The sequence below is a fragment of the Pelmatolapia mariae genome, linkage group LG3_W, assembly GCF_036321145.2.
Source record: "Pelmatolapia mariae isolate MD_Pm_ZW linkage group LG3_W, Pm_UMD_F_2, whole genome shotgun sequence".
NCBI lineage: Eukaryota > Metazoa > Chordata > Actinopteri > Cichliformes > Cichlidae > Pelmatolapia > Pelmatolapia mariae.
Genome location: NC_086229.1, coordinates 23,102,549 through 23,174,637, shown reverse-complemented (window position 1 = coordinate 23,174,637; position 72,089 = coordinate 23,102,549). Strand labels below are relative to the sequence as shown.

The 72,089-nt window shown below is 42.2% G+C and overlaps 1 protein-coding gene across 1 annotated transcript; it reads left to right on the top strand.

The window, feature by feature from the left end:
- The first annotated feature begins 31,464 nt into the window (after window positions 1–31,464).
- On the top strand, window positions 31,465–68,498 carry LOC134624294 (NLR family CARD domain-containing protein 3-like). Its single transcript, XM_063469263.1, has 7 exons — window positions 31,465–31,498; window positions 31,664–33,488; window positions 34,792–34,965; window positions 35,188–35,361; window positions 59,171–59,344; window positions 67,732–67,778; window positions 67,954–68,498. The coding sequence occupies exons 1-7, from the start codon at window positions 31,465–31,467 to the stop codon at window positions 68,496–68,498; spliced, it is 2,973 nt and encodes a 990-aa protein (XP_063325333.1).
- The last annotated feature ends 3,591 nt before the right edge of the window (window positions 68,499–72,089 follow it).

Sequence of the window (72,089 nt, the reverse complement as noted above, 5' to 3'; positions counted from 1 at the left end):
TCTCCTGTATCTGAGGTTCGACTAACGGATAAAGGCTGAGGAGTGTGATCCCCCTGTAGTTGGAACACACCCTCCGGTCCCCCTTCTTAAAGATGGGGATCACCACCCCAGTCTGCCTGTCCAGGGGTATTGCCCCTGATCTCCACGCAACATTGTAGAGGTGTGTCAACCGGGACAGCCGTACAATGTCGAGAGCCTTCAGGAATTTGGGGCCGACCTCATCAACACCAGGGGCTCTGCCACCAAGGAGTTATTTAACTGCCTCAGTGACCTCGCCTCCGGAAATTGGCGGGTCATCCCCCTCATCCCCAGACTCTGCTTCCTCCTCGGAAGATGTGTCAGTGGGATTAAGGACGTCCTCGAAGTATTCCTTCCACTGCCCAACAATTTTCTCAGTCAAAGTCAGCAGTGCTCTGCCAGCACTATACACAGTGCAGGTAGAGCACCGCTTTCCCCTCCTGAGATGCCTGACGGTTTGCCAGAATCTCTTCGAGGCAGTCCGAAACTCCCACACCCGAGTTTTTGCTTCAGCCATTGCCCGAGCCGCATTCCGCTTGGCCTGTCGATACCTGTCAGCTGCCTCTGAAGTCCCACTAACCAAGTCCAATAGGACTCCTCCTTCAGCCTGGTGGCTCCCTTCACCTCTGGTGTTCACCATTTGGTTCAGGGACTACCACCACGACAGGCACAAACCACCTGGCCACAGCTCAATGCAGCAACTTCGGCAATGAAGATTCTGAACATATTCCGTTTGGTCTCCCATGTCCCCAGTCTCTCTTGGAATGCTGTTGAAGCTCTGCCGGAGGTGTGTGTTGAAGATCTCGTGGACTGGGGCCTCTGCTAGACGTTCCCAGCACACCCTCACTACCTGTTTAGGTGCACCGGGTCTGTCCAGCTTCCTCCCCCGCCACCTGATCCTACTCACCATCAGGTGGTGAACAGTTGACAGCTCAGCCCCTCTCTTTACCCGAGTGTCCAGAACATACGGTCGCAGGTCTGGTGATACAATTACAAAATCGATCATTGACCTATGGCCTAGAGCATACTGGTAACACATGGACTTATGGACACTCTTATGTTCAAACATGGTATTCGTTATGGCCAAACTGTGATTTGCACAGAAGTCCAATAACAAAACACCGCTCGGGTTCAGATCAGGGAGGCCATTCCTCCCAATCACGCCCCTCCATGTCTTGCTGTCGTTACCCACGTGAGCATTGAAGTCTCCCAGTAGGACAACAGAGTCCCCAGGAGGAGCACCTTCCAGCACCCCACCCAGGCACTCTAGGAAGGTTGGGTACTCTGAACTGCCACTCGCCGCATAAGTGTAGATGACAGTCAGGACCCGTTCCCTGACCCTAAGGCGCAGGGAACAAACCTTCTCATCCACCGGGAAGAACCCCAACGTACCGGCAGCAAGCCGAGAGTATATTAGAATACCCACACCAGCCTGCCGCCTCTCACCAGGGGCAACTCCAGACTGAGACTGAGAGTCCAGCCCCTTTCCAGGAAACTGGTTCCAGAGCCCAAGCCATGCGTAGAGGTGAGCCCGACTATATCTAGCCAGTACCTCTCAACAATCATTCCTAACGTATTGACATCTTGCTTACTCCTAACAAAAACAATAACATCATCAGCACATGCAGACAAATTAAAAGACATATTGACATCAGATAACAAACAACCCAGTAATGGATATGCTCTGTCGATAGACAGATATGCTCTGTCGATAGACAGTGGACAACCCTGCCTAATGCCTCTAGTTACTTTAAAAGGTTTACACAAACAAACATTTATTTTCAGTACACTTTCAATGTACTTGTACAAAACCATAATCTTAGCAATTAAACCATAGGCGAAACCAAACCTTTCTAGCCCACGCCAGAGGTAACGGTGTTCAACTCTGTCAAAAGCTTTTTCCTGGTCCAGAGAAATCAGACCAATATCATAACCCAATGAACTGGAGACTTCCAAAACATCTCTAACTAATGACCATCACCTTCTTTAGTGTGTTTGCCAGCACCTTCAACAGTATTTTATAATCAGTGCACAATAAAAAGTCAGGCCTCCAGTTCTTAATATCTTGGAGATCAACTTTCTTTGGTGACAGTGTTAGAATTTCTCTTTTGCAGCTCTGATGCAAAGATCCTTCAGCAAGGCTCTCTCCAAAAACCTCCATGACATCAATACCAAACTCAGACCAAAAAGCTTTATAAAATTCAACTGGGAGTCCATCTATGCCAGGGGCCTTCCCACCTTGCATACTTTGTAAAGCAGTAAGGACTTAAGTCATTGTCAGAGGCTCCCCGAGCTCCTTGGTGAAATCCTCAGAGATTCTGGGGAGACAACTGCAGAAGGCATTAAATGTCTCTTCGTCCTCCAAGTACTCTGCAATAAAGCTCTGAATAAAAATCTGCCACTCTCCGCCTTATGTCACCATTCCCTGTCAAAAGATCCCCAGCAGATGATTTCAAACCATGTATCAACTTGCTCTGTCCTTTCTTTTTTTTCCAGTGAAAAGAAAAACTTTGTAGGAACGTCCATCAGAGAAAGGTTTTGAAATATTCAACGAACCAGTGCCCCCTGTGCTAGAGAGCCCAGCAAGTCAGCCAACAAGGCCTTTTTAGAATTGAGGTTCTCAAAACAACCTCGATTTCCTGTGGAATTTGTGGACATCTGTAGCTCAACTATTTCATTCTTCAGATCTCTCATAGATTTGGCATCCGAAGAGACATTGACAGTTTACTGTTGACAAAATTCTTTGATTTCAGTTTTGCCCTGAACCCACCACTGCCTTAAACACATAAAATCATCTTTCCTAGATTGAAACACTCTCAAGAAAAAAGATAAACTCCGTCTTGAAATTCACATCTAGTAACAAAGCGGTGTTAAAATGCCACTAAGCAGACTTATGTTCAAGATTTGCAACAAAAGCATTACAAAAAACATGATCAGAGAAGGAAACAGGGTGTATGTTACACTCGTTGAAAATGCCAAAATGATGTCTAAAACAGTATATTCTGTCTAATCTAGCTGCAGACAAAAAATTATCCCTACTCCTAGCCCACGTAAATTGTCTTTCTTCATTGTGCATTTCCCTCCAAACATCATTAAGTAAAAAAAGAACTCTCTCTGGCCCCATATTTAAAGCATACACATTCACACACATAACCGTGAAACACTCATAATTTGCCTTGACCACCATTAGCCTCCTCAAAATCATTGGACTCTGGTAGAAAGTCTTTTTTTTAAAAAGGAGCGCCACTCCACCACTGGCTCTATTTAAATTGCTCAAAATCACTCCCCCCCCTCCCAATCCCTCTTCCAGTCTGTCTCATTTAGAACATTAACACATGTAAGTGCTTCAGTTTCATTAACCTATATACACTAACTCCCTTCCTTATATCTCTGGCTCCATTAAGTTTCAAAGTAGAAACTCTGAAGTCACTTATCACCGAAGATACAAGGATAAATAAAGATAGAAAACACAAAACCCTAGATGCCATCATACTCCTCATCATTGTTAAATTCCTCCTTACATTTTGCAGTGATCTTTCTCAGTCTGTAGACTTTGTCAGTATAATCACCCTTTCCTTTATTGCTCAACTGTGATCTCACAGACAACAGAAACAACTTCTTGTCTGGAAAGAAATCCTCTATTTTTGTTAGATTTGTATTGTTTATTGCCATTTATGCTTAGAAATATTTACTCATATATGCTTAGAAGTATATAATCATTTGTAGATTGAAAGAATGTCTCATCCTAGGAGGTCTGTAACAACTCTGTGTAGCATGAAGAGGGGAGTGCGTTCACTCCTCCTCAGAGTGTTCTGGTATAGATCACACCTCTCCTAGGAGAGGTCGTATCTTCTCTTGCTGATATATGGTATAGCAAACACACGTATATCTGTTTGAGTCTAAGAGCCTTTTGTTTAGATGGACCGCTAGACTCCTGGCACCAGCTTTAAGGAGTCACATTTCACACACACACACACACACACACACACACACACACACACACACACACACACGGTATTCTTTGTTCACATGTATACCTTTGTAAGATGTCATATGTTAATGACCCTATGCATATTCATGGCACCACATTAAAAGAGCAGTGTTACGGGGGAGCGGACGAGAGCAACTGGGGTCAAGCGAAGGAACGGCGCCTGTCCAGTTCTCTCCCGTGCACGTGAAACATAAAGAATGTTGCCTACTCGTGTCTTACTTGCTGTGTAATTACATTGCCTTCAACGTTCCAGCGAATGGGTTCAAGCTACGAAGCTATCAATTTTCACATTTTTCATATTCGTTGTGACCTTAAGAAAATATTTTACATTTGGCACCCCATAAACCTTCTGCTGTTTAACAGAGGCTCTACAGGTTGAACTGGCCAGACTCTTTTCAGTGGAGCCGTCCTCTTCACCTTCATCCTTTTCTTCCATATCACTATCAGATCAGCGCCAAATCACAACAACCGTCACCTCAAGGCGCTTTATATTGTACAGTAGATCCAACAATAATAGAGAGAAAAACTTAACAATCATATGACCCCCTATGAGCAAGCATTTTGGCGACAGTGGGAAGAAAAAACTCCCGTTTAGCAGGAATAAACCTCAGACAGAACCAGGCTCAGGGAGGGGCGGGACCATTTGATGCGACCGGTTCGGGTGAAAGAATGAAAACAGGATAAAAGACAAGCTGTGGAAGAGAGACAGAGATTAATCACAAGTACGGTTCAATGCAGAGAGGTCTATTAACACATAGTGAGTAGTGAGTTTAAACAGGATGCCCAAATCAAAAGCTGAAAAAGCTAAAAAGCAGGAGAAGCCTCCGAACGGGACCGACACTCCTCCCTTTGAACCAGTCGAGGAAGCCGAGCTAAGCTTGGAGCCTGCTAAAGATGCGGAGAATGGTGAAAAAAGTTTTTCCAAGGTTCTTTCTGAAATTTAGAAAATAAATATCACGATGACTAAAAAGTTTGACAGTCTTGAAGCGTCTCTGGCTACAGCACAGGCTTCTTTGACGAGTATCTGCGGTCGGCTACAGGAGGTTGAAAACGCTAGTTCTGATCACGACCATCGTCTTTCTCTGGTTGAGAAAACATGTTTAAAATTGCAAGCGGCACTTCGTCTAAAAGTATTAGATTATTCATCACGTTCAAATGAGAGAGAAGATATATTACAGCTTGCTCGGGAGCAGTTTCCCTTGAACTATAATGGTAAAGCGATTCACATCTTCCCTGACTTCCCGACGGAGGTGGTGAAACAACGGCAGGTCTTCCAGGATGTGCGTAAATACCTAATGGATGCTGGAGCTCGGTGTAGTGAAGCGAGATCGATCAACTGCAGACCAGACAACAAACGACGGAGGCTTCCAGAAAAGTGCAATCAAACGATGAGTTTATTAACACAGGAGAAGAGATATCAACATACGTCTTCTGACAAAAATACATGTTGAGAACACTTTTAAAGCAGTGGGGTATCATCCCCCCCCCCCCATGGTGTCAGCACAAGACAAAAGTTCATCGTGTGCAGTCAATGGTATATCTGGTACATCTTCAATAGCTATAAACAGACATATAACAGACATATAACTTCACCTTTCTGCAACACCTTCCATGAACAATCATAGTCTTAAGCCTTCAGGGTGTCTGAGGGCTGGTTATAGCCTCCAGTCATCTGTTACCAAGTAGGTAAAAGGGCAGCCAGTTACAAAAAGGTCAACGACACTTGGGCCTCCGCTCAGGCCTGTTGCTAGATTTATGTATTGTAAGCATGCATGCAATTAACCTGCTATGTTCTCATCCTCCCTCAACATGTATCACCTGGACACTCACCAGTGAAGCTTAAAACCCTTTTGGACGGAACATCAACTCGAAACAAGCACAGTTATGCATTGTGTATAGAATGATCATAAATAAACCTGTGAATAGAAAGGTTAATGTGATGACAAACATATTCAATGCAATAAGAACCGTGTAAACAATATTACTGTTAAAATAATACTGTAAAACATGTTATTAATGCAGTCATCATAAGGCAGATTATATGATAGCAATACAAGAATCTCTGAATCCCAACAGTAGCTTTTACTATCCAGCGCGTTTACGAGTAATGCATGGCTCCATGGTCAAAGTGTTTTCAACGCTACACGAGGCTGAGGATTTTTTGGGAACTATACAGGAAGGCAGTGACTAATTTACAATCTTTGACATCTCATTTGAAACTCATTGCATTGGGATGTAAGTGACTATTTCATTTTTCTCTCAACTATGGTGGCATTGAGGGTATATATATATTTTCTTTCCCTTTTGTGAGGGGAGGTTGGAAAGCTCGTCACCTTGGACCGTTTATTTCGTGATGGTCATGCGGACCCTCTCTGAGTATGCGGGGTTTCTTTTTTGTTTGGGAAAGTGGGATGAGGGGGAAGAGGGTTATGTTTTTTGTATTGTCGGTAGGTTGTACTTCTTAATGTTATACAAGGGCAATTTATGTGTACACTGCTATTTATTATTTCTGGAGTGAATCCTAACTCATTATCGCTAAGTGGTGGCATTAGATTTGTGAGTTGGAATGTGTGAGGACTTGGACATCTGCTCAAACGAGCTAAGGTTTTTTCTCACTTAAAATCGCTAGCTGCTGATGTTGTGTATCTTCAGGAAACCCATATGAAACCGACTAAAGAGAGGTTGCTCAGGTGCTCCTGGGCTAGTCAGATTTTTCAGTCGACATTCTCTAGTAAAGCCCGTGGAGTGGCTATATTGATCCGTAGAACAGTTCCATTTAGACATGAGTCCACGGTTAGTGATCCGAATGGTTGATTTGTCCTGGTGACAGGCCATATTCATGCAACCCACGTTACTTCATTGAATTTATATGGTCCTAATTTTGATAGCCCAACTTTCTTTCGACATATATTTAATTTATTACCTAGTCTCGCTGATACTAATGTAATTTTAGGAGGCGATTTTAATTGTGTACTTGATAAACACTTGGATAGATCCACTCAAAGCTCCCAGTTGTTCTGAATAATATTGTTGAGCTCTACTAACCTAGTTGATGTTTGGAGACTGTGTAACCCTACTGGTAGAGATTACTCTTATTTTTCACAAGTGCACAAATCGTACTCCAGAATAGATAATTTTTTGCTCGACTCTAAATTGATGTCTAAAGTTGTATGCTCAACTTATCATAATATCTTGTTTTCGGATCACTCTCCAACCTCTTTAGTCCTGGACTTCTGTGGTACGAAACAACAGGGTAACTGGCGTTTTCACCCGTCACTCTTGTCTGAGACATACTTTTGCCAATTTATGACAACTAAAATATCAGAATTCTTGGAAACTAATGATAAACAAGACGTTTCTGATTCAATTCTATGGGAAACATTTAAAGTGGTAATGCGAGGAGAAATTATTTCATTTGAATCTTCGTTAAAAAAAGAACGACGGAAACGACCATAAGGTTTCTTCTTGTCCCTCTTTGTTTCAAGATATCATTAAAAGGAAGTTTGAGTATAACACAATTTTATCTAGTCAAGTAACAGATCAGCTATTTAGGATCAGACAGAAGCATTTTGAGTTTGGAGATAAGCCCCATAAGCTTCTTTCTCGGCAGCTGAGAGGCCTACAAGCCAGTAGGGCTATACATAAAATTAAATGCTTCGTTTACGGGTCTCAGGCATATTTATGTGTTTTTGCTTTCGCACAGCCCTCCTCACCGCTGTCTACTGCCTCACTCACTTACTGAGAGGACAGACGCACGCTCCACTTGATTGTCGCGTCTCTCACCCTCTCTGTTTTTCACAAAATGATATTATCCTATATCCTTGCATGTGATTGGCCACAATATGGAGGGATTGGAGCATAACTGAGCCACTGAGTGAGAGCTGAGCAGAGAAAGGAAATTAAGTGAGGGTAGAAATAACTGAAAGATTATTAGGCTCTGTTTTGAGTTTTGTTCAAAAAAGAATGACTTCATATAAGAAAAAAAATAAATATCACATATGCAGGACACCTTAAACTAGTTTTTTAATTAAGCAGCAAGGCAAAACAAAGTCAGGCCTGTATCAAGACACAGGGACTAAACCCAGACCAGACCCAGAACTGATCCGGAATTAAAACAGGACTACAACAGTAATCAAGACAGAACCAGAATCAGAACTAGATTATAGTAGCACTGAAAATCATCATAGACCTGCACTACACTTATTTTTTAATTCTACCAAAGTACACTATTTAGATTCTGAAAAGTTTATATAATTATTTAGCCTTGTTGTGCAAAAAAACCTGCATAACTTAATAAATATAGAATTTGAAAAATAACAAATGGTATCTAAAAAGAAACAGGTACTAGATACATGTTCTGATGAGTTTTGGCAAACAACCATTTGACTAACATGTGTGTCTCACCTGCTCTTGTTCCATCTCTGTTCTGTCCTCATTCTCCTCTCTCTCTCTCCCTCTTTGTGCTGACAATCAAGCCAAACACCAATATCATCAAATATACAGTTGAAACCAGATATTTACAAACTCTTCAGATAAAAACACAAACACTTTTTTAATTGTAACATCAAATCAGACTAAATGTTTATTTTCTAGATTGATAAATATAAAAAACATATTTGTTAACTTTAAGAGTAAAGAGAAACTATCTGTATTTCTTAATTGCAAATGGCACCAAATTGTATTCAAAATTGAGCCACACTTATGGAGCTCCACAATTCTTTTCCTGGTTTTGTTTGACATCTCTTGATTTTCACATGTCACAGAAACAGGCTCTGTGTTTTGCCTTATATACATCCACAGGTGTGCCACCAATTTACTCACATGGACTCTACTAACCTATCAGAAGCTTCTTAAGCTCAGAGTGGAATCGTCTGGAGTTTTCTTATTAATTAACAATAAACTTAGTGTATATGTACTCCAAAATTTGATGAAAGTGATTAAAATAGACAGCTCCCTCTTTTTATTCTGACATTTAACTAATTCAAAAGATATTTCAACATTTATTTATGTAAAACAAAAGTTTACTCTAAATTGATGTTTAACAGTAAAAATAGTTTTTATGTTTTCTCCCTAAAATGTATGTAAATATCTGGTTTCATCTGTGAATATACTGCTGTGTATTGAAATTCCTCGTTTTGCATAGATATACTGAACAACATACAAAGCATAATATATAAAATAACATCTACCTGAGTTTTTTCTTTGAAAGAAGCTTCTTATGTTCATTGTTGTGTTCATCAGTACACAATTGAAACCGATTTAGAGAGTTTGTTTAGCCGTGGAGGGTAACAACTGAAAACATGAAATGTAAGCTAAGACTCTAAAAAAATCAGCATTGTTGTTCGGCTTTTTATTTATCCATTTGTTGATTCATTCGAAGAGCAAGTAACGCAACCAACTGATCAGTTTGATATCAATCTTTTGTGATACACCGTCATATTTACATTATTAGTTCAGTACGAATGATTTGCTTTGGTACCTGGTTAAACTTAAGCTCTCCTCTGTCTGCAGCAAACTCGCAGGCAGCAGCTTCTCCCCCCTCGCTCACATGCGTGTTGTGCTCAGTCGCCTAGTGCCTGAGCTCGGATCATACCAAAATTAGGGGGAATTTACGACGGTGCCCCATGCTTCTGAAAAAATGACCCGGGCTTAAGCCCAGTAAGCCACCCCCCCGCTCCGCTGATGGTTGACTCCAAATCTCCCGAACACTATGTCGATTTGAGAACGGAAGACCAAAACAGCGAGACCAAGACCGAGACCAAGACAAAAGTCCGTCGAGACCAAGACAAGACCAAGACAAAAGTCCGTCGAGACCAAGACAAGACCACGACAAAAGTCCGTCGAGACCGAGACCAAGACAAAAGTCCGTCGAGACCAAGACCGAGACCAAGACAAAAGTCCGTCGAGACCAAGACGAGACCAAGACCACGTAAAAGTGGTCTCGAGACCGGTCTCGAGACATCCAACTCTAATCATAGGCATTGGGGAGCTTCCAAGATCGCAGTACTGAGCTTAGATGCCGAAAAGGCATTTGACCAGGTTGAGTGGGCCTATATGCTCCGGGTACTGGAGAAGTTCGGTTTAGGCGAACAGTTTATATCATGGGTTGATATGATATATAGGCATCCCTCTTCTTCCATTCTTACTAACCAAGATAGATTTTTTTTTTACACCGTGGGACATGACAAGGCTGCCCTTTGAGCCCTTTGCTCTTTGCAATTTCTATTGAACCTCTTGCAATAGCCATTAGGAATGAGCCCTCTATTGACCCTGTCAGATTGGGGAATATCAAGCACTACATTTCCTTATATGCGGATGATGTTGTTTTGTTTTTGTCAAATCCTGAGTGATCTGTTCCTGCACTCTTAGATGTGGTGAGGTCATTTGGCGAAATCTCAGGTTATACAAGTAATTGGCAGAAGAGTGAGTTTGTGGCAAATTTGGATGTTGATTTTTTTAAAAGTTTTGCCTTTTAAAATTACAGACAGATTGAAATACTTGGGTGTCACTTTGCCTAAGGATCCTAAATTGATCTTTAAGCTGAATTATCTTGAACAAGTAGAAAAATTGAAAATAGATGTTGAGAAATGGAGGGCTCTCCCTATTTCCATGGTAGGTCGCATTAACGTAATTAAAATGTTTTCCCTTCCTAAATTTTTATATTTATTTTTAAACTTACCTATTTTTCTGAATAAGCAATTTTTTAAAGTGATCAACTCAGTAGTATTACCATTTGTCTGGGGCTTTAAAACTCACAGGATATCAAAAGTTCAAGTAAGCCAAAACTTAAGGGTGGATTTGCTTTGCCAGTGTTTCAGTTTTATTATTGGGCTGCAAACGCTAGAACTCTTGCTTATTGGCAGGAAGGGTACAAAAAAATTAAGTCTGCCAATACCCCACCTTAGGTGGTCATAGAGAGTGGTGGGGTTGAGAATAGTTCCCTCCCTGCTCTTCTTTTTTCATCCTCTAATCCGCGAACCAAGGTCAATAATTTTATAGTTTCGAACTGTGTTAAAATCTTTAGTCAGATCAAAAAAGGTTGTGGTCTACCAAACACTTCGATCCACACTCCAATATACGGTAATCATGCATTTCCACCCTCATGTTTAGACGCCTCTTTTGATATCTGGACACAGAAAGGTATTATTACTCTCAAAGATTTATATATTGACAGGCAGTTTGCATCATTTACTCAGTTGCAGAACAAGTTCTCTCTCCCTGCGTCACATTTTTTTCCTTATTTACAGATAAGAAACTATGTCCGTCAGAGTATTGCTAATTTTCAGTCTCTTCCGGAAGAGGGGTCAATTTTTACACTTCTTCTGAGTTCCCCGGATTCTAAAAAGTTGGTTTCTGGTTTTGTGAAAGCCTTTTCTGAGTATTTAAATTTTAAATCTGACTTTTTGAAGATGGCATGGGAGGTAGAGCTTGGTTTGCTGATTGGAGATGAGGTGTGGGAGAGGAGTCTGTGTAGGATCCATTCTTGCTCTATAAATGCAAGGCATCAGTTAATTGAATTTAAAGTGCTTCACAGACTTCATTATTCAAAAACTAAACTGCACAGGATTTTTCGTTCTATCAGTTCGATATGCGATCGTTGTAAACTTGGAGAAGGCGCTCTTACTCATTTGTTTTGGACTTGTCCCAAATTGTATAACTATTGGTTGAATATTTTTAACTGTTTTTCTGATATCTATAATTGCACATTAGAGCCGGACCCAATAATTGCATTGTTTGGATCTTCCTCTTCCCTTTTACACCTTAGCTCTGCTGCACAAACCACAGTTTTGTTTGGAATGGTAATTGCTAAAAAAATTATTTTGACTCTCTGGAAGACGGATATTGTACCTCAATTCAAAATGTGGCTCACAGAACTGACTGCTCTACTACATATGGAGAGAATTAGGTATATATTAGCGGACAAACTTAGTAATTTCTTTGATGTGTGGCAACCATTTTTAGACCATGTATTAAAACAAAATCCTATTTGATCGATCACCAATAACTTAGCCCTCCACCTTAGCGTTTTATTTTTGTTTATTGCCAGTGTTGAAGCAGTATTTTTGTCGTTACAGTGTAAACTTTTGTCTTATTTGTGTGTTTTAGCCCTTGCTGTTGTGTTGTCTGTTGTTTTTTTGTTTGTTGTGTTTGTTTGTTTGTTTATTCTTATATCAAAAAATCTCAATATATATTGAGATTATATTATATTATATTATATATAAACATATAGTGAGTAGAAAGGTGACTGGAAAGGAAAAACTCAATGCATCATGGGAATCCCCGGCAGCCTATGTCTATTGCAGCATAACTAAGGGAGGATTCAGGGTCACCTGATCCAGCCTTAACTATATGCTTTAGCAAAAAGGAATGTTTTAAACCTAATCTTAAAAGTAGAGATAGTGTCTGTCTCCCGAATCCAAACTGGAAGGTGGTTCCACAGAAGAGGGGCCTGAAAACTGAATGCTCTTCCTCCTAGTCAATTCAATTCAGTTCAATTCAATTTTATTTATATAGCGCCAAATCACAACACCAGTCGCCTCAGGGCGCTTTATATTGTACAGTAGATCGTACAATAATAGATACACAGAAAAACCCAACAATGGGCCTGAAAATGAAGGCTCTCCCTCCCATTCTACTTTTAAATACTCTAGGAACAACAAGCAAGCCTGCAGTGCGAGCGCGAAGTTCTCTAATAGGGTGATATGGTACTACAAGGTCATTAAGATAAGATGGGGCCTGATTATTTAAGACCTTGTATGTAAGGAGCAGGATTTTGAATTCAACTCTGGAGTTAACAGGAAGCCAATGAAGGGAAGCCAATACAGGAGAAATGTGCTCTCTCTTTCTATCCTGTCAGTACTCTTACTGAAGTAGTTTTGGATCAATTGAAGGCTTTTCAGGGAGTTTTTAGGACTTCCTGATAATAATGAATTACAGTAGTCTAGCCTGGAAGTAATAAATGCTTGAACTTTCTAATTTTAGAGAGATTGCGCAAATGGAAGAAAGCAGTGTTACATATTTGTTTAATATATGCATTGTTAACCAGGAGTACAGCTGGTGTGCTGGGTGGCTGTGGTCCTTAATGATGCTGTGTCCTGCAGCACTGGCGATAAATGTCCTGAATGGCAGGAAGCCTCATGCCAGTAATGTGCTCTGCTGCTTTCACCACCCTATGTAGTGATTTCCGGCTCCTAGCAGAGCAGGTTCCTTACCAGACTCCAATGCAGCTTGCCAGCAACCTCTCGATTGCACTTCTCTAAAACTTTGAGATGATGTTGGCATTCATGCTAGACTTCCTCTGGCTTCTTAGGAATTAGATACTAGTGTCTGTGTGAAGGGCCCAGGAGTGATCCTCGGTGATGTTGACTCCCAGGAAGCTGCTGACCCTTTCGACCTTGACAGCATTGATGTGGATAGGCTGGTCTTCCCTGACTGTTTTTTTTTCCGGTAGTCCACTATAATTTCCTTTGTTTTGCTGACATTGAGAGACAGGTTATTATCCAGGCACCAATTATACAGCGCCCTCAACCCCTCTCTGTAGGCTGTCTCATCGTTGTCTGTAATGAGGCCTTTGATGGTTGTGTCATCTGCAAACTTGAAAATGGTGTTGGACATGTTTAGCAACACAGTGTGTTCCCTGTGTGAACAGGCAATATAGGAGGGGGCTTAGCACACCATCCCTGTGGCATTCCTGTGTTTAGGATGAGTGATGAGGAAGTGTGCTTACCAACTCTCACCACCTAGGGCCTGTTTGTGAGGAAGTTCAGAATTCATCTGCAGATAGGAGTTCCCAGCGCAAGGTCGACAAGCTTCAAGGCAAGTTTTTCAGTGGATGATGGGGTTTAATGCTGAGCTGTAGTCTATGAAGAGCATTCTTGTGTATGCAATCCCCTTTTCCAGGTGGGTGAGGGCAGTATGTATGAGGTGCCGTAAGGGACATTATTACTGAAACGCTCTCACACACACTACTGAAACCCTCTCACACACACTACTGAAACCCTCTCACACACACTACTGAAATTTCAGCTCTCACACACACTACTGAAACGCTCTCACACACACTACTGAAACGCTCTCACACACGCTACTGAAGTTTCAGCTCTCACACACACTACTGAAACGCTCTCACACACACTACTGACACGCTCTCACACACGCTACTGAAATTTTACCTCTCCCACACACTACTGAAACGCTCTCACACACACTACTGAAACGCTCTCGCACACACTACTGAAATTTTAGCTCTCACACACACTACTGAAACGCTCTCACACACACTACTGAAATTTTACCTCTCACTCACACTACTGAAACGCTCTCACACAATACTGAAACGCTCTCAAACACACTACTGAAACGCTCTCACACACGCTACTGAAATTTTACCTCTCCCACACACTACTGAAACGCTCTCACACACACTACTGAAATTTTACCTCTCACACACACTACTGAAACGCTCTCACACACACTGCTGAAACACTCTCACACACACTGCTGAAATTTTACCTCTCACACACACTACTGAAATTTTACCTCCCACACACACACTACTGAAATTTTACCTCTCACGCACACTACTGAAACGCTCTCACACACACTACTGAAATTTTAGCTCTCACACACACTACTGAAACGCTCTCACACACACTACTGAAATGTTCTCACACACACTACTGAAAATCCAAGACATTTCAGTTTAACAGGAAGGCATTTCAGTTAAACAGGAAGGCGTTTCAGTTAAACAGGAAGGCGTTTCATTTGAACAGGAAGTTGTTTCTTGACAAGGAAACTGAAGGAAAAAGTGGTAGATTTCAAACAAACCACTACACAGATGTCTACTCAGCAACCTGCTAGTAGCCTAAGTGAAGCAGCTGCATTACTTAACAATTTATAAGCCTCAGCATAAGTCAAAATTTAGAATAGCAGACGGGGATTATCCTGGTTAATTTTTTTGGAATATGTGATTTTTGTCTTTTTTAGTAAAAAAAAAAAATATCTTAAAATTATTAATAAAACCAGGGAGAGAAGGCTTAGCGTTCCTCCATTTAGCACAATGGATATGATATTTACTCAAAAGTATGATGATGACACCCAATGCTAGATGATCCATATAAAAATTTTTATGATGGAATTCAAATAGTGGCACATCATTAATAAATAGGGAAATCCAATTTTTTTAAGTTGCACCATATGCATTGTGTGATAGGGCATAGAAAAAAAGATGTTCTAGGGTTTCATTTTCATCAGTACAAAAAGAACATTGATCCACCTCAAAACCAAATCTCTTTTTTAGTAATTCTGCCACAGGATTAATTTTGTTTATTACTTTAAGTGTGTTTCTTCAACTTTAGGTAGAATAGGCTATTTCATAAATTTTTAGTATGCTTTATCCAGTATATGAAATAACTAAGTTAACCATTCTGTTGTAACTATGAAATATTTTGTCTTTGAAGAAACTACTAATAAATCTATTATTGCATTTTTATCAAACAGCTGACATTGCCCTAGCAATAAATTTGTGAGCACTGATGGGAACTTATTGTATATCATAACATTTTTAATCAAATGAAGCAGAGGCAGTGGGACCAGTTCACAAAATTTGTTATATTCTCTTTGAGAACAGTTTAGACAATATTTTTCTGAGATGTTTCAATGTAATGGGTTTTATTCCTCAAAAAAAGTTTGAAAATAACTGTGTTAGCCTTATTAATGTTTTTAGAGGAGATATATAGAGAGTGACAAGGATAAATCAATTTGGAGATGCCTTTAGCTTTAGATAGGATGTTTCTGCCAAAAATAGCAAGGTCCCTGGTGATTTCTTCATCTCCATGATACAGTTAGAAATATCAGTGTCTTCTCTGCTAATTGGGTTTTTTTTTTAGATATTATCAGCCCTATATATTTAACTTTAGGTTCAACTCTAACCAAAGCTATTGAGGAGTCAGAGCTTGTATGAATCGGGAGTAGTTCACATTTTTTGATACTGAAAGATAAACGAGAAGCTTTAGAGAAAATTTAGTTTTCTCGACCACGTATTTCTCTTTAAAAAAAATAGATGTATCATCTGCGAATTGACTTATTTTGAAGTCTTTATTAAAAATTGATATTCCTTGTATGTCGTTAGAAATTTGGATTAATAGTGTTAACAACTGAGTTGCCAATATAAAAAGCTTAGGGAAAACAGGACATAATTGCCGAATTGCACCTTGAATCCATTCCTTGATTCAAGGAAGCTAAAATATTGTTAAGTAATGCGGCTGCTTCACTTAAGCTACAAGCACAGCCGTCCCCAACCCCCAGGTCCAGGTCCTGGGGGTTGGAGTACCGGGTTAGGGGTACCAAAGTTTCGTTTGGTACCCCTAACCCGGTACCAAACGAAACTTGTGATTTGTTTGGTACCGGGTGGCAAGAGTTGAGGCTTGAGTTTGAAATTTATTGTTTTCAGAGTATTTATCGTTTTGTTTTGTTTTGATATCGTTTATATTGTTAACTCGGTTTCCTTGGGTCTTTTCCCGTGTGTTATAATTAAATCTTCTTTTTTTGGAAGCGGTACTAGTTTTATTTTATTGTACTTATCCAAGACAACTTAAAGGCCGGTCCGTGAAATTATTGTCGGCCATAAATGGTACGTGGCGCAAAAAAGGTTGGGGACCGCTGTACTAGCAGGTTGTTGAGTAGACATCCTTGTAGTGTTTTGCAATATACCACTTTTTCCATCAGTTTCCTTGTTAGGAAACAACTTCCTGTTCAGCGGAAATGCCTCTGGTTTCAGTGGAGTGCGTGAGTGCATTTCAGTAGTGTGTGTGAGAGTGTTTCAGTAGTGTGTGTGAGAGCGTTTCAGTAGTGTGTGTGAGAGCGTTTCAGTAGTGTGTGTGAGAGCTAAAGTTTCAGTAGTGTGTGTGAGAGGCAAAATTTTAGTATTGTGTGTGAGAGTGTTTCAGTAGTGTGTGTGAGAGCGTTTCAGTAGTGTGTGTGAGAGCATTTCAGTAGTGTGTGTGAGAGGTAAAATTTCAGTAGTGTGTGTGAGAGCGTTTCAGTAGTGTGTGTGAGAGGTAAAATTTTAGTAGTGTGTGTGAGAGTGTTTCAGTAGTGTGTGTGAGAGCATTTCAGTAGTGTGTGTGAGAGCATTTCAGTAGTGTGCGTGAGAGGTAAAATTTCAGTAGTGTGTGTGAGAGCGTTTCAGTAGTGTGTGTGAGAGCTAAAGTTTCAGTAGTGTGTGTGAGAGCATTTCAGTAGTGTGCGTGAGAGGTAAAATTTCAGTAGTGTGTGTGAGAGCGTTTCAGTAGTGTGTGTGAGAGCTAAAGTTTCAGTAGTGTGTGTGAGAGGTAAAATTTTAGTATTGTGTGTGAGAGTGTTTCAGTAGTGTGTGTGAGAGCGTTTCAGTAGTGTGTGTGAGAGGTAAAATTTCAGTAGTGTGTGTGAGAGCGTTTCAGTAGTGTGTGTGAGAGGTAAAATTTTAGTAGTGTGTGTGAGAGTGTTTCAGTAGTGTGTGTGAGAGCGCATTTCAGTAGTGTGTGTGAGAGGTAAAATTTCAGTAGTGTGTGTGAGAGCGTTTCAGTAGTGTGTGTGAGAGCGTTTCAGTAATAATGTCCCTTACGGCACCTCATAAGTATGCATTGTCAGGGCGATGGCATCCTCTGTGGCTCTGTTTGTCTGATAGGCGAACTGAAGAGGGTCCAGTGTAGTGCCCACTAGCGTAGGGAGGGAGGAGAAGACGTGACCGTTAACCAGCCGCTCAAGGCACTTCATAGTGACTGATGTCAGTGGAATTAGGCAGTAGTCATTCAGACAAGAGATTTTTTTGGGACAGGAATGATAGTGGATGTTTTGAGGGAAGTAGGAACCACCGACTGTCTGAGTGAGAGGTTCAAGATGTTTCTGAACACCCACCATCAAAGCTGTGGTACCTGGACTCAGCTTTGTCTCTGTAGTCCTTTATGGGCTTTTCGATGGCCTTTCAGAGGTTATACCTGGCTGTTTTCTATGCATCAGTATCCCCCAAGTTAAAGGCAGAGGTCTGCACCTTGAGCTTAGTGGGAATGTCCTTATTTAACCACGGTTTCTGACTTGGACATTTGCAGACGATGGTTTTAGTGATGATATTGTCACGCATATTGTCCGATGGAGACCAACCATATGGAGTGTGAGAATAGGTCCCCAGGTGGGGACACAGGCGAGGAGACGGTATTGAGTTTCAAACTGAAAGCGAGCCTTTATTTGGGGCTGAAAACAGTAAGCAAAATAACAAACCATAAACTAAGGCGATGACTTAAACTAAGAACCTAAACTGGTAGAACTAAAGACTATAAACTAGGACCTTGAACTAAGACTAGGACTGAGGACATCTCTGTGCTGGCACATGAAGGTACAGACAAACATGACTAGAGCAAATGACTATGAACATATCCAACACAGATTCTTGCAGGCGAAGTATCGTGATGTGAAGGCTAGGAACAGAAACAGTGGCAGTGACAGTACTGGAGCAATAACAGACAATGCGACGCTGACTGAACGGAAACACACAGACTAAATACACATAAGGGATGATCAAGGGAATTGGAATCACATGGAGAAACAGCTGACAACAATGAACATAATGACACCACAAGGGAACTGTAAAACTAAATAAAATGAGCAAAGCACACCAGACTCTTTCACAGTATAACAGGAACCATAATAGACACAGACATGACATGAACTTAACGAACATGAACCACGTATACATGAAAAATGACATCTTAAAACATAAACCAACAAAATAAACTAAACACAGAAGGTAATGACACAAAGTTACCTAATAAACAGAACTAAACACTAAGCAACTTAGGAGCTTAAGTTAACTAGTGTTAAAAACTCCCAGTTGTTTTAATCTTTGGGCTGAAGGAAGGACAATACTCGGTGTATAATGCTCAATCAACAATCATTTATTTCCATACAATTCAACACATCAGAGCATAGGAAACGTCCGGACGGGAGAGATGCACATGGAGGGTCATAGCATGTCTCAAAATGGTGGTGGTTTTCACAGCCTCTTATAGCTTCTTGTGACCCCCTCCCAGTTGTAAAAGCCTAAATATACACATGTTTTTCTCATTCTTAGCAAGCCTGACTCCTGACCTTGGCTCCCTGTCTTCATGCTCTCAGGCAGGTGGGGGTATGGAATGTCGTCTATCTTCTCCTAACTTAGACACAAGGTCTCCTGCACACAACCTTTCTCTTTATGATTCAGCAGTAAAACATGTCAAGAAAACAGTGTAACACATTCACAGCAGATCAAGGATACAGAGTGGTGCACACTTATCTAATGAACTACGTAATGATTATATTCTTCTAACCCAAACGTATGATGGGAACTTGACTACTCACACAGCACACAGTCTAAACTAAAAGATAATATATGTCCTACAGCTGTTAACATAAATCAGCTACCTTGACTGACTACATGCATAAAGTAACATATGTTTCTACTAATAACCTCACACTAGATAAATCTAACAAAATAATGTCACGTACAAAGAACCTCAAACCTATCCAAATAATAGAAGCCACAAGAACTTAACAGTAAAACATAAGTCAACAATACAGAAAATAAACACAAAAATGCTGGGTCACAGACCCAGCCCGTGACAGATGCCATCTGTGCATTTGCCAATATATACCCTGTGACAGAGCATGTGAGTTTATTGATGTTGCTATCAGATGCATCCTCAAATATCTGCCAGTCACTTGTCTCAAAACAACCTGTAAGACCCTCTCAGTCTCAATGTCCCATTTGTAAATGAGCCCGGAAACTGTTTTTTCCTGTTTAAGCCTTTGTCTGTCTGCAGACAGTATGGAACAATGGTCTGCCTTGCCAAAAGCTGAGTCCAGTAATGAGGTCATACAGTTTGTCCATAGCTGTAGCTTTATCAGCATGTGGGGGGATGTAAACAGCTAAAAGGAGACCTGAACTGAACTCCATCGGGAGGTAAAAAGGTCTAACTTGGATAGTCAGCAGCTCGAGGGTCTGAGAACAGTACTTTTTTAAGATACACACATTACTAGCCCACAAACAGTTAACCATAAACCACACACCTCCTCCCCTTTCATTGCCTGAGTCCTTCGTTTTGTCTCCATAGCACTGCGTGAGTAGACAGGCGACCCCGCCAGCAGAGCTTCCATTATTAAAACCTTCTGTAAAGTCTTAACTGACTGACGAATGTACCAAGTGTATGATTGCGCTGTACGCACAGCAAGAGCAAATAGTAAAAAATAAATATTCAACTTCTTGCTGAGATGTCTTGGAGCTCTTGTCAATGCAGCCATCTTAAAGTGCAACCAGAAGTAAAAAAAAAAAATGTTAAAATACTGAAGAATAAGTGCCTTTTACCATGGTGACTGCAGAGTTTAATATTGGTTTCAGGACACTGAAGATAGCCAAATTAAAAAGTTGTGTGGGTTTGAACTGTTTCTTTCAGATTCTGTGTGTACGTGCTAACTGCAGCTAGCATGTTAGCTTGCTAGCATTGTTAGCAAATTTACAGTGTGTAGCTGTATGAGTTACTGCGTTTACTAATCTGTGCTTATGTTATGAGTCATTTAAAGCTGAAGTGACGTTGAAATGAGTTTAATAGAGTTTATTAAGTGTACTGGGAGATATTTGTGTATTTACTAAATTCAATTCAAGTTTATTGACACATACAGATAACAATAACTCACTCTGAGCATTGCCAAACCTCTCCGTTAATCCACGACATCTGGTTGGGGTGAGTTCCTACATTAGCCCGTGATATGACATCATTAATGCATTTGTGGATAAAGTCTGTTAAGTACCCACAGGACTTTAGACTAACTATTTGCCATGGCTGCACTGGTGCGCCTAACTTTTTTCTTAAGTGCACCAGGACAAAAGTTAGGTGGACCCAAATTTTCCAACAGCATTGCTTAACACTTCAGCTTTACATGTTCACTTTTTAAAATAAATTACTGTCCATACAGACAATATTGATTTGTAAATGATTAACTAACAATATTGTCAACACAAAGTTCTTTATTTCCGAGCGCATTTCTACAAGGAACTAGAGCTGGGCGATATAAGATTTTTTCATTTCACGATATGTTTTTTTCATTTCAGGCAATAACAATATATCTCACAATATAAGCCAAATAACTATATTTGTAAGATTTAAATGTGCCGTTGCTCACAAGTAAAATGTGAAATAATCAGCAGCTTGTCTTGATTTAAATATTTATTTTCCATAATAAGTTTAACAGGGTAGATGTACTTAAAGAAAAAAAAAAGACTTTTTCAGATAAATAAAGGCAAATATTGCAAACTACACAAAACACAGCCGCTAAAGCGTTTAAGTTTCAAAATGGAACAAACAAAACAGACTACTAAATTGTCAATTCCAATTAGAAACAAAATATTAATTCTAAAAATAAATCTTAGTTTGTTTTACAGAAGAACAGACAAAATTGACTGACTTTTGTCAATATCAAATAAACTGAGAACTAAAAGGAAATTCTCAATCTCTCCTTGTTGTAAAGCTTAGCTTTTCAAACAGTTTTAACAGTTACTTTAGTCTGACAAAAGCCGAATGACGAATTAGCGCTTTCAGTCACAGATTGAGCATGTACCGGTTTATTGTATTTCCAGACTTGCTTTCGGCACAATTTACAGTGCGCGCTACTCTGTTTTTTGTCAGACTTGAAATAGCCGAAATACCTTCACACTACGGAACTTCTATGGCCCTTCCGTTCGACAATCTCTCCGGGATTGGAACCATCATCTGTTTTTCCGTCGGTAACCTTTGGTCACGCTCGGTTGATTTTTCTCTAGTCGGCACACGCGTTTTCTCCATTACCCGGGTGGCACGGCTGCAGCCAGGTGCTCATGTGGGGCTGCTTCCCAAACAAATAGACAAGTACGGCTTGGCACTTGTGCTGTACGTAACAAGTCACGTGACGTGACACTGCGGCTGTGATTGGTTCAGGCTCTGCGCTACTTAATTTGGATTGGCTGTTCTTTTTTTTTAACAGGACAAGAGAGATGCGGCCTATTGCAATAGTTTAATTTTTCTATCGAGAAAAAGTTATTTCACAATACATATCGTTATTGTTCTATCACCCAGCTCTACAAGGAACATAAGTTACCGTATTTTTCGGACCATATTTTTTACCGTATTTTTCGGTATTAAGGCGCATTAAGCGAAACAAAACAGTCAGATAAGTGACTGATAGTTTGAAATCCGCTTCGTAAGCATGTCACTTAACAGGTGCCATTTTGGGGTATACAATACGCACAATACAGTAATATTATGTTGAAGCACACTACTTATTACTTTGCGAGGCTCCTGACTACAGTGGCCGTAATTGGAACAGGGCGATATGGCCAAAAATATTTATGACGATATATATTTGGAAATTTGCAATAACGATATAACTGACGATTTAATTGATGTGAGACAAAATACAACTCTACAGCTTTACTAGTGCAAAAAAAACAAAAAAACAAGCAGCCGTTTTTTAAATGGCCTGTATTTATATAGCGCTTTTCTAGTCCCTAAGGACCCCAAAGCGCTTTACATATCCAGTCATCCACCCATTCACACACACATTCACACACTGGTGATGGCAAGCTACGTTGTAGCCACAGCCACCCTGGGGCGCACTGACAGAGGCGAGGCTGCCGGACACTGGCGCCACCGGGCCCTCTGACCACCACCAGTAGGCAACGGGTGAAGTGTCTTGCCTAAGGACACAACGACCGAGACTGTCTGAGCCGGGGCTCGAACCGGCAACCTTCCGATTACAAGGCGAACTCCCAACTCTTGAGCCACGATCGCCCCACTATGTGCATTAAAGCCATATAAAAATTTAACAGTGCAAATGCAAATTCATTGCTGAAAGTTTAACAAAAAGGCATTTCCAGTAAAAATGGGCTGAGATATCCTGAGCATAACCATGTATAATATCCACTGAAGTTAAAAAGAGGTGCTTTGCAACATTAAACAGTGTGCCAAATAAAAAAGTGAGCCAAATAAAAAAGTCAAATACATATTTTTCAGCCCATAAGGTGAACGGGATTATAAGACACATTAAGTAAAACAAAGCAGTCAGATCAAGTTAAACTTTATTCAACTCATTCTTCTTGCTTCCTCCACTTCTGTACCATTGATTCATTAATACTGTATTCTATCACAGCTGCTCTATTCCCATGTTGTTGCATTATATTAATGACTAACCTCATATTGTGGATGGATTATCTCAGTTGTTCTCCTGACTGAAGTTTGGTCCAATTACAGCATCATGCCATGCGATTGTATTTGTCTCTAACCATCAGGAACCTTCATGTTAACTTTTATTGAGTGTAAAAGTGTTAGTGCTCATCCTACAGCTTCACTGTATATGTTATGCTAACATGGCTGTGTTGCTAGCGATCACATGATTATATACAACCTAGCCCAACTTCAGTAACCTTACAAAAATCACTGCTGTTTGATTTCCTGTCTTCATTTATGTTGGAAGTGATAGCAGAGCTGTACGTTTGAATTTTTTCAGAAATCTCTGTCAGAACATCCTATATCATGCTTAGGTAACTAGCAAATCCTAGCGAGCTAACTTCCTGCTAACTTCTAACTCCGTTAAATGTAATAAATTCTGTTTTCATGGATGGATCCGTTTCACTCCACAATTTGTTTTCCCCCTTCTTATTCTCTGTTGCCGCCGTGCTTTATCGGCCATGTGCGTATGAAAACAAAGGCACTGTGTATGCGCGTTTTACCCATATTCTATCGCGGTATTTCATTTTCTTATCGTTGCCTAACATTGCACCGGTATTACCGTGAACGGAATAATATGGCCCGGCCCAGCCCTAGCCGTAATGCTCTGACAGTCCATCAATCGGTGCAGCTTCGTAGCTTACCAAAGTCTCACTAAAACATTTTGACAGATTTTTGAGTGCCGTGTACCACATTAAATCGTTTCGTGGTCAGTAAGCACAACCAGAATTCATACAGAAGGCACACATATGAGAGAAAATTAAAGGATTTTAAATGCGCCTTATAGTTTGAAAAATATGGTACTGAAAAATTTCTTGTGCTTAAAGTGCTTCACTGAGCTGAAATTTAAACTTAAAATATCTCATGATATATAAAGTTAAAAGAAAGTCTAAACCTTAAAAATGCCTCAAAGGGTTTGATCTGAAGATCTCAATATCAAATCAAATCAAATCAATTTATTTATATAGCACTATTCACAGGATAAAAACCACAAAGTGCTTCACAGTAATATAAAACAGAAATACATAAAATACATTAATAATCAAACATACAGTACAAATCTAATTAAAAGCCAATCTAAATAAATGAGTCTTAAGCTGCTTTTTAAAAGAATAAATACAATCAAGGCAACGTAATGATGGAGGGAGAGCATTCCACAATCTGGGGGCCACCGCTCTAAAAGATCTATAACCTCTGGTCTTAAATCGAGTTCGTAGGACTACCAACAGCCTTTGATTAGATGATCTCAGACTGCGAGAGGGAGCGTGGGGTTCTAAAAGATCAGAAATGCAGGCAGGGGCATCGCAATTCAAAGTTTTAAAAGTCAGTACCAAGATTTTAAAATGAATTCTAAAATGTACTGGAAGCCAGTGTAATGAACGTAACACTGCTGTGAAGTGCTCTCTTTTTCGTGTCTTAGTTAAAAGCCTTGCAGCAGCATTCTGGACTAACTGGAGACGGTCAAGATTGCTTTTGCTCAAACAAAGAAAAGACTGTTACAATAATCTAAGCGAGATGAAATAAAAGCATGAGTAACCATTTCTAACTCAGATTTAGACAGCAAAGTTCGCAGTTTGGAGATGTTTCTTAGCTGAAAAAGGCAATTCCTAATCCACTGGCGAGAGTGTTGTTCTGGGGCAGGGGTCGGCAACCTGCAGCTCCAGAGCCACATGCGGCTCATTAGTCCTTTATAGTGCGGCTCTGCATGGTTTAGGAAAATAAATTAGAAGTATTTAGCTGAAGTGTATTTTATTTATGTTAGTTCTTTTTTAACTTGTAGTTCTAAATTGGAATATTATTGTGATATTGAAATATAAACATAAAATTTTTATATTTTTTTCATTGCAAAATAAGCGTCACACTCGCGGAAGCCGGTATACCCGCCGAAACGCCGTGCATTTATCGAGACTTTCAACCCCAGGTAGGCCAATTATGGATCTTCGGATCCACATTATGTCAGCAGCTGTTCTCCACCGTGAACTATGTTAAAAACAAACACTGCTCGCGCCTCACAGATGACAGCTTACAGTCTTGCGTAAAGATGAAAGTGACTTTGTACAGCCCCGATTTGCAGACACTGTGCGCAGAGGTTCAGGAGCAGAAGTCCCATTGAAAACATATCACGGCAGACCTGACGATGTTTGCATGAACACGCTTTTTAGCATTTCTTTATTGACCACTTTTCACACACGGTTGCTGTACGCATGCAGCCGGCTGTAGTAGTGATGGGTCGTTCGCGAACGAAATGGCTCTTAGAGCCGGATCTTTGAAGTGAACGACGCGAGCCGGCTCCTTATCGCGAGCCGTCGGTTTTTTCTTTTTTCTTTCTCTCACCCTCTCTCTCGCCCTTTTTTCCGCTTCACTCTGCATGCGAGCCTTGTGCTTTGCGCTGGGGGGAGGGGCGGTAATTACACTCAGTAGCAGAGGAACAGAGCGGGAGGGAGAGAGAGAGAAAGAGAGCCAGGGACAACAACGTCACATTAGAAAGGTATAGTAATCATCCACAACTATTTTCAGTTGCAGATGATAAAGGAGTCAGAAAATTTATTCATGCAGGCCCATATGACAGAGAATATGCATGTTCTTTTTGTTTTTCATTTTTTAATTTATATTTAATTGTGTTGTGGTTTGCAGTGTTTAAATTTGTAAAAGGAAAAAGCTGAAAATTTAAATAGTTGAAATGTGACTAGTTGGTTTTTGTATTATATGATTTATTTATTACATTTTATGTGGAGTGAATAAATAAAAGTATATCTATGGTGACCCCCAGAGACAAAGCACGTAAAAACTCCAAAACACGTAAAACCTCCAAAACACGTAAAAACTCCATAGCACGTACAAACCCCGAAGCATGTACAAACTGTAAAACACGTAAAAACTGTAAAACACGTAAAAACTCCATAGCATGTAAAAACTCCAAAACACGTACGAACTCTGAGGCACGTACAAACCCTGAAGCACATACAAACTCTAAAACACGTAAAAACTCAGTAGCACGTAAAAACTCCAAAACACGTACGAACTCTGAGGCACGTACAAACCCTGAAGCACATACAAACTCTAAAACACGTAAAAACTCAGTAGCACGTAAAGACTCCAAAACACGTACAAAAGAAAACAGAAGTGCTCCAGGATGCTAGGCGTAGTGTTGAGCTTTTGTTATCTAGTGGCTACACAAGCCAGCAAGTACTAACGACCGGATTTGGTGTGTGGTAGTAGCAGGTAAATGAACATTTTTTTATTATTATTTGATTACATATGAGTGTTTGTGTATAAATGCACAAACAACAATTGTGTAATTTAAGTGATCTAAGTAGCTCTATTTTGGAAGTTCAGTTCATGCTAGACATGTGCTTTGGAGTTTGTACGTGTTTTCTCTCTAGGGGCCAACGCATATATTTATATATAAATAAAACCACTTTTTTTTTTACATTAGTAATTTCTTTTGTGCATAATTTTATATTATTGTTAATAATAAATTAATTAAAGCAACAAAACAACCTGAAGAGCCGCTTCGGAGCCGAAAGAGCCGGCTCTTTTTAGTGAGCCGAACCGAAAGAGCCGGTTCTCTAAAAAGAGCCGGAAATCCCATCACTAGGCTGTAGCTTTGCAGCTCACAGCCCGACACACACCAACACAACAGCATAGATGGCACAGACGTTAAGGCGGCGAGGCGTGATTGCGGGTGCCGCTCAGGTGTGTCCGCCTCCACTGCAGCGGCACTGCAGACCAAACAATATATACAGTATTATCTTCATTTTAAATGTCAAAAAGTATTTGCGGCTCCCAGTGTTTTCTTTTGTGTGGAAACCGGGTCCAAATGGCTCTTTGGGTGTTAAAGGTTGTTGACCCCTGTTCTAGGGATATGGCAGAATCAAAGATCACACCAAAGTACCTCGAGCTCAGGTGAACAGATGAGCCAAGAGAACCAAGATGCTGTTTGAGTAGAGATATCTGGTTGTTGGGGGTAATAATGAATGTTTCTGACTTCTCAGAGTTCAACTGTAAGTAGTTGTCACCAAGCCACTGTTCAATGGAAGCTAAACATTTAATTAAAGAGGACAGTTTATGGACTTCCATCGGCTTAAAAGAGCAATAGAGCTGAATATCATCAGCATAGAAGTGATAAGACACCTCAAGGAACTGCCTAATTATAAGTCCTAGAGGTAACATGTACAAAAGAAAAAGAATAGGACCCAGAACTGAACCCTGCGGTACCCCACATGTCAGATCCTTAGAATGTGACATAAACCGATTCGCAAAAACACTAAAAGATCTGTTGGAGAGGTATGACCGAAACCACTCCAAAGCCAGACCGGACACACCGACTATGTCCCGGAGCCTGTTAATCAGGATGGTATGGTCAATGGTGTCAAAGGCAGATGTAAAGTCCAACAAAACCAGGACTGAGGATGCTCCGGAGTCAGCTGACATCATAATGTCATTAGAGACTTTAAGTAATGTGGTTTCTGTTGAGTGACTTTTACGGAAACCTGACTGAAATTTGTCATAAATTTCACGTGTTTCTAAAAAAGTGATAAGTTGATCGGCAACTACTTTTTCCAGAATTTTCGATAATAATGGAAGCTTAGAGATAGGCCTATAATTCTTAAGCTGAGTTGGATCCAAACTGCTCTTTTTTAATATCGGCTCAACAACAGCATGCTTACAGAACCTAGGGACCACACCTGTTAAAAGAGAGGCATTGCATATCTCTACAATAGAGGGGCCAATGACAGAGAGAGCATTTTGGGATTGGGGACCCCCGCTCTAGAGCCCTGTACTGAGCATAATTGTTAATGTTGTTGTCACTGGTGGTCCAGAAGCCTTCCCAGTCTGCGATGTTGAGGCGGTGATGCAGGGCCCTGGCTGATTGGCTGGTCCAATGTTGAAACGACATGCAATAGACTGCTCACTTTTCAGCTGCCAGCAGCAGGGCCGAGTGATCTGATTTTCCGAAGGCCGGCTGGGGGCAGGATTTGTAGGCATGGGCATATGGAGTGTAAAAGTGGTCCAAGATGTTCTCACCACGTGTTGGAAAGTTTACGTGCCTGGGAAAATTCGGCAGAACTTTCTTCATGTTGGCTTTATTAAGGTCGCCAGCCATGATAAAAGCAACTTCCAGGTGTAACGTTTCCTTCTGGTTGATAAAATTAAACCGTTCGTTTAGTGCCGTGTGGTTTGACCATAGGGGGGAATATAAAGAGTGGTATACAAAGGGTCTGCATCTGATCATAAGGTGTTCAAGATCAGAAGAGCACCCAGATGAAACTCTCTCCACATCATTTTCGTAGTCATTTCCTATAGCAATAACATTTGACCGGGAACACAACAGATGTAACAAGGTTGATTAAAACACTCAAAATTCAATGAAAGAGGTACTCATCACTTTTATATGTTCAAGTGCATAGTGTGGAGGATGCCACAGGTCCTTGAGGCAATCAGATGTAAAACACAATATTTATTATTATATTATTTGAGCTACGCCTCCCTTTAGCACATTTAAACTCCTCTACCATGCTACGGATAGGCAATGACAGTATCCCGTCCCTGTAGAGGCCAAGCTCTTTTATTCATATCCACTGTTCAGGTAAAATCATAAAAAATTAAAAGATAAATCAAAAATATTTACGTACGCAAACCCTCACAGTACAGATCCAAGCACAGATGTGGAGGATATGTTTGATCCAACTTCATTTCTTGTTTATTAATACTTTTTTTCATGTTGTTTGCCATCAGGTTACAGCTTAATGTTTTTTTATGAATGTCTTCAAATGACAGTACTGTGCAAAAATCCCAAGCCGTCGTTAAATTACGCTCATGAGAATAACAGTACTGTTGTGTCCAGGCTTTTTGGTGGTAAATAAAAGATTATCTTTGGACATTGTCTGCTTTTTCACCCATTTTCAGTGCAGTTTGTACCTGAACATTTTCAGAGTAATGTGGCACATGACCTGCCCCTTCCTGTAAAGTGGAGTGGTGTTTTTGACCCAGTCCAATTTATTGTCTATGTATACACCAAGGTATTTATAGTCCTCCACAATATCCACATTAAACCCCTGGATTGAAACAGAGGTCCAAGGTGTCCTGGTATTCCTAAAATTCACAATCAATTCCTTGGTCTTGGTCCAAGTTGAGTTGCAGATCATTGTGCTTGTACCACGTGACGAAGGAGTCAATCAAAGCCTGGTACTCTGAGTCATCGCCCCTGCTCATGCATCAAAACCACCCCCGAGTCATCAGAAAACTTGTGAAGGTGACAGGTCTCTGTGCAGTGACTGAAGTCTGTAGTGTAGAGGTGTAGAGGGTGAAGAGGAAGGGGAAGAGAACAGTCCCTTGTGGTGACCCTGTGTTGCTGATTGTCTTGTCAGACACACAATGTGGAAGACGCCCATATATAAAGTCTGAGTAACAAGATTTAGACTAGTAAGGGCTAAGGTGGGCAATAATTAAGAAGTAAAATGTACAGTCTATAGGCTTTCTCCCACAGTCTAGCTGGGATAGTCTCCAGCGACCCTGAAAAGGATAAGCAAATGGACTGATGTTCACATACGTTATATGGTGCTGTAGAAACTGTGCACCCCCCATTCTTTTCCCATATGTTTGCACTGAGTAGAAGATGCTCTGTGTCTCATTGTACACCTTTATAGTAACAATAAAAGCAATCTATGCTATTCTATCCTATTCTATTCCAAAAGGTGTTTATGAGTCTTCCAGCTAGGGTGGCTGTAGCTCAGGTGGTAGAGCAGATCAGCTACTGATTGGAAGGTTGGTGGTTCTATCCTTGGCTTCCCCAGTCTGCATGCCAAATATCCTTGGGCAAGATACTAACCCCAAATTGTCCTCTGATGCGTACATCGGAGTGTGAATGTGTGAATGTTAATTAGTTTGCACTTCGGTTTAAAGTGCTTGTATGAGTGGGTGCAAAAGGGTGAATGAGACATGTTGTATACAGCGCTTTGAGTACTCCCGGAGAGTAGAAAAGCGCTATATGAGAATAACTCTATTTAATCTAATATATTCAAAATTTGTTTCAGCCTTTGGCTGACTTATAAGCTAGAATGCAAGATTGCTGCCACGCCTCTTGCCTGTGCTTCAAGGATTGTGACAGCGGATGTGACTGAGGAGTGTTGATTAATTTAAACTAACATAATTATCCCCTTATAATCAAATGAATAGTTGACTATTAGTAAACAGCTGAGTTAGAGCTAATTAGCAACTGTGTAGTTGAAAATGAAATGGCAGATGACGACATTTGGAAGCCCATCCATCCATTCTCTTCCGCTTATCCTTTTCAGGGTCGCGGGGGATGCTGCCGTATTCACACCTATGGGTGTTTCAAATTAATCTATCCCCATTTGGAAGCCAAGGTTGTTGAGCTGAAGAAGGAACTGATTTGGGCTGAATTTTGGTATTAAGTTGAAAGACATTGTCACGTGTAAATGGGTTACCCCTCCCAGTGATCTTGACCTCAACGCTTGAGGTTGAGGTGTGTAAAGCATCAGGTTTTTCATGTACCTCAGATACAATATAAAGGTTCAAATACTTTTAACTCAGAAGCTTAATGATAACTGATGCTCTGCAGAGCAAATAAACTGACAGCTAAACACAAAACTGAACAGTTGATTCTTTGTGATCAGTTGAACTAATGAATGTTCGCAACTATAGACAGTCGCCTAAATCACAGTATTTGCGAAGACATAATTGACTGGATCGTTAATCTGTGCTTGAACCAATTCTCCATGGTTCCTCCACAGACTGGACCAGGACAGCTCAAAGGTTCCCAGTGGTCAGTCTACACAGCAGCATCAAACACACCTGGACTCCATATTTATGGTCTGTACATGTACAACAACTACTTTTATATCTGTTCTGTTCACAGCCAACTTCATCATGCTCTTTGTAGACCAGTGGATTGTCAGTGTGTGCAACATGGATCTGATGTTTGGCTCCATGATTTGAATCTGATTGATCATTCTGGTATTTTTGTTTTAGCTGCTACAGGACAACATTATCACTTTTGTGAAGAATGAGCTGAAGACGATCCAGAACTCCTTGAACCAAGTACCCCCAGAGTACCAAAAGAGTCAGAGGGAGAATGAGCAGCTTTCATGCGGTACGGATAAAGAGCAGTGGAGGAGCAGCAGAGAGGCATTTATGAAGATCACACTTAATTTCCTAAAGAGAATGAAGCAGGAGGAGTTGGCAGATCATCTACAGAGCAGTAAGAAGATTTCAATGAAGGTTTAAGATGCTTGATGACTGGAATATTTACGAAAGTCTTAACAGATTAACCAACATGTATTCAAATACTTATTTTGTGGGGAGAAATTTACATGTGTATTTGATAAATTGTTTTGAGATAATTACTCCATTGTTTCTTTAGGAAGTCTAATTGGAGTTTTTCAGCATCATCACAAGACTGTCTTAAAGAGGAAGTTCCAGCATGTGTTTGAGGGCATCGCTAAAGCAGGAAACCCAACCCTTCTGAATCAGATCTACACAGAGCTCTACATCACAGAGGGAGGGAATGCACAGGTTAATGATGAACATGAGGTCAGACAGATTGAAACAGCATCCAGGAAACCAGACAGACCAGAAACAACAATCAGACAAGAAGACATCTTTAAAGCCTCACCTGGAAGAGATGAACCAATCAGAGTTGTTCTGACAAAGGGAGTGGCTGGCATTGGGAAAACAGTCTTAACACAGAAATACACCCTGGACTGGGCTGAAGACAAAGCCAACCAGGACATCCAGTTCATATTTCCATTCACTTTCAGAGAGCTGAATGTGCTGAAAGAGGAAAAGTTCAGCTTGGTGGAACTTGTTCATCACTTCTTTACTGAAATCAAAGAAGCAGGAATCTGCAGGTTTGAAGACTTCCAGGTTGTGTTCATCTTTGATGGTCTGGATGAGTGTCGACTTCCTCTGGACTTCCACAAAACTACAATCCTGAGTGACCCTAGAAAGTCCACCTCAGTTGATGTGCTGCTCATAAACCTCATCAGGGGGTACCTGCTTCCCTCTGCTCGCCTCTGGATAACCACACGACCTGCAGCAGCCAGTCAGATCCCTCCTGACTGTGTTGACATGATGACCGAGGTTAGAGGGTTCACTGACCCACAGAAGGAGGAGTACTTCAGGAAGAGATTCAGAGATGAAGAGCAGGCCAGCAGGGTCGTCTCCCATATCAAAACATCACGAAGCCTCCACATCATGTGCCACATCCCAGTCTTCTGCTGGATCACTGCTACAGTTCTGGAGGATGTGCTGAAAACCAGAGAGGGAGGACAGCTGCCCAAGACCCTGACTGAGATGTACATCTACTTCCTGGTGGTTCAGGCCAAAGTGAAGAAGGCCAAGTATGATGGAGGAGCTGAGACAGATCAACACTGGAGTCCAGAGAGCAGGAAGATGATTGAGTCTCTGGGAAAACTGGCTTTTGACCAGTTGCAGAAGGGAAACCTGATCTTCTATGAATCAGACCTGACCGAGTGTGGCATTGATATCAGAGCAGCCTCAGTGTACTCAGGAGTGTTCACACAGATCTTTAAAGAGGAGAGAGGACTGTACCAGGACAAGGTGTTCTGCTTCATCCATCTGAGTGTTCAGGAGTTTCTGGCTGCTCTTCATGTCCATTTGACCTTCATCAACTCTGGACTCAATTTGCTCGAAGAACAACAAACAATCTACTGGTGGTCCAAACTATTTAGAAAACAAGACTCAAGGAGAGAAGAAGAAACCACAGAGAAACGCTTCTACCATAGTGCTGTGGACATGGCCTTACAGAGTCCAAATGGACACCTGGACTTGTTCCTCCGCTTCCTCCTGGGTCTTTCACTCCAGACCATTGAAACTCTCCTGCAAGGCCTGATGACACAGACAGGAGTTAGCTCACAGACCAATCAGGAAACAGTCCAGTACATTAAGGAGAAGCTCAGTGAGAATCTGTCTGCAGAGAAAAGCATCAATCTGCTCCACTGTCTGAATGAACTGAATGATCGTTCTCTAGTGAAGAAGATACAACAGTCCCTGAGTTCAGGAAGTCTCTCCACAGATAAATTCTCTCCTGCTCAGTGGTCAGCTCTGGTCTTCATCTTACTGTCATCAGAAAAAGATCTGGATGTGTTTGACCTGAAGAAATTCTCTGCTTCAGAGAAGGCTCTATTGCGGCTGCTGCCAGTGGTCAAAGCCTCCAACAAAGCTCTGTGTGTAAATATGTGATCAGTCTTTTACTTATGACATGAACAGTGTAATGTGTGATGCCCCCTTAAAAACTTAAACATAATTAATCGATCATAATTAAACGATCATCAACAATAAATTAAAATTTTTTGGGTGTCACCCTTTATGAAATTCATATCCAGAATCACCCTGTAATTAAGAAAACTATTTTTACAGCACCTTCCAAAGGTGAAAAAACAGTGTTTTATAATAGAAAGTTAATAAATGATGAAGTGATTGAACCATAGGTGATAATCATCAACTCCTCAATAATAAATATAAATAAAATGAAATCAATTGAAAAATAAAACTGTTACATATTTCATTCATATCAAAAGCACATAAGATGTTCCACTGTTCTCTCTTTAGTTCTTCCTCATTCCTCCTCTTATCTTATTGCTCTGCTTCAGTGCACTGCTCAATTGAAGAGGAGTTCATTTCTATATGTTATAATCAGCCTCACCTGTGCTTTTCCCCCAGGATCTGGCAGATTCAATCATATTCTTCATGTTTCTTCTGGTTTCTTGTGGCCAGGAAACCTGTGAGTGAGGGCTAGTTAAACACCAGGACTGCAAAAGTAATTTGATCTCAATAAGGTCAAGATATGATATTGAGATTCTGGAAGACTGAGCCAGTAAAATATTTATGGAAATGATTACTGTAAAAGCAGCAATAGCGATTAGTCCTTACATCAGAGTCTTCCACAAAAAGATGAGATAAAGTCACATGTCTCATTCTTCACAGTGTAAATGTCAATGTCGACTGTGCACAAGCTGTGAGCCTTGCCAAATTGTGACAGAATGCAAAGACAAATAAGGTCCTTACTTGTCTTTGCATTCTGTCACAATTTGGCAAGGCTCACAGCTTGTGCACAGTCAAACGCAAATTGCATGACAAAAATAAAAAAAAAATGAAAAAAAAAAGAAGTATATCTGGCCAGAGGTATGGCTTACAGCTTTCCCTCTCATTGCTGAATACTAACAGAGTTGCTTACCACCTGGTCACAGAATAAAGAGTAATTCCTTTTTTTGTTTAGCATTATTTATTATTTAGCATGTATTTATTTATTTGAGCAAGTTCCAGGTCTTTGATATTTTTCCCTTTTTCCCCTAGTTTTTCCTCTTAAGTTAACCGTAAATAGTATCGCACACTGTTGTTTGTCTTCCTTGCAAAGGTTCAATATATAAAGTGATTTCAACTGATCACAAACTGTTTCTGATCAATGAAATCAATTAAATTCTTTTGAATTGTTTTTGGAATTGTTTTTTTGTTTGTTTGTTTTTTTAGTCTGAGTGTCCCTAAGCTCTCAGAAAGAAGTTGTGAAGCTCTGTCTTCAGTTCTGAGCTCCCAGTCCTCTAGTCTGAGAGAGCTGGACCTGAGTATCAACACCTTGCAGGAATCAGCAGTGACACTTCTGTCTGCTACAGTGAGGAGTCCACAGTGTACCCTGAAAATACTCAGGTCAGATAAAGTAATATTCTGTTTTTTTATGAATTAACACAAGAAAATAATTAAAATTCTAAGCAAATAATGGTCAGCATTTAGTATTGGTTTTTTTTACTAAATATACGAGAGAGAGGGAGAGAGAGATCTCTTTATTCTCAAGTTACGGTAATCTGCCACATTTCTAATCTCTTTAGCATAAGACGAAAAGAACTTTAAAAAAATCTTGTTTTCTCCCAGACTAAGTCTCTGTAACTTGTCACTGAGAGGTTATGAAGCTCTGTCCTCAGTTCTCAGCGCCCAGTACTCTAGTCTGCGAGAGCTGGACCTGAGTAACAATGACCTGAAGGATTCAGCAGTGAAGCTTCTTTCTGCAGGCCTGAGGAGTCCACATTGTAAACTAAATACTCTGAGGTGAGATCAAGTAATATTATTTTTTTCATCAAATTGGCAGAATTGATCAATATGAATGTAAATATATTGTAAAAAAAAACAATTAAAATGAAGGAACGTCTTTTAATCAGAGTGTAGCATCAAGTCAGTTAAACATCTGCAATATTTTTTATCATCATTTAAGTAGCAGAAATGGTTACTGATCAATAGTGATCAATGTCAGCTTCTTTGGTTTTAATGCACTGCACTGCCCTCACTGCCTGGCACAAGGAGTCCTGTGGCCTTTCCTACTTTAGTGCATGCTGGTGTGAAAGTGCAAAATCAACCATAACTAGCCCACCCAACTCATTGAGTTTCCAGTATCACCCACTCAATTAAGGTTCTGCTTCACTGAAAAATAACCCAAACATGTTGAGGGTCTCAGATGAAACTTTGCAATTCCCTGGCACCTGATTGTAGATCTGCTCAACTACTACAAGAATCCTTCGCCCAACTCGAGTTTTCTAGGATCATGTACTCAGTTACGGTGCCACTTCACTCGAAAAAGACCCAGCTTATCAAGTGTGTACAATAACCCTAGCGCTAAATTAGCGTAATTTTCCAGCATTGTATCGTAGATTCGCGCAATCCCCAGCACTGGACTGTAAGTCGGCGCACCCTTTGAGGCCTGTCCACCCCTTGTGGTCTCTTTGGAAACGCTCCCCCAAATCAAAACAGCTCACTGTTGCAAATTCTTAACAGATTCTCTTCTTTTTTTTTTCGGATTTTGGCTCATCAGTATTCTCCCATGTGTGTGTCACTCGAGCGCGTCCCATACTTCCCCCTTTGTTTAAACCAGTTGGACTGAGGTGAGCTTTTCTCAGGATAGACAGACCCATGATCCGGCAAAGTTAACTTGAAGAATCCCATTTGCTGACATCAAATTGTTATGGAAATTTCCAATAACCTGCAAACACTCTATGAGCATCTTGAAGTGGTTTAATAACATGCTGCAGCATGGTGAGAGCACCCTGGTCAAACGTTTCTAATAATGGCCGCCGCCCTCATGTCTTATATACACACACAAAAAACAAAGACATTCCACAACACATCTCGTGGGTCTATAACTTCAGCTCATCCTTCAAACCTTCGCTACGTAGAGAGAATTACGCTTATGCTTTTGAACTTAGCTGTCACCTCCCTTCATCCCCCAGAGACAAGCAGGACGGCACCACGCTATCTATCTATCAAACACGTGGCGCCTTGATGTCTGGCCAACTCACGATGGCCCAAGTATGAAAGTGTGATTAGCACAAAGCCTACTTGTGAAGCTATTCTATATGTATATACCTAAGTGACAAAAAGTGACATAATTATCACAAAAATGTTCAGTAAATAAAATACAGAAATTTATATCACAGCCATTTTGGTGTTTTCTTTCTTTCTTTCTTTCTGTCTTTTTTTTCTTTTTTGGACAAGTGTATTTTAGCCAGTAGGGGTCAATCTCTCTCATATGTTGTATATTTGTAAGTAATGAAGGACTTTTTTTTTTTTTTTTTTTTTTTTAAGGATTGAATATTGCTAAATCTAAAAGCTCTTCAGTACACCCACCCTGCATTTCAACAGCAGTGTTTGTTCAATATTTATCTTTCATTTTTCAGACTGAGTCACTGTCAGTTTTCAGAGAGCGGCTATGAAGCTCTGTTCTCAGCTCTCAGCTCCCTGCCCTCTAGTCTGAGAGAGCTGGACCTGAGTAACTCTGATCTGCAGGATTCAGGAGTCAAGTTTCTATCTATTGGATTGAAGAATACACACTGTAAAATTGAAACTCTCAGGTCAGGTTTTAAAATTTTCTACTAAAGATCCTCATTAAACAGTAACTTGATAAAATTGTCTTAATTTAAATAATCAGTGTATGAGATCATTTTTGATATTTGTTCACTTTTTCTTTTTGATTGGCAATATAATTGCACTTATCTTACACGTCCGGTGCCTCTCGTGTATGACAGCCTGTTACGGCAGCTCTGCTTATTTCGGAATTCTGTATTATTTTCTCCTTTTTATTCTTATAACTTATTAAGTAGTAGCATTTTATTCTGTTATCATTCATTACTGTTCTGTGCTGGGCTGGAGATTTTTCTGTTTTGTTTTGTTTTTTTCCCTCCCACACTTTTTTTCACTTGTATTTGGAGACCAGGAGCGTGGTTAATGGTTACAGTAGGGATCAGCTGTTAGCACTGCGCCCTGCAGTGGAGCTATTGGCGGACAAAACTAACATCCCCAGTGAGCTGAGGAGGAAAAGACGGGGATGTTGTGCCAGGAGGGAGCATCGTTGCCTGAGAACGAGATGATACAGGTCATCTCTCCCTTCAGTAATCATGGGAAATTTGAGATTTCTCCTTAAAAACGACGGATAAGATAACAGCGTTAAACCGGTCACAGAATGAGTACTGGCAGTGTAGCATCATAATGCTAATGGAATCCTGGCTAACACCGCTAACTCCGGACATTAGGTTCGTACTGCCCGGATCACAGCTACTGTGGGTGGACAGGACGAGAGAGAGCGGTAAGAGGTAACGTGTTTGTGAACAACAGATTGTGTAACCCTGGGCAAATAACTGGGAAAGAACAGCTCTGGAACACAGACTTTGAGCTGTTAGTCATTAGCATGCATCTGTACTACTAATTCTCACGTTATCAGATTAACAGTAAATGTCCCCCCCCCCCCCCCCCCTCAGCCAACGCAGATGCAGCCTGTGACTTTCTCCACTCTGTGGTCTCCAGACTGCAGACGGAATCTCAGAGCCCTTTTTTTTAATATCAGGGGACTATAATCACACATCAATGGACTCCACACTGAAAACCTTCACCCAGTATGTGACATGACCAACCTCTCTCTCTCCTGCTGAACTGGACTCCGGTCCGGATGGGCCTGGGCCCCCTTTCCCTGGTGGGTTGCAGAGTATGGGGGTGCCTACTGGGGTCAGCGGGGGAGCTGGCCCCAGGGAGGGGCCACTTGCCCCTCCCTTCCTTCCCTCCAGGTATGGATGAGATCCAGGCTCCAGACATCCAGAGGCCCTCAGAGCAAAAGAGACCAAGGAAGACCAATGGAGGGGCAACCCTGCCACTATCCCGGAAAGAGCTGAGGAGAGCCCCAGATGAGGGGTCACTCAGCAGCCATGGAGCAGAAGCCAGGGGGGCCCGTGAGCTCTGCCGGCAGCCAGCTGTGCCTGAGTGACTGAACCCCAGGGCGAGAAGCCAAGGGCACCCCACCCCCGAAGGGGCCCGAGCGAGCCCCAGGCTCCAGGCCCCGACAAGCAGCCACCAGGAGTGAGCCAGTGCGTACCTGGATGCCCATCCTCGGACACAAAGAACCATCAATGCAGCGATGTCTGAGGGCGTCTGCCACTGGCAGGGGAAGTGGTGGGGGAAGATAGGGCTCCATACCATGGAGGGCCTGATATGTCCCTAGAGAGGTGGCGCCTGATACCCAGCCTGACATACAGACACAATTTTTTTTCTCACTTTGGCTCTTGGTGAAAGCGGTCACACTTTTTCTCCTCTCCTCTCCCCCTTATCTTCCCTGCTTAGCCTCTTGTGTCCTGGGGTCACAAGAGGCTGCAAAAGCAAGGAGAGAGGGCTGGCAGAAAGTTGCTGACAAATTAAACTCGTAAGTGATCCATGATATTACATTATATCATGTGATATTATATTATACCACATTATATTATATTACATCATATTCTCTTTCACATTAGAGCCACAACAGGACCCACTAGAACATGGGTACAAGTAAAAGTGAAATATAAGAATATTCTACATAATGGTAATATTTATCACTTATATTGCTTTTAGTCTCTTGAAAAGAGACCCTGGAATAATCTGTTTGTTTGTTTATAACAGCAACCAAGAAAAGGGCAGAGCAAATAAAGACAGGTGGTGGTCCTGCATCCCTCGTCACACCCCTTTTTGTACTGTGCCACTTATTGACATTGTGGGGTTTTTTGTGTGTAGTTTGACATAACACTCCATCACTTTTACCTGTTCCCATGCAAGGGGGTGACTGAAGCATGCACAGTAAGTTGGGAAATATATATATATATCTATAGAGAGAGAGAGGAAGAAAGAAAGAAAATAATACCCTCACGGGAGAATCGATATCTCTCTACGAGCACACCGTCGCGCTGAGCTAAAGGATCCTGTCTATCCCGCAATATCCGCTGAATTCTGTAAACTCTCCTTATCAATCTTGCACCTTCCGCAATGGGTTGCTCGCATACAAACGGACAGGATATGGCTGCGACAGACTTCCCAAATCCACCTTCGCTTTTATAGCCGTGGTCTCTCATCTTGATTGCACATAGTAAGTTACTATTACTACTCTAAAATATGAATTACATCCGACATAATCTACTACATGACATAGAATGATTAATAGTACATGGCCCCACAAGGGAACGGTTCTGGCTCCGTTCCTATTCACCATCTACACTGCAGACTTCTCCCACAACTCCACCCAGTGCTTCCTGCAGAAGTTCTCTGATGACTCTGCTATAGTCGGCCTCATCATTAATGGGGACGACAAGGAGTACAGAGGACTGACTCAGGACTTTGTGGACTGGTGCCAGCTGAACTACCTCCAGATCAATGCCAGTAAAACCAAGGAGCTGGTGGTAGACTTCTGCAGGCACAAACATCCTCCACTGCAACCACTGAACATCCAAGGTATGGACATTGAGACTGTGGACAGCTACAGGTACCTTGGTGTTCATCTGAACAACAAACTGGACTGGACTCATAACTCAGACAGGAAAGGGCAGAGCAGGCTGTACCTGCTGCGGAGACTCAGGTCGTTTGGAGTGGAGGGCCCACTCCTGAAGACCTTCTATGACTCTGTGGTGGCCTCAGCCATCTTTTATGGTGTGGTCTGCTGGGGCGGCAGCATCTCTGCTGGGGACAGGAAGAGACTGAACAGGCAGATCCGCAGGGCCAGCTCTGTTCTAGGATGCCCTCTGGACCCAGTGGAGGCGGTGAGTGACAGGAGAATGGTGGCTAAGCTGTCATCCCTGTTGGACAACATCTCCCACCCCATGCATGAGACTGTGACAGCACTGAGCAGCTCCTTCAGTGGGAGACTGCGGCACCCATGGTGTGGGACGGAGAGATTTCGCAGGTCTTTCCTCCCCACTGCTGTCAGACTCCACAACAAAGACTTTAACACTAGAAGTCCCAGAGAAGAGCCATTTGGCTTTTCTACCTTTAAAACCCGCCGTCGAGCGAAATGGCTGGTAGGCTTTTAGCTAATATCCTTAATCACCTGTGAACAGCTGCTTTTGTTATGTAAATAAGGTGGGGCCATGCTGAACCACTTGGAGTGGTTAGTTTCCTGAGCCACAAGGAAACTTGTGTTTCAGTTTGCCTTCCTAGGGAGAAATCAAAACACATGGGTGTATTTCCATTGTTGCTGAGATTTATTGATAAAAACAGTACAAAAAAACCAAAACAAAAAAACAACCATTTGTACACATATTTACAACTAGCAATAAAATGTGAGTGAGTACATTTCAATCACTCACAATCCTGGCACTGCCATGGTATCTGTAGTCTGCATGTACCACATGTGTATCTGTAGCAGTGAACACATCGCACAGTGGCATGATTGTTCTTGCATTTGTGTTTGACCTGACACGTGGCTCTTTTCCCAGGGCTAGGTGTGGAGGGTTGTGTCTGAAGCAACTGTTCTTTTCTTGCCTTCTTCCCAGCCATATGAGAGTTAGCCAACTCTTTTGCAAGCTCCACCAGGAAGTCCACCCGTCTTTCCTGCGTCCCGGTGCATGCTTGATACAGCACATGTGCATTCAGTGCTGCCATGTCAATCATGTTATAGAACACGGCAACTGGCCAGCGCCGTGTTCCTCTGCGGACCGTGTACTCCCGCACCATCTGGTCCATCACATCCACGCCACACTTTGTGGTGTTGTAAAGGGTGACAGTGTTTGGCTTCCTTTTGGTGGTGTTATCAGTCTGAACCACGCTGTGCATGCTGCTAAGAATATAGAGTGTCTTCTTCCGTTTGGCCGCATACGCCGTCAGCGTGGCAGCAGAGGTTGAAAACACCTAAGAAATAAGATAAATTGATATTTCCATAGCACTTTTACACACAATGAAACACATAAACATAGAAGCACAAAAGACCCGCAGCCTACCTGAGTGGTGAATTCATTGCGATCTGTGTATCTAGCGGATTGAGGAATTTCCCGGCGAATCTTGTTGACTGTGCCGAGGATGGTGGTTTTCTGTCTAAGAAGTTTGTGCGCAAGTGAAAGCGATGTGAAGAAATTGTCCGTGGTAACATTTCTGCCCTTGTCTAGGAATGGTTCCATCAGCCTCATCACTACATTTTCAGACAGTCTCTCCCCACTGGGACGATTGGGGTCCTTGCCAAGATATGGGAGGACATTGCAAATGTACTTGGATTTTAGGTCGCAGGCCACCCAAAACTTGATCCCAAACTTGTCAGGTTTACTTGCAATATACTGCAGGAAACAGCACCGAGTCTTTGATGGGAAGAGCTGTTCATCAACGGTGATATGTAGACCAGGGTTGTAGCACGTGATGCAGTTGGTGACAAATGATCCCCACACACTGGAAATTGCAGCGAACTTATCAGTCTTTGCTCGATCACTGCGGGTGGACCTGTCATCAAAGCGTAGGTGTTGCATGATGTCTTGGAAGCGGTTACGCGGCATAGTTCCAATGATCTGTGGGTTTCCCAGGTTTGCTGACCAGCAGTCACGTAGTGATGGAACCCTAGCAACCCCCCGCAAGATGACAATTGAAATAAATGCCATTAGTTCAGGGAGGTCCATGAACCAATGAACATCCTCCGTTTGCTGTGCATGTTGAATAGTCCATTCTTGAATGCTATGAAGCATGTCAAGAGTGATGAAACACAGGAAGCTCTGAAGGCGGCTCAAGATACTTTTCCTGGCCTTAGCTGTTGGCTCTCCATCAGAAGCGTACGCCTCTATTGGGGTGAAAGGGAGACAGGTCCCCACCTGTTCTTCACGCCACACTGTGCCATCTTTCGCTGTCTCAGTCCCCAAACAAGCTCTCTTTTTAGGTTGAGAAGCAGTCTCCTCATCTGCAGTGTGAACAAATTCAAATTGTGAGCAATGGGAAGGTCAAATGAAATTGCAAATGCATGCATAGATACTAATTATAATTCCAGTATCTCCTCCTCTGTATCGGAATAATGTCTGAAATATCTTACTTACTACATCCACTTACTTGTTTGAAATGAAATAGGAAATAATATGAAATGAAACCTAACCTGAAGAGCTAGTAACCCTAACTCTAGTTGTATCTTTTTATTTAGGAAGATGTTTCATTTCATATCATTTCCTATTTCATTTCAAACAAGTAAGTGGATGTAGTAAGTAAGATATTTCAGACATTATTCCGATACAGAGGAGGAGATACTGGAATTATAATTAGTATCTATGCATGCATTTGCAATTTCATTTGACCTTCCCATTGCTCACAATTTGAATTTGTTCACACTGCAGATGAGGAGACTGCTTCTCAACCTAAAAAGAGAGCTTGTTTGGGGACTGAGACAGCGAAAGATGGCACAGTGTGGCGTGAAGAACAGGTGGGGACCTGTCTCCCTTTCACCCCAATAGAAGCATACGCTGCAGATGGAGAGCCAACGGCTAAGGCCAGGAAAAGTATCTTGAGTCGCCTTCAGAGCTTCCTGTGTTTCATCACTCTTGACATGCTTCATAGCATTCAAGAATGGACTATTCAACATGCACAGCAAACGGAGGATGTTCATTGGTTCATGGACCTCCCTGAACTAATGGCATTTATTTCAATTGTCATCTTGCGGGGGGTTGCTAGGGTTCCATCACTACGTGACTGCTGGTCAGCAAACCTGGGAAACCCACAGATCATTGGAACTATGCCGCGTAACCGCTTCCAAGACATCATGCAACACCTACGCTTTGATGACAGGTCCACCCGCAGTGATCGAGCAAAGACTGATAAGTTCGCTGCAATTTCCAGTGTGTGGGGATCATTTGTCACCAACTGCATCACGTGCTACAACCCTGGTCTACATATCACCGTTGATGAACAGCTCTTCCCATCAAAGACTCGGTGCTGTTTCCTGCAGTATATTGCAAGTAAACCTGACAAGTTTGGGATCAAGTTTTGGGTGGCCTGCGACCTAAAATCCAAGTACATTTGCAATGTCCTCCCATATCTTGGCAAGGACCCCAATCGTCCCAGTGGGGAGAGACTGTCTGAAAATGTAGTGATGAGGCTGATGGAACCATTCCTAGACAAGGGCAGAAATGTTACCACGGACAATTTCTTCACATCGCTTTCACTTGCGCACAAACTTCTTAGACGGAAAACCACCATCCTCGGCACAGTCAACAAGATTCGCCGGGAAATTCCTCAATCCGCTAGATACACAGATCGCAATGAATTCACCACTCAGGTAGGCTGCGGGTCTTTTGTGCTTCTATGTTTATGTGTTTCATTGTGTGTAAAAGTGCTATGGAAATAACAATTTATCTTATTTCTTAGGTGTTTTCAACCTCTGCTGCCACGCTGACGGCGTATCCAAACGGAAGAAGACAGTCTATATTCTTAGCAGCATGCACAGCGTGGTTCAGACTGATAACACCACCAAAAGGAAGCCAAACACTGTCACCCTTTACAACACCACAAAGTGTGGCGTGGATGTGATGGACCAGATGGTGCGGGAGTACACGGTCCGCAGAGGAACACGGCGCTGGCCAGTTGCCGTGTTCTATAACATGATTGACATGGCAGCACTGAATGCACATGTGCTGTATCAAGCATGCACCGGGACGCAGGAAAGACGGGTGGACTTCCTGGTGGAGCTTGCAAAAGAGTTGGCTAACTCTCATATGGCTGGGAAGAAGGCATGAAAAGAACAGTTGCTTCAGACACAACCCTCCACACCTAGCCCTGGAAAAAGAGCCACGTGTCAGGTCAAACAGAAATGCAAGAACAATCATGCCACTGTGCGATGTGTTCACTGCTACAGATACACATGTGGTACATGCAGACTACAGATACCATGGCAGTGCCAGGATTGTGAGTGATTGAAATGTACTCACATTTTATTGCTAGTTGTAAATATGTGTACAAATGGTTGTTTTTGTAGAAATTTTGGTTTGTTTTGTTTTTTTTGTACTGTTTTTATCAATAAATCTTTTGGAGATTTATTTTCCTGGATGATTGAGAATGCATCAAGACGAACACAAAATGAAGTTCACAGCTTTTAGCAGTTCCCCCTCCCTACACACAAACAAAGAGGCAGTTGGCTCAGGAATCATTCACACTCCCCCACTCCCCCCCACAATTCTCAGGTAACGACCCAATTTACATATGAATTGATGCTAACAAACTAGCCAAGTTAGCTTCCACTTGGCTGACAGAGGGTTAGAAAAGCCTGGGACTTCTAGTGTTAACTGATCAAACACACATCCACAAATGTGCAATAACACAAATGTGCAATAATCTTTCTGGCAACCGTTGTATTTTTCACTCTGTTGTATATAGCATTTGTATTCTATTTTTATCCTATTGTATATTTTATTCTATTTTATTCTACTGTATATACTATTCTATTTTTATTTTTATTCTATTCTGTACAGTTGTGTACTGTATTTATTTTTATTTTATTCTAATTGTCCTTCATAACTTTTGCACTGTCCACTTCCTGCTGTGACAAAACAAATTTCCCACGTGTGGGACTAATAAAGGTTATCTTATCTTATCTTATCTTATCTTACATTTCCCTTTTTTTCGGAAATGACCTGTATGTATCTGTATGAAATCAATAAAAGAATCAAATGCTGCATTATCTTTAGTTACATTGATAATATTTATTTATGGTAAAACAGTGGCGAAATATCGCTGTTGCTTTCGTATAAATGAAGCGGACATACCTGAGTGGCCGCGAACTAATCTTGTTTACATAAAGTAAGCCTGCTCCCGAGCAGGTTTATGCTTACGGATCTGTTGCTATGACAGCAAGTCCCAGATGAGCTTCGGAGAACCGAACGATCCAAGATCACGCGAAATCGTCAACAATCAAATCCGGCTAACTTACTTAGCGAGGTACGAAGAACGGACCCCTGGTCTAGTCTCGTGTATTTTTGTATTACTTTTCCCTGATACACTCTCTCACAGTCTGTTCTCTAAAACTTAAAGAGGAATTATGGATTTGATCAACTGGTCCCTGAATGCAATTGACACCCTTTTCTCAACGAGAAGTCTGGGCTCGGGTGAGCCTGAGTGTTGAAGATATCTACCTATTCGGAGCCATGATAACAGGGTTCTTGCTGATCGGAGCTGGCTTGGCCCTGGCTTATCGAAGATTAAAGAAAGCAGAATCGGCTGTTCAAAACCCCACAAGGCTGCCCGCTGGAATTGCATCGATGGGATGAGTGGTGAGTTCTCAAAATGGGCTAATTGGGCGCAACACGGATAAGATCTTGGAGAAGCTTGCGGCTGCCCTGAATACTCAGAATAAGACCTCTGAGCGAAAATTGATGATATCTTGGAGAAGCTCACTGCAGTCGTGAGTTCTCAGAATCTGCTCTTTGAGCACAACATCACGGAGTGTAAGTTTGATAACATCATGGAGAAGCTCACGGCTCTCCAACAGGAGATTGAGATGCCAGTGTCGGACTGTTAGAACAGCTTTGAAATTCACATTAGTTGTTCGCACAAAAAAACCCCCACCATCATAATGCGGCTATCCCTTCGGCGCCAGCTGTGGTCTCAAGGCTGGAGGTGAACAAAAACACCCTGATAACAGACTGTACTTACGGTGCGTTCACACCGAACACGATAGAGGCGAGCGAAAATGCCCCAAACGCCCCTAATGTGACGCGTGCACATTCACACCTCAACGCGTGTCCAGGGAAAATCCACCGCGCCTCAAAATTGCATCTTTCCACGCGCGTGGACCGGAAATGTGGGAGGAAGTTGTGCCAGATGTGTTGTGCTGCAGATGTCCTCTGGAAAGGGAAGGTATTTGTACATCAGTGGGAAAACAGCGGGACAGTAGGCGGGCTTGCTAGCTTTTGCACGGTTTTATCGGGTCAGTCTGGAAATTAAAAAGCAGAATGAATGAACTTACCAGGTTGCCCAATCTCCTCACTAATGTGCCTCCAAGCTAGGTTTTATTCCTCTCTCGGTAGAAGTAGCAACTAGCATCATTTAGCTCTGGATGATTAGCCACGGCACTGATGAGCTTTTCCTCCATACTGAATGACGAATGAAGCGCTTTGGCTGGATCTGCCGTTTTGACCTAGTTACAGCCACGTCATCAGGCTCCTGATTGGTTGTTGCGGCGTGATTTGACGCCAGAGTTCAGATTTTCCAACTCGAGCGGTTGCCGCGATACGGGCGTGTGTACAAAATGCAACACACAATCTGACACGCGTGGTTTTGTTCGCGAGTCAAATGCGCCCCACGCGGTACACTGACGCGCGTTTCATGGGTTTTGGCATTTTCGCAACGCAAATCTGCTTCCGCATTTTCGCCGGATGCGCAATCGCATGTCATCGCGCTCTTTCCATTGACTTTACATGTGAACCTGACGCTCTGGCCGCCTCTATCGCGTTCGGTGTGAACGCACCATAAGACTGTTCTTCCTATCCTACACAAGGCCACCTGGGTTGGCTGGAAGACTGTTTACTTAGCCTGGCAGGGCGAAGGACACTGTCTCAGCTGAGCTCTGGACACACATACACACACTCATCCCCCCTCCCTTTCCAAACGCCTTTGATGCTTGTCCCCTCTTGGGGAAGATGGCGGTCAACTGGACCAGTGCAGACATGCTGCAGGACCGGATGCGCTGTCCACACCGGCTCTCTCTTATCCTTTACCCGCCCCTGTAGCTTGTCTTGTGTTTCTATGGTGTATTGATAGTCATGTGCTTTTTGTGCTGAGGTGTTTTTTTTCTGTTATCAAACTGTTCTCCCATTGGGAGCTCAGTCTGAGTGGAGTTTTTTTTTTTTTTTTTTCCTCTTCCACTCAGCTCATGTTATATATTTTCATTGTGTTTTTTTTACTATCAGCATATCTCTCTGACATGTCTCCCAATGTGATGTTTGTGTAAAGTCTGGTCAGAAGGTTCCTTTGTAAGTGTGCATGTGCCATTAGCGTGCTGCCTGCTGTAACCGTAATTTCCTTCGGGATTAATAAAGTATTCTGATTGAAACAAACAGGCACACACAGATACAAACATCCATTCCCACCCTCATGCTCTCATATGCAGTCACCCAACGTGGAGACAGACATTGTTACGTCCCCACATGAAAGCTAGGCGAAGAGGGTGGGGGACAGTAGCAGTTGGATCCGGGCTGAAATGAAAAGGACGCTAGGCAGAGGTGTTTAACACAAAATAAATCTTTATTATAATCAACTAACCCAATAATCATATAAACAGTAACAACAGAAAGAGACAGCAACGCTGCTTTAATGATAACTTAGACAGGCCAACCCAAAAAGATGGTGGCCACTTCAACTAAGAAAACAACAAGGAATCAACCGAAAAAGACAGCAATGCTGCTATTAGCAATAACCAGGGAGGCCAAACCAATAAATGGAGGCCGCCGTCACTTAAGCAAAACCACTGCCCAGTTGAGCTACTCACAACAAGCCACGCACGCAGGAGCTGGTCACACACACAGCAGGCCTTTTCCACACCTAAATACGTATTACACACTGACCAGCACAGAGGAAAACCACCAGAAGCCTCTCTCACATCCACACTGCTCTCCTCATGCTTATATCACCTCTGAGGGTAATTGCTGGTCAACGAGGGCAAATGGTGTGTCCTAAAGGAGAAGGCAGGGGCAGAGAGCAACAAGGGGTGGGGCAATAAAGAAGGAGGAGGAGAGGGAGAGGCCAACACCACGCCCACACACTCCCACAGCCTCAACAGGATGTAACAAACATAGACACTGTACACACAATCATAGGCTGTGTCCCAATTCAGGGTATGCACGCGTGAAGTACACATTTCAAGTGCGAGTACGTCACCACCACGCGACGACGGCTGTCCCAATTCAAAGTGTACTCCAAATGTGCCGTCGATTTCCCCAAATATCAAGCGTGGTCCAGTGCACGCTTCGTGGTCCCATCTATCCCACAATTCATAGCGCGGCGGTGGGTGTGGATAATTTTGCCGCAAAATACAGCAGAAGGGAGCGGCCAAAGAGTGAACTGTCAAAAGTAAGTACTTAATATTATGTCACTTATTTATGTGCGAATGTTTAAGAACATTAAAAAGTTATGTGACATTAGTGATGTTTGTACTTTCAGTGGTAACTTGGTTTTAAAGCCTCTACTTCTAAATATATATATATAGCTGACCTTAATCTTACAGAGAATGTGATGATTTTATGGATAATTAAAGTCCGTCATATATCCACAAACACAACAAGCTGAAAGTCAGTGATGCTGCTCGGTTTGCCGTCCTGAATATCACGGCACAAGCTGGATTCACTGCACTGTTAATGTTAGCTATGTTATATTGCTGCCTCTGTTCGGTGGTGTCGAGCCAAATGGACTTTAATGTGTGTTTGAACGAGCTGACGGTTCACTCGTTAAGCTGAAAGAAAGATGCTTTAATCACAGGAGTCACACATGTGTCCACTGTACCATCTGGAACTCTTCTTGTTTAGCACTCGTAATAACACAAACACTAAATCCTCCTTCTCTTGTGGAGTTTTGTAGCAGTGTATACACCTGAGACTGTCACCTGTCTGTCTGTCCTGCACTCTCTCTCTGTTTCTTTCTCTCTGATTGTGGAATAAAAGTATGAACATGTATTTATAAGTTACACTTGTGTTTGAATCCTGCAGCTTATCACACATTTGATTTCCATGTGTGACGACTGCAAGTGTCCAGAGTGAGGACAGACTGAGGGACCCACTGCTGCACATCATCTGTGAGGCTTTGCACCCCTGATGATCCACCAGGACACTCAGCAGTGTGTGAGGAAGAGGAGGAGGAAGAGCCAGCAGCAGCTGACAGATGGAGAGAATAGACAGACTGTTCCCTGTTTGTGAACGACTGCTAGAAAAGTTTAAAATAAGTAATTGTCTGTCCTGAATCAGTCTTATTATGTAATGTTCAAATAATGTTATCATTCGAGTGTTTTCAGTGTGGGAGAAAGTACTCAGGGCTTTCAAGTTACACACTGAAAGGCAGCAACAAGTTTAATGTTCAGAAACCTAAAGTATGTATCAGCAGCAGAATGGACCTAAAAATAAATGTTTGTTTCAGTTCTATGAAGCTTTGAGTATTTTGGATTAGTAGTACTGCTGTGTTTGATGCATCATATTGCTGTAATTGTTTATATGCTTTATATATTCTGAGGTAAGTTCATCAATAGTGTTACATCATATTATATAAGGATGTTATGTGTTTTTATACTTTCTGCCCAGTTTGACCCATTTAGCAGAAGTCAGCCTGTTTAAGGCTCTGATATCTATTCTGTATGACTTAAAGCAGTTATGACATGGTCTGATTTTCTCACCCAATAAATAAATATTTCATATATCAGTCTACTCTTCATTCTATCAGAAACAGTTATCACAGCTCGTACATTTTCTTTTTACACATATATGTAAGCATTGAGCCAAATGTAATAATGCCAACATATTAAAAGAACAATGTTTGTCTCTTATTATTATTATTATTGTGCGATCTACTGTACAATATAAAGCGCCTTGAGGCGACTTTTGTTGTGATTTGGCGCTATATAAATAAAATTGAATTGAATTGAATTGAATCTTATATATAATGTTAAAATCTCCCAGTTGTTTTAATCTTTGGGCTGAAGGAAGGACAATACTCGGTGTATAAATGCTCAATCAACAATGCTTTATTTCCATACAATTCAACACTTAAGAGCATAAGAACCATCATGATGGGGAGACCTGCCTGCAGAGGGTCACAGCAAGTCTCAAAATGGTGACGGGCTACTCAGCTTCTTATAGCCTCTAGTGGCCCCCACCTAGTCGTAAAAGCCTAAACATTCACATTCTTTCTCTCTTACGGCGCCTAAGTTATGACCTCGGCTCCCTGTCTTTCTGCTCTCAGGAAGGTGGGGGTATGGAATGGGGTCTGTCTCTCCTATCCTAGACACAAGGTCTCCTGCACACAACATTTCTTTTTATGATTCAGCAGTAAAACATGTCAAGAAAACAGTGTAACACATTCACAGCAGATCAAGGGTACAGAGTAATGCACACCTATCTAATGAACTACAAAATGATTATGTTCTTTTAACCCAGAAGTATAATGGGAACTAAACTACATACACCGGACACAATCTAGACTAAAGGATAATATATGTCCTACAGCTGTTAACATAATTCAACTACTTTAACTACAGATATAAGATAGGCTATGATAGCATAATACTCTCACAATTATACATCTGTATATGCACTGTCAGAGATACTTGTCTTTGAGTGAAGATTTAAGGTGATAGGAAATATAAATAACTGCTACTTGCATCTTTGACCCAGAGTTCAAGCTCTGGTTTAACTACGGCCACCTTATATGTGTATATATATATCTATATCTATATATATATATATATATATATATATATATATATATATATATATATATACATATAATCTGACAATGCATATAATATTGTCCATATTATATTAACATTACCACAGTGAGATGACTTTAGTCTCATGAACAACATTAGCTAATTATTATTTACTAACTAATCTTGAAATGACTTTTCAGACTCCAAACCTCCCTCTGCCCGCTCATATGTAGTGTTGATGCATGTGTATTCTAAGGTGCATTTAAAAGCCAGGAGGGCATGGAGCTACCTGCCACAGAGCAGCAGGTAAGCGCATAGTCCCTCCTGATAGCCCTCAATGTCTACGTGTATTTAGTAATTAATAATATTTAATATTATTAATATTATTAATATTGCATGTATTTAATAATTTTACCTCCTCACTACGTATGACTCTGGATACACGTAGCCTAAAGCAGATAACTCGTAAGCTGGAGAGGAAATGGTGTGTCACAAATTTAGAGGATCATCATTTAGCCTGGAGAAATAGTTTGCTGCTTTATAAGAAAGCCCTCTGCAAAACCAGAACATCTTACTATTCATCACTGATTGAAGAAAATAAAAACAACCCCAGGTTTCTCTTCAGCATTGTAGCCAGGCTGACAAAAAGTCAGGGTACTGTTGAGCCAACCATCCCTTTAACGTTAAATAGTAATAACTTCATGAACTTCTTCACAAATAAAAATCTTATCAATAGAGAAAAAAAATACCAGTAATCATCCCACAGATGTAATATCATCTACAGCTACTCTTAGTACCATTGATGTGACGTTAGACTCTTTTTCTCCAATTGATCTTTCTGAGTTAACTTCAATAATTACTTCCTCCAAACCATCAACGTGTCTTTTAGACCCCATTCCTACAAAACTGCTCAAAGACGTCCTGCCATTAATTAATTCTTCGATCTTAAAGATGATCAACCTATCTCTAATAATCGGCTATGTACCACAGGCCTTCAAGGTGGCTGTAGTTAAACCTTCACTCAAAAAGCCATCTCTAGACCCAGCAGTCTTAGCTAATTATAGGCCAATCTCCAACCTTCCTTTCATATCAAAAATCCTTGAACGAGTAGTTGTCAAACAGCTAACAGATCATCTGCAGAGGAATGGCTTATTTGAAGAGTTTCAGTCAGGTTTCAGAGCTCATCACAGCACAGAAACAGTTTTGGTGAAGGTTACAAATGATCTTCCTATGGCCTCTGACAGTGGACTCATCTCTGTGCTTGTCCTGCTAGACCTTAGTGCAGTGTTGACCATAATATCCTCTTAGACCGATTAGAACATGCTGTAGGTATTACAGGTACTGCACTGCAGTGGTTTATATCATATCTATCTAATAGACTCCAATTTTTACATGTAAATCAAGAGTCCTCTTCACACCCTAACGTCAATTATGCTGTTCCACAGAGTTCAGTGCTAGGACCAATTCTGTTTACATTGCATATGATTCCCCTATGCAGCATCATGCATAAATTTTCACTGCTATGCAGATGACACACAGCTCTATCTATCCATTTATCTATCTATCTATCTATGAAGTGACTCTGGAACGGGTAGACCTCTGCGTCTGGGCAATTCACCTGTCTGCCAAAAAACAAACAAACATATTAGAACACTCACACATGTCAACACCCCAGTTATTTTCCAATTTCCCCACAATCCCATGATCTTTTGTTCCCTTACTCTCCTGTAACTTTAGACTGAAGCCCCAGCCTAGTAAGCTTGATGCCTCTTTGGCACCTCCTCTTTGAGTGGAGTGATGTTCTGCGATCCCTCCTCTTCTTTCTTCGACTCCCCAGGTAGACTACTGGTGAGTCGTTGCATGGGTGAGAGGATTATTCTGCCTCTATTTTTCCGCCCGTGTTGGTTGAAGATGAGCGTGTCTCCACCAAGCACTCATCCGCCACTGCACACTGAGACCAATGAAACCAGGTATCGCCTTTCCCCTTCAACTGGACCGCTGTTGTGGTACGCGCCGTCACCTCGAATAGCCCCGTCCACCTCGGATCCTTCCACTTCCGCTTGATGACCTTCAGCCACACCGCCTTGGTGTCGGGGACGGACCTGTCCACCATGCTCACTCCTGCTGGAACCTGTTGTGTGAAACTAGACACAAGAGGTTTTAATTCTTTCCAATATTCAGCATGTGTTCTGTTACTTTTTATACTTTATTCTGCCGGGACTGTCGTCCAGGGACCCGGAAACTGCCGTCCTGTCAACAGCTCGTACGGGGTAAAACCTGTGGACTGGTTAACACAACATCTTATTATCATTAATGCAATTGGCAGGGCTGCAACCCAATTTAGCCCCGTCTGAGCAGAAATTTTGGCTATTTTGTTCTTCAAATTTAGATTCATCCTTTCTACTTTCCCTTGGGACTGAGGATGATACACAGTCCCAAACCTGTGTTGCAACCCCAGCCTCTGTTCTACCTCTGCCAAATCTTTGTTTTTAAAATGGGTTCCATTATCTGATCTAATTCTTTTGGGAAACCCATGTCGAGGAATGTAATGATTGATTAAACACTTAATCACACTTTTCGCGTCCTCCTTCCTTGTTGGCCACGCTTCGGGCCATCCCGTCAGAGCATCAACACTCACCAATAAATACCTGACTCCTCCTGGACCCACGTCAATCATGTCAGTGAAGTCAATAACAATCTCTTCTCCTGGTCTCTCTGGAATGGGAAACTTACCTGCCTCTGGCTTGATTACTGGCTTTGGATTGTGCCTCCCACAGATCAGGCACGTCCTGGCTTTCTCCTTAATCATATCTTTCAAAAATGGATGCCACCAATGGCACAGATGTCTCTCCATCTGGGCCACACCCACATGACCAAGCCCATGTGCCTCAGTGATCTTCTGCTTCGCCAGGTTTGCAGTCAACACAGGTCGTCCGTCGGGTCCTCGCCACAGACCTCCTTCCTCCCATGCTCCTCGGCTCTTCCACACCCCCTTCTCCTCCGGGGCTGCCTCCTCTTGGGCCTTCCTGGCCTCCTCCAACATTTTAACTCCTGATTCTTCTTCCACACTTATTTGCACCATCTGCCTTGGTCCCTTATATCCTGCAGCCTCCTTGGCGGCTTGATCGGCTTTTTGATTCCCCCGGGCCACCATGCCAGTCCCCGAGGAGTGACCTTTACATTTTATAATACTCACCTCCTCTGGATCTCCCAACGCCTGTTCGAGTTCCTCCATTTCCTTCTTGTGGCAGATTGGTGCATTGTCTGCGGTCCTGAATCCTGCTCTTCTCCATTGGGCTAGCTCCACATGAGCTGCTCCAAAGGCATAAGCTGAATCCGTGTAAATGTTGACTCTTTGTCCTTTAGCAAGTCTCAGGGCTCGGCTTAAAGCAATTACTTCTGCTCTCTGAGCTGACTGCTGCCCTTCAAGTCTCCTGGCCTCTTTTACTTCAAACTCAGTCCCATTTCGGCAAACTACAGCGTAGCCTGCTTTCAGTCCTTCCTCATCTCTGTAACAACATCCATCCGTGAACCAGTCTTCAGCTCCCACAATAGGTTCCGCCTTCAAGTCTTCCCTGATTTTCTCTTCAACTTCAGCTCTCTTTGTCGTGCGGCTCTCCTGACCCCATTAAATCTGCCATGTTGATTCCCTCATGTGTGAATGTCAGATTTGGAGCGTCTAAGACTTTACTCACTCTCTGCTGTGTCAGTGGTGTCATAGTGAAGGCTTGTGAGTTCACATATGCCACTACACTGTGTGTGGTCAGCACTCTCAACTATGTGTGCTGTCTTTTGTATGATTTTTGCAACCCCAAGTGCATGCTGTGTGCATACCGGGTGCCTTGTCTCTAATGGATTCAGTCTGATGCTGACGTACATAAGTACATCTCTCCCTCCCCTCTTTTTCTGAAACAACACCCCATTAACTATCCCGTGTGTTTCTGAAACATCAAGATAGAAGGGTTCATCATAGTTAGGGATGGCAAGATCAGTGGCTCTTGACAGGTCTTGCTTCAATGTAATAAACGCCGACTCGGTGGCCGATGTCCATGGTAGTTCAGCCTTAAGGTTACGGACACCCACCTTTTTCACCAGATCCCTCAAAGGAGCTGTTTTGCCTGCGTAATTTGGTATGAACTGCCGGCTGTATCCCGTTAAGCCTAAGAATGAGAGCAGCTCCTTGACCGTGCGCGGTTTTGGATGTGTCCCTGTAAGGTAATAAATGCTATGATGAAAATGATAATGATAAGTGATGCAACAGTAATAATAATGGTTATGAATAGTAAGAGTAAAAAACATCTTCCTTTTCCACAGAAGCCAGGTAACACATACCAATTATTTAAACTGCAGGAATGTCTTAAAGACATAAAGACCTGGATGGCTGCTAGCTTTCGTCTTCTTAATTCAGATAAAACTGAGGTTACTGTACTCGGCCACGAAAATCTTAGAAATATGTTATCTAACCAGATTCTTACTCTGGATGGCATTACCTTGGCTTCCAGTAAACTTTCCTTTTTGCTAAAGCATATAGTTAGGGCTGGACCAGGTGACCCTGAATCCTCCCTTAGCTATGCTGCAATAGACGTAGGCTGCCGGGGATTCCCATGATGCATTGAGTTTTTCCTTTCCAGTCACCTTTCTCACTCACTATGTGTTAATAGACCTCTCTGCATTGAACCGTACTTGTGATTAATCTCTGTCTCTCTTCCACAGCTTGACTTTCATTCTGTTTTCCTTCTCTCACCCTAACCGGTTGCAGCAGATAGCCGCCCCTCCCTGAGCCTGGTTCTGGCGGAGGTTTCTTCCTGTTAAAAGGGAATTTTTTCTTCCCACTGTCGCCAAAGTGCTTGCTCATAGGGGGTCATATGATTGTTGGGCTTTTCTCTGTATCTATTATTGTACTTTACAATATAAAGCGCCTTGAGGCGACTGTTGTTGTGATTTGGCGCTATACAAATAAATTGATTTGAATTGAAATTAATGTGCTTTGACACAGCACATTGGGAACATTCAACTTTTTTTGCAATTACCTTTTGAGGCTTTCCCTCCTTATGGGTCTGACAATGATAGTTTTCTGCACAACTGTCAGGTCTTACCCAATGATTGTGATTCCTACTGAAAAGAAAGACTGAGAGAACATTTAAAGTTCAGGACCTTTGCAGGTGTTTTGGATTAATTAGCTGATTTGAGTGTGACACCTTAAGCATAAAATATTGAACCTTTTCACAATATTTTAACTTTCTGAGCTTTCTAATTTGGGGTTTTCATGAGCTTTAAGCCATGATCATCAAACTTATTATAACGATGTGAAAAATCTCTCTTTGCATGTAATAAGTCCATCCGTCCATCCATTAATCCATCCATCAATCTAAGGAATTCCAAGGCATTTCAAGGCCAGCCGAGAGATATAATGTCTCCAGCATTTCATGGGTCTGCCCTGGGGCCTTCTCCTGGTGTGATATGCCCGTAACACCTCACCCAGGAAGTGCCCAGGAGGCATCCTTGTCAGATGCTCAAACCACCTCAACTGGCTCCTTTCGATGTGGAGGAGCAGCGGCTCTACTCTAAGCCCCTCCCGATGGCTGAACTTCCTTAGTAATGCTGCAATAGATGTAGGCGCTGTCACTTGGTGTTCGTTCTCTCCGCGGTAGAGTATCACTTCCTGTTCCTGCTCAAAAACAGTGGTGTTTCTGAGTAGCTTATCTGCTTAGCAATTTAATTAAAAATTGTCAGATACATTCTTTTTTCATAGGATAATCTTCACCTGCTTCATTCAAAGCACACTTTCTGTGAACTCACTAACCAATTTATAGCCAAAGTATTCCCTCACTGTGTCTTTACTGTTTCGCTAGTTTAGCTTAGCTTGTAGCTAACTCGCTAGCAGCATGGCCTCTTCACCTGTCCCTACTGCACTTTCCTGCTCAATGTGTCAGATGTTTAGTTACTCCTCGGCCTCCTCTTCAATGCCCTGTACCAAATCATGCAGAGCAGCTACCTGAACCCTACTCCAACAGAGGTCAATTATCTTGTTAATAATTTTACCTCCTCACTACGTACGACTCTGGATACTGTCGCTCCTGTGAAAACCAAGGCCTCAAACCAGAAGTACCTAACCTGGTACAATTCTCAAACACGTAGCCTAAAGCAGATAACTCGTAAGCTGGAGAGGAAGTGGCGTGTTGCAAATTTTTCAATGGTGTGACTAAACAAAATACTAGGCCGCACCAGTGCGACCAACTGTTCACAACTCTGAAAGTCTCCATGTGGTCAATAGAATTAGAAATAGAATTAGAATTCAACTTCATTTTCATTGCACATGTCACAAGTACAAGACAAAGAAATGCAGTTTGCATCCATCCAGAAAGTGCTTTGGCAATAATACAGATATATTACAAAATATGAAGATATGTCATGAATATGGTATAACTATAAGTATGTACAGGCTGTAGTGGTGTACAAGGTATGTACATGTTATGAACAGGATATAAATATGAAAACTATACAGAAATATGAACTATGCAAGTTATAAACAGTTAAAAATTATTGTATTGTATGTACGGAATGATTATTCATACATAATTTACAGTAGTGCAGTTAAGATAAGTGAATATGTGGATAATTTCTACAAAGGCTATATAAAGTGCTAGTGGTTGTGAGTGGTGGTTCAGTCCATGTTATTATTGTGTGTATGAGGGTACAGTTGTCCATTTGTTTGTTTTTGTCCATTGTGTGTGTGTAGGTGGTTGTGGGTGTGTGTATGTTCAGTCCATGAGTTTAACGTGGGTCAGATGTCAGGAGGCATTTAGGTGATGCGGCTGAAAAATTTGGATATGCCTAAATTTTGTGCTGGTGCACCTAAGAAAAAAAAGTTTGCCACACCAGTGCAACCATGGTAAAAAGTTAGTCTAGAACCCTGCTAGCCATCCTTCGGAGGAATCTCATTTCCGCAGCTTGTATCTGTGATCTTATTCTTCCAGAATGAGATTGCGGTAATGAGTCTATATCATATATTAGTTTCACCTTTTAAGTTGAATTACTGAAATAAATGAACTTTTGCACAATATTTTAACTTTTTCAAGCATCTCTCCAGCATGTTTTGTAGCATGTTACCTTACAATGTTAAATAACTTTTGACTATTGTTGTCTGCTGAGAATGGTTGCTTATGTTACAGGTACCGGGTGGCAGCACCTGTAGACAGCTATATATGTGTCCTGTTAACAGGAAAGAAATGATCAGATAGGGAGACGTGGCTTGTCATTTCTGAATACTCCGCCATTATTTATTTAAATTCACAATTATGTACTCTTTTTGTTACTTTTCCAGTATTACAACTGTGTATTTATTTGTTCCCGAACATAGCTCACACATTTTTCATATGTGTTCTGTTACCAAGTTGACAAAAAGAATTAGCATATTTCACTGTCCTTAACATGACCAATTTTCTTGTGAGACTTGCTTCAAAATGAATTCCAACTAGACAATACTATAAATCTCAAATAGTTTGAAAGAATGGTGTAATCAGCACCATCTTGATATGTGCACTGAATTCACGGAAACATTTTATGGCAGAAAACAAGGGACTAAAGTAATACACAATAATGGTGGAGCCATTGGAGGTGTGTGACCCAAACTAACATGCTAACCATAGCATGCTGCTAAAGCCGTAAACAAATACTTACAAAAGTCTAATTTACTGTCCTACACAATGTTGTGCGCTTTCAGTTTCCAACTGTAGTGGTTAATCTATGCCATATATTGGATGTGACTGCTGTTATTTTCTACTTCGGGCATGATAGAAACCTGTCAACAGGAAAGAAATGATCAGACAGGGAGACGTGGCTTCTTGTTCCTGAATACTCCACCATCATGAGAAAACAGCGCAGAGCATGCCCTTCTGACTGCTAACAACAGGCCAAACCATAGTCTCACACTGCCACCTACTGGTACAAAAATTGAGCGTCAGCTACAAATATCCCAGGCTAGTTACCAGGTTTCCTGTTAGAACTACTGTAGTTATTTAGGGCATTTCCAATGGAAATATCACTTAGATAGGAAGTAAGAGTACTTAAACATAAATTAATTCACAAAAATGTGATCATATTAGTAGGTATCACACTTATTAAATTAAAATTGAATAGATATAAATGGATAGATGTTATTGTATCTGACAACGATAAAATGATTGTTGACAGATTGATTGTTGTTTTGTGTGTCTGCAGTCTGTCAGGCTGTCTGATCACAGAGGAAGGCTGTACTTCTCTGGCCTCAGCTCTGAGCTCCAACCCTTCCCATCTGAGAGAGCTGGACCTGAGCTACAATCATCCAGGTGATTCAGGAGTGAAGCTGCTGTCAGCTGGACTGAAAGATCCAGGCTGGAGACTGGACACTCTCAGGTATGAGGATAATGTCTGATACAGGAGGAAGGAAAAAAGCCAACACACATTATAAAATAATGGAAGTGAAAACAATAAATAAATACATTTAGAGATGACATCAGTGTGCACAGCTGCATTAGTTCATGAATCAGTGTAACAGAGGTGTGGGAGTTTCTCGCTGTTCTCCCGAATAACTCAGTGACCTAATGACGCTGAGCCTGTGGAGGAATGCATGTTTCTGATGTGGCTTCATCCCAGATACACAATGACAAACAGCTTTACTTTAGCCACTTCATAAAGGCATGGCACGACATAGAAGAGCCACCTCCACAGGACAAGACTCAGCAGTTCATCTGCATCTAAGGGACAAAGGTCACTCTTTCGAGGATGCCAATATTCACATTTTGGACAGAGAAGACAGATGGTTTGAAAGAGGAGTGAAAGAAGCCATTTATGTCCACTGTGAGCGACCATCTTTGAACAGAGGCAGTGGTTTCCGACAATAACTGTCTGCCATCTATAATCCAGTTTTGAGATCCTTCCCAGACGCCTTATTGGCCACTCACACACTGGGCCATCTGACCTCAGGAAATCGCATGATAGGGTGGGGCTAGGTTTCACAATGAGCTCACCCGAAACCCTGGCTGATTGTGAAAAAAAACACCCGTTTTCACGCCTTGGCTCATGTGATTAGGTAGAAGATCATCAGGGGGTCTTCTGTCCCTTCTTGAGGGGAGGGGCAGGGATAGCTCAGTAGATAAAGTGGTTGCCCAATGATCGGAAGGTCGGGGGTTTGAATTCCCTGAATGGCTACCCTGAGGTACCCCTGAGCAAGGTACCGTCCTCACACACTGCTCCCCGGGCACCGCACTGGGGGCTGCCCACTCAATGGGTTAAATGGGTTAAATGCAGAGAAGAATTTCCCCACGGGAATCAATAAAGTATACATTATTATTATTATTATTATTAAATCTAGGGCTCTCCGCCATTTGACCCTAGAACTGAAGAAGCTTCTCAGATTATAGATGAAATGTGTTCAAGCAACTTAAAGACGTCCAGATGCTTTTCTTTCCAAGCTCCTTAAAATAAAACTGTATTTCTATTTTCTGTTGCCTACACTGAAGAGGGTGACATTGCCTCTAAACAGTGGATTCAAATCAAATCAAATCAAATCAAATCACTTTTATTGTCACGTCACATGTGCAGGTACACTGGTACAGTACATGTGAGTGAAATTCGTGTGTGCAAGCTTCACAAGCAACAGAGTTGTGCAAAAATACAATAACATAAAACAAGCAAAATATAAAAATGGCTAATCTAAAAAGTAATAAATATATGTACAATATATAAAGGTATATACATTACTGAATGTGTGTACTAAATATGTTTTTCTGCGTGTGTGTGTGTGAGTGTGTATATAGTGTGTATATACATGTTTTACAAATGAAATAAAGTAAACAATAAAATAAGATATATAAAATATACAGAGGTTGGTATGTGCAAAACAGTGGCATTAATGTACAGTATGGAGTGCATAATGTTGAAGTTCCAGTAGTGAGGGTGAGGTGTCTATGACGTGTTCAGCAGTCTGATGGCCTGGTGGAAAAAGCTGTCTCTCCGTCTGCTGGTACGGGACCGGATGCTGCAGAACCTCCTTCCTGATGGAAGTAGTCTGAACAGTTTGTGGCTGGGGTGACTGGAGTCCTTGATGATCCGCTTTCCTCAGGCACCGCTTCCTGTGGATGTCTTGGAGGGAGGGAAGCTCACCTCCAATTATCCGTTCAGCACACCGCACTACTCTCTGGAGAGCTTTGCGGTTGTAAGCGGTGCTGTTGCCATACCAGGTGGTGATGCATCCAGTGAGGATGCTCTCAATGGCACAGCGATAGAAGGTCCTGAGGATGCGGGGGCTCATGCCGAATCTTTTCAGTCTCCTGAGAAAGAAGAGGCGCTCCTGCGCCTTCTTCACTGTTTTGTTTATGTGTACTGACCACGTAAGATCCTCAGCCAGATGTACACCAAGGAAGCGGAAGCTGCTCACTCTCTCCACAGCGGCGCCGTTGATGGTGATGGGGGTGTGTACTCCTCTGCACCTCCGGAAGTCCACTATCAACTCCTTTGTCTTTGCGACGTTGAGGGTGAGATTGTTGTCTTGACACCAGTGGGTCAGGGCGCTGACCTCCTCCCTGTAGGCCATCTCATCACCTTTGGTGATAAGATCCACCACTGTAGTGTCGTCCGCAAACTTCACAATGATGGGGGAGTTTCTAGTGGCCGTGCAGTCATAGGTGTAGAGTGAGTACAGGAGAGGGCTCAGTACACACCCCTGTGGAGCACCAGTGTTCAGTGTGATGGGGGATGAGGTGGTGCTGCCCAGTCTGACCACTTGGCGTCTGTCAGACAGGAAGTTAAGGATCCAGCTGCAGAGGGAGCTGCTCAGTCCTAGACCCTGCAATTTCCTGTCCAGCTTCGAGGGAACGATAGTGTTGAATGCTGAGCTGTAATCTACAAACAGCATTCTCACATACGTGTCTCTCTTCTCCAGGTGTGACAGGGCAGCATGGAGTGTCAGGGCTATGGCATCATCAGTGGACCTGTTGTGGCGGTATGCGAACTGTAGAGGGTCCAGTGAGTCGGGTAGTGCAGAGCACATGAAGTCCCTGACCAGCTTCTCGAAGCATTTGCTCACGATGGGCGTCAGGGCTACAGGTCGCCAGTCGTTTAATGAGGAGATGGTGGAGGATTTGGGTACAGGGACGATGGTGGCCATTTTGAAGCAGGCTGGGACTACAGACAGAGAGAGGGAAAGGTTGAAGATGTGTGTAAACACTCCAGCCAGCTGAGCCGCGCATGACTTGAGGACGCGGCCGGGAATCCCGTCCGGACCAGTAGCTTTGCGTGCGTTCACTCTCCTGAAGCACTTCCGCACATCCTCCTCAGACACAGTGTGCGCACTGACGTCATCCGCGGTGCGCACACTGTCCGGTCTCATGGTGTTCGCTGTGTCGAATCTAGCGTAGAATACATTTAGATCCTCACATAGAGAGGCCGTGGTCTGCGGTGTGCTGGTTTTCCCTCTAAAGTCTGTGATTGTGTTTAGTCCCTGCCACATACTCCGAGGGTTGTCAAACTGTTGCTCTACCCTGTCCCTGTACTCACGTTTGGCTGCTTTGATCGTCTTCCGGAGTTGGTAATGTGCGTGTTTGTAGTCCGATGTGTTCGTGGAGGCAAAAGCGGTGCTCCGTGCCGCCAGCGCCGTGCGAACATCTCCGTTAATCCAGGGTTTTTGATTTGGGAAGGATTTAACTGTTCTGGATGGGACGACATCTTCCACGCATTTTCTGATAAATCCGCAGACTGAATCTGTGTACTCATCAGGGTCTATAGCAGCCACGTGAAACATTTCCCAGTCCGGGTGATCAAAACAGTCCCGCAGCTTAGACTCCGATTGGTCCGACCAACGACGCACCGCCCTCAGGGTTGGAGCTTCCTGTTTCAGCTTCTGCCTGTAGGCGGGTAGAAGCAGGATGGAGTGGTGATCTGATTGGCCGAATGGAGCGCGGGGGAGGGCTTTGTACGCATCCTGGAAAGAGGTGTAGCAGTGGTAAATGGTAAATGGACTGATTCTTATATAGCGCTTTTCTACTCTCCCGGAGTACTCAAAGCGCTGCATACAACATGCCTCATTCACCCATTCACACCCACTCATGCAAGCACTTCTAAACTTGTGCAAATTATAACTACATTCACACACATTCACACTCCGATGAATGCATCGGAGGGCAATTTGGGGTTAGTATCTTGCCCAAGGACACTTGACATGCAGACAGGGGAAGCCTAGGATCGAACCACCAACCTTCTGATCAGTAGCTGATCTGCTCTACCACCTGAGCCACAGCCACCACCCAGTGGTCAAGAAGCCGGTCTCCACGAGTGTTGAAATGGATGTGTTGGTGTAGTTTTGGTGAGACTTTCTTCAGGTTACCCTTATTAAAGTCCCCAGTCGTGATAAACGCCGCCTCTGGGTGTGCGGTTTCCTCACTGCTGATCGCGCTGTACAGTTCCCTGAGTGCTCGGTCAGTGTTGGCTTGTGGGGGAATGTAAACAGCCGTAATAATCACGGCTGTAAATTCCCTCGGAAGCCAGAATGGCCGGCATTTAACCATCAGGTACTCCAGGTCCGGTGAGCAGAAGGATTTGACCGGGTGCACGTTCGCATAATCACACCAGCTGTTGTTGATCATGAAACACACACCACCGCCTCTGCTTTTCCCAGTAAGCTCCTGTGACCTGTCCGCGCGGTGCACAGAGAACCCCGGTAGTTGTACTGCGGAGTCCGGTACCTTGTCCGATAGCCAGGTTTCTGTGAGGCAGATCACGCAGCAGTCCCTCATCTCTCGCTGGAATGAGATCCGTGCCCGAAGCTCGCACAGCTTGTTCTCCAGAGACTGCACATTAGCCAGTAATAAACTGGGTAACGGTGGTCTGTTAGTGCGCCGTCTCAGTCGAACCAGAACGCCAGATCTTCTCCTTCTGCGTTGGCGTTTGCGGCCTCCATGGGCCCAGAACAAAGGCGTCTCAGGTGAGATGAATGGGGGGTCTGCAAACGGAGGGTCCGTGTTGCAAAACTTGAACTCCGGAAAGTGATGAGAAAGTCCGTCTTTTATGTCCAGTAAGGTTTGTCGGTCGTACACAAGGAGACATGTGCTACTTGTGAAAAAATAAAGAAAAAGTAAAATTAAACACAAAAAACAGCTGTTGCTTGGGGCAGCTCGCGACGAGGCTGCCATACTCGGCGCCATCTTGAATGAATATCAGCAGGTGTGGAACACTGAAATATGTTGTAATTGCTCGGTGTGGGGAAAAGAATCACAAATCACAATCTTTTCTATCGAGAGCTCCAGTACATTTTCTTAGTATGCTGCGATCAGCGGACCTGCTGCTCTCTGTGGATGTACGCAACTTAATTTAACCAGATATGAGCAGATGCTTCATGAGTTGTCCTGGCTGATTTTCATCCTCTACAGTGACAGTACACTGTTTATACTGTCTGTTTTCTAGATGGTATAAAGTTGGTATGCAGGTGGAATTCAATGAGTTAATGAATCTCAGCATCATCAGCTAAAATTCATATGAAGCACTGTGTACAAGAAAATAATTATTACAATAAGACACAGCCCAGCTGGAGGCCATTACCCAATGAAGCGAACAGAACCACACCATCCGTGAAAAGCAGGAATGAGATTCTGAGACAAACCAAGTGAAAGCCTTCCACCACTTGACTACGCCTGTTTCACAATATGTCTAGCCTCAAATCGGTTTAATATGTGAAGGGTCACAGTGATTTGAAATAATTCAATTCAATTTAGTTTTATCTTTATAGTGCCAAATCAGGACAACAATCGACTGAAGGTGCTATATGTTGTAAGGTAGACCCTACAATAATATATACAGAGAAAAGATCAAAAATGATATGACCCCCTGTAAGCAAACACTTAGGTGACATTGGAAAGGAAAAACTCCCTTTTAACAGGAAGAAACCTCCAGCAGAACAAGGCTCAGGAATGGCGGCAATCTCTTGTGACCAGTTGGGGTGAGAGAAAGAAGACACAATAAAAGACTTGCTGTGGAAGAGAGCCAGAGATTAATAACAAGTACAATTCAGCAGAGAGGTCTATTAACAAGTAGTGAGTGAGAAAGATGACTCCCCGCAAATGTCCGTCTGTCTGTCTGTCTGTCCACCTGTTTCCGCTTATCTGGGACAGGGTCGCTGGGGCAGGAGCCTAAGCAGAAAAGCCCAGACCTCCCACTCCCCAGCAACCTCCTCCCGCTTGACCGGGGTAACACCAAGGTGTTCCTAGGCTAGCCAAGAAATATAATCTCTCCAGCATTTCATGGGTCTGCCCTGGGGCCTCCTCCCTGTGGGACATGCCCGGAACACCTCACCCAGGAGGCATCCTTGTCAGATGCCTTAACCACCTCAACTGGCTCCTTTCGATGTGGAGGAGCAGCAGCTCTACTCTGAGCCCCTCCCGCATGGCTGAATTTCCCATCATATGTCTAAGGTAGAGGCTATCCACCTTTTGGAGAAAGCTAATTTCTGCTGCTTGTACCCTTGATCTCTGTCACGGTGAGTAGAATGAGGGACCCAAAAGCGGAGCTTGTGGAATGAATAGACGTAAGTATAGTGAAGGTAAGTTCACTTCTCTTCACAGTCCTCATATAACACGACACTCAAAGTTACTATCAGGCTTGGTAAATATTCCCACGCCGAGTGTTGCCCGTCTCCGTGGTTAAATAGCCATCACAAGATGGCGGATAATTAGAAACAGCTGAGGGCCGCATCAGTTGCCGGCGCGGTGGCTCCAGCATGGGGGTGCTTCCGGGTTCTGTTGGCTTCATCGGGTGATGGCCTCCAGCTCGCACTGGAATGGGTCGCAGCCAAGTGTAAAGCAGTGGGAATGAGAATCAGCACCTCCAAATTTGAAGCCATGGTCCTCAGCCATAAAAGGGTGGAGTGCCGACTCCAGGTGTGGGACGAGTTCCTGTCCCAAGTGGAGAAGTATTTCGGGGTCTTGTTCACGAGTGACAAGAAAAGGGAGTGGGAGATCAACAGACGGATTGGTGTTGCGGCTGCAGTGATGGAGACCCTGTATTGGTCCTTTCGTGGTGAAGGGAGAGCTGAGTGTAAAAGTGAAACTCTCAATTTACCGGTCAATCTATGTCCCTCCCCTCCTCTTTTGATCAAGAGGTTTGGGTAATGACCGAAAGAATGAGATCGTCAAGGTTGGACGGTCCCCACCGGCCGACCTGCCTATGTGTGTTTTCCATGTGTTTTCTTTCTGTATTACTCCCTCCCTGTTTCCAGGGGCTTTGTTAACGGAAGTTGTCTGCAGACGCTGGGTAGCATCATCATCCGCGAATCGCTACCTTATCGTGGTGGAGAGGTTTGTGTGTCCCAGGGATCCCAGGGGCTATGTTATCCGGGGGCTTTTGCCCCCTGGTATGGTCTCCCATGGCAAATTGGCCCTGGGTGAGGGACCAGACAAAGAGGGGTTCAGAAGACTCTTATGAGGAAAACATTGAGGGAACAGTTTACCCTGCTCGGCATAGGGTTACCGGGGCCAGGCCCGGGGAGGGTGCCTAAGGGCGAGCGTCTGGTGGCCGGGCCAGCACAGCCCAAAAAAGGGACATGGGCCCATTCTCCCACAGGCCCACCACCCACAGGAGGTGCCGTAGGGGCCAGGTGCATTGTGTGCCGGGCGACGGCAGGGAGCGGAGGCCTAGGCGGACTGATCCTCGGCTACCAAGACTGGGGTGCAAACATGTTAAACCAAAAGTAACAAGCCTGTTCTGAAAATGTAACAAGTAAAATGTACCAAAATTTGTTTAAAAATGAAGTATTTATACTTTGTTATTTCCAAGCTCTGGCCACAGATGTACTTTCCTGAGATAGTGGCTATTTTGTACCTAATAAAGTGTCAGCCATGTTAAATGTGTGTTTCCTATATTGTATTTCCACAGTCACAATGACAGTCAGTGACACTGACAGAAGGATAAAGGATGGTTTAAATAGGTTGAAAACATGTGTTGTGTGAGAAATAAACAAGACTGTGAATCATTTCAGTCTGTGTGTGACAAAGATGCAGCCAGGAGCAGCTAATATTTGGAAATGTCAACTTAAAGACTTAAAACTCTGATAAGCTAATGCTGCTAAGCTCATGCTGCTTATGGGTCGTGTTAAAATCAATATTTCGTCTTCATTCTGTTGTTTGACAACAATAACAGAAGAAATTTGTACTAGAAAACACATTTTACCCATACTTAGTGAATTATTATTTATTTGTAATTTCAAGTTTTATATCTCTTGGAGATATATTTTTTTATATTCTTATAAATCAACCATGGTATTGACAATAAAGACCTTGAATCTTGAATTTACTGTGGTTTCAGCTGTGAATGTAATATTAGTGGCTAATACTAATGCATCTCAAATTAGCATTAGCCACTAAATCAGGCAAAATACAAGATAAAATGGCATTAGCATTAGCAGGTAATTCACCTCAGATTACCATTAGCCACTATTGGCGCTAACAACAAAACCTTCGCTAAAAGCCTGCATAGGCAGGGATGTGTCCTTTCCAGCTAAACAGAAGAGGAATATAAAGATAATGAAGGTCACAGTTTGAATCAGTCATATTTCTTTCAATACAGTGGTGTACTGACAGATCCAGGATCAGTCCAAATCATCAGCAGTTTGATCCACATATGGATTGAAGTGTATTTGTGAAAATGTTGAACTGTTCCTTTATCAGTGTGTAACAGTATGTGTATGAGAGCCATGTAAGGTCCATGTGTGCATGCTGAAAGAGACTGTGCTGGTCTAACCCCCCTCCTCCTTTCAGGGTGGAGCCTGCTGGAGTCCAATGGTTGAGACCAGGTCTGAGGAAGTGTAAGTGTGTTTTTAATGTGATTCATGAAAACACAGCAGCACACATTCAACCATCTTCAAACTGTCACGTCACTCATTCACATCTCTGATGTCAGGAGTCATCATCAAAGTGTCAATCAATGAACAGATGATGGATCAATAACTGCAGCTGGATTGTGTTTCTTCTCTCCATCAGATTCCTGTCAACTCACAATTGACATAAACACAGTACACACAAACCTCCAACTGTCTGACAACAACATGAAGGTGACACGTGTGAAGGAGGTTCAGTCATATCCTGATCATCCAGACAGATTTGATGTTTGGAAACAGCTGCTGTGTAGAAATGGTCTGACTGGTCGCTGTTACTGGGAGGTCGAGTGGAGAGGTAATGTTTTTATATCAGTGAGTTACAGAAGAATCAAAAAGAAAGGAGGCAGTTATGTCTGTTGGTTTGGACGAAATGATCAGTCCTGGTTTCTGTACTGCTCTGATGATGGTCGCCATGCTGTCTGTCACAATGACAAAGTAACGTCCATCTCTTCCTCCTCCTCCTCCTCCTCCTCCTCCTCTGTCTCTAACAGAGTAGCAGTGTATGTGGACTGTCCTGCTGGCACTCTGTCCTTCTACAGAGTCTCCTCTGACACTCTGACCCACCTCCACACCTTCAACACCACATTCACTGAAACCCTTTATCCTGGGTTTGCATTTGATCCTGGTTCCTCAGTGTCCCTGTGCTGAGTTGAGTGTAAAGAGTATCCTCCTGTTAGAGACACACTCTGACTGTTGAACAGATAGTTCAATCTGTACATGTCTGTCTCTTTCACTCACAAACACGTTTTCAGATTCATGGATTCAATCAGTTGATGTTTGAAACTGTTCTAAATGATTCTTTGTAAACTTCTTCCTCTTCAGTCCTTTAAAGATGGAAGCTCCCATTATTCCAGGATCCACATGTTGTTTTTCTGTCGTTTTCCACTCAAAGCTTCGCAGTGAATATTAGTATGTTGTGTTTCTCTTAAGCTCAGTTCACAATCAGCTCATTATCAACAAGTCTGAGCACATTAAAATGAATCCAAATGTTTGATTTCTCTTTCTTATTGGGATGTTTCCAAACTCTCCACATGCTCTTACTGTTTCACTCATTGTTGGAAGCTCATCATTTGAAAATGTTTCAGCCATATAAGCTGAAAATATTGGCTCAATAGTTTTGAATGCAGTTCTAACCAGATAATGATCATATTGAGGGATCATAATGCATGTGGCCTATCTAATAAACAGCAAAGGCTTTGTTACGGGTTCAAAATATTGGGGATGGATACAAGAGGAAAACCAAAATAACAACACTGGTCCGGCCGGGTCAGGTCAAAACGATGATTTTAATGCACACGTGTGGGAGATGAAAACTGCACGCAGACAGCATAAGATCTCTCTCCGAAAACCACACAACAATAGTTTTTATGAACATCAGGGTATTAGAACGTCCTCTCATGCGTAAAGTAGGTACAATACAGTCAATGTTGACAACTTTTAACACATTGAAAGAACATCTTCTTCCCGAAGCCAGATCCTTCCCAGTAATCTTCTAACTCTGCTTATCCCCTGGAACAAACAGTCTCTCCTGCAAGCATAATCAAACAGCTACAAGGCTTTGCAGATTGTTATTTAAATATTTGAACTCTCCCCTACACATGAGTTTAACTACTGCTTGGGTGTGTGCGTGTGTGCCTCGACCTCAGCCTTCACTCTGTCTATAAGGACAGAGGCCAACTCTTCATGTGTGCAATGACCTAACTGAAACCATACATGTAATATGTTGAATAAATGTTCTAATCAAATGCCACTATTCAAAGCTTAATAAAAGAATATAAATGAATAAAGGATAATGATGAATAACATGGTATATGTGTTTTGTAAGCGTGTTCTTTCTATAGCTCAAGATCCTTAACACAATAGATTGTTCGGTCCTCGCGCCGAACAAAGTTTCCGACCCTCCACTAGTTGATCGAGCCCCCCTCATTGGCAAGCACAAAAATACAATGCATGTATATGAAAATGATTATCACTGCTCCTGTAATAGAAAATGTTAATATGGGACTATGACGATACCTGTAATAGGAGTTGTAACATAAGGCCGACAGCCTAAAGAAATTCTCTAATGCAATAACAATTAATGATGATAAGTAAATGAAGTAATGAGTAATTATTGCCAATACACACTACTTAAATGTTAACAAAAGATATAACTAAATAAAAGATCATAAAATAACATGATGTAAGTGTCTTGTAAGCATGTGCGGCCTTCTACGCTCTGCGTCGCTTCACACAATAGATCAGCCAGACATCCCGCTGACTGTAGCTTTTAACCCTTACTGACGTGAGCACAACTCCATAATAAGCACCAAGCGGCAATATGTATAAAGATGATCATGGTTACACCTGCAATGAAAGATTTTATGATTATACTAACACCTGTAAATAGAAGATTAACATGAGGTTATAACAATCACTGTCATCCAAACTTTAATGCAATGCTCATTATATGATTCTGATGCAATGATAAAATAACAGTAAAATATATCTTCTCAGCTTCAATCCTCATTTTAAGCTAGTCTTGTGTTTTTCACTGAGACATTTCCAGCGGTAACATTTTGCAATGTATTGGTAAAAGCTTTGTTTTAATCTTTTTAGAAATGTGTAAACATTCCTATATAGCATTGTATATGTTGTGTATCACATTGTTTGGTTAAAGAGTTTGTCCACTGTCCTGAATCAATGTACTAAATAATGAACATCGGCTTTTATTATTCATTACTTTTGTTTGCTTTTGTCATTAGTTTTTTTTTTGATTTTTTTTATTGAGCATCAACAACGTAGTACAAGGACATACATGTAGCAAGGCCACAGTGCTCCTTTTTATATATTTATCCCACCCCAAAAACATATTGGATACCAATCCAAACAGAAATAAATAAATAAATAAATAAATGAAATGAATAAAATGAATTTAAATGAGGTACAAGGAAGTTCACCATATTTGAAGATGTGCACTTAAAGGGCGATAGTTTGCACAAAATTAATCCCAATCACAAAGGATTTTCGGCAGCTGTCAAGCCTCTTTCAGGTGGGTATGGTTTTAACTTTCTCTAAATGTTTTAGGAATGTATCCCAAACAACAAAGAATCTCTCCTTCGACCCCTTGAAAGCGCACTTTATCTTTTCCAACTGTATAAATTGTGTCAGGTCACTAAACCACAAAGCCGCTTTGGGTGGCTTTTTTGACTTCCAATGCAACAATATCCTTCTGCGTGCAAGCAGTGTAGTGAAAGCAATTATGTTTTTATGACTCTTCCTTAATGTTTTATGTCATCTATCTGTGACACCAAATATACCCATAGCTGCATTGGGTTGAAGTTCAACATTCAATGCTTCGGACGAACTATTGAAAATTGTTGACCAGTAGGCTTTTAAAGTAGGACATGACCAAAACATATGTGTTAAATCTGCAGAGGGATTTCTGCATCTCTCACAGCTTGCATCTATGTTTGGAAATATTCTGGCCAGTCTTGCCTTGGAGTAATGAATGCGATGTAAAATCTTGAACTGTATGATGTTTAATTTAGCACAAAAAGTGCTGTTGTTTACTCTTAAAAGAGCGCTCTCCCAGGTCTCCTCCTCTAAGTCCACCCCCAGCTCATTCTCCCAGTCTGCTCTGATCTTTGCCATTGTTATATTCTTAAAGGGGGGTATACAATTATAAATTCTTGAGATAAGGCCTTTCAGCTTAAATGTCAGCTTCAACAGATCATCTACAGCAGTGAATGGAGTTATATTTGGAAAGTCAGGGTTATGATGCTGAAGGAAGTGGCGAACTTGAAAGTATCTAAATAAGCTGGACTGAGGGAGGTCAAATTTGTGTGACAAATCCTGAAAACTTGCCAAGACACCGTCTATGTACATGTCTGAGAAATTATGGAGGCCTCGTCTCTGCCAAAGAGCAAATTCAGAGTCTAATCTGGCGGGAAGGAAAAGGTGTTTATTGTGTATAGGGGTTAAATGGAGAAGATTTTCAAACCCAAAGTTCTTTCAAAATTGAGCCCATATTTTGAGGGTGTTAATAACTATAGGACTGGTGGTGTGCTGCCGTGAGGCAATTGGAAGGCTGGAGGTGACCAAGGCTCTAAGAGAAGTGGAGATGCAAGACGCTGTTTCAATTTGGCACCAGTCTTTATCAGGGGTGTTGAGCCAATATATGATTTTTTTGAACATTTGAGGCCCAATAGTAATGGCGAAAATTTGGAAGTGTTAAGCCGCCTAGATTTTTAGGCTTCT

Coding starts and splice junctions, on each gene's coding strand:
- LOC134624294 (XM_063469263.1), top strand. CDS start 31,465: ATGAAGCAGGAGGAGTTGGCAGATCATCTACAGA. Junction 34,966..35,187: donor TGTACCCTGAAAATACTCAG/GTCAGATAAAGT, acceptor GTTTTCTCCCAG/ACTAAGTCTCTGTAACTTGT. Junction 35,362..59,170: donor TGTAAACTAAATACTCTGAG/GTGAGATCAAGT, acceptor GTGTGTCTGCAG/TCTGTCAGGCTGTCTGATCA.